General features: G+C 42.1%; 2 protein-coding genes across 5 annotated transcripts; one reads left to right on the forward strand and one right to left on the reverse strand.

Moving 5' to 3' along the window:
• Positions 1-876: 876 nt before the first annotated feature.
• Positions 877-16,070, forward strand: NME6 (NME/NM23 nucleoside diphosphate kinase 6). Of its 4 annotated transcripts, none has more exons than XM_023547761.2 (6): positions 877-976; positions 1,429-1,552; positions 4,438-4,540; positions 5,271-5,310; positions 5,737-5,897; positions 6,190-16,070. In XM_023547761.2, exons 2-6 carry the CDS (start codon positions 1,472-1,474, stop codon positions 6,354-6,356), a joined length of 552 nt encoding a protein of 183 aa, XP_023403529.2. In that variant the 5' UTR covers positions 877-976; positions 1,429-1,471; the 3' UTR covers positions 6,357-16,070. The 4 variants fall into 4 exon arrangements, with proteins under 4 accessions (XP_023403529.2, XP_064130673.1, XP_023403530.2 ...); XM_064274603.1 differs by lacking the exon at positions 877-976 and adding an exon at positions 991-1,090 and having other exon boundaries at positions 1,433-1,552; XM_023547762.2 differs by lacking the exon at positions 877-976 and adding an exon at positions 1,126-1,330.
• A 33,156-nt stretch (positions 16,071-49,226) lies between these two features.
• Positions 49,227-52,158, reverse strand: CAMP (cathelicidin antimicrobial peptide). Its single transcript, XM_003409891.3, has 4 exons — positions 51,425-52,158; positions 50,653-50,760; positions 50,438-50,509; positions 49,227-49,824 (listed from the first exon to the last, which is right to left on the reverse strand). The coding sequence occupies exons 1-4, from the start codon at positions 51,617-51,619 to the stop codon at positions 49,669-49,671; spliced, it is 531 nt and encodes a 176-aa protein (XP_003409939.1). The 5' UTR covers positions 51,620-52,158; the 3' UTR covers positions 49,227-49,668.
• Between the last annotated feature and the right edge of the window lie 6,484 nt (positions 52,159-58,642).

The following is a 58,642-nucleotide window of genomic DNA, read 5'->3' on the forward strand; positions in this document are numbered from 1 at the left end:
TTCCAAGAAAACATTTTTACCACTCTTACTCAACCTGGCCTTCAGTTTTCTGGTTACCCCTGTCACAACTGTCCCTGCTCCCTACTGACGGTTGCCAGCCTCTCCCTACAACAGACTACACACCAGGAATACCTCCAGTTCTCATCTCCTCATCCTGGACTGCTTCAGCAGTCTCCCTCGGCACCCCGCCCCCCGCCCCCGCCTTTGCTGTTCAAATTTCTCAGCAAGATGTTCAAAAGTCCTCACGACTTGCTTCCCCCAAGCCTTACAAAGCAGCTGATGTGATGTGTCTTCCGCGATGTACACCCGGGCGCCAGCCAAGGACCCTCACTCACCAACCCCCATATTAGCTATGCTCCTCCGTGTGTCTGTATGGCTCCGAGCTCAAAGACTGTCAACGAATTCCTCTGCCTTTGCACAAGCTCTCTGCTCTCGCATTTCCCACCAAATACTTACTGGGCACCAACCACGTGCCAGGCAATGCCTAGGCAAAGAACGTAACAAAGCGAGTCGGGCCAAGTTCATTAGCTGGCCCACCTGGCGGGAACTGCGCCCCACCAGGCTCCGGAATCGCACATCCAGTCCTCTCAGTCCAGCCACCCGCGCAGCGCAGCGCAGCGCCGCGCCGGACCTCCGCCCTGGCCCTCCCTCCCGCCTCAGGGCTCCCAAGCCAGGCGACCCCCACTAGCTGAGCCCCGCTTCCTCCTCGCGTAGAGACCCCGGCAAGTGCTGTAAAAAGACAACCGCCACCGGTAGATCGGCCCTCCCTCTAATCGCCCCGCCTCGGGCCTCGGCCGGTGAGCCAGCCAGCTAAAGAACCCGCTTTAAAACGCGGGGCGCGGCCTCACTGCGGCCATATAGTAGTGCGAGGACCCCAAGGCTGACTGCCCGGTGGAGCGCCTGAAGGACCCCGCCTGGGCCTCGCAGGCTGACTAGCGCGGAGCCTGGCGGCCGGGCGTCACCGCTGGAGGACCAGGTGAATCCCGACCCCGACTCAGGCTGGAGCGGGGCTTCGAATAGCCTGGGGTCTGGGTTGGGCTTGGACCCCTGGTAGGAGAGGCGAGGATCGCGCGTCTGAAGGTTTAGGGAAGTGGAAGGTTCTGGGGGGCCGGTCAGGAGCTGAGGTGGTGCGCCCGAGGGTCTGGAGAGGCCCGACCGCGGGTGTGGGGCGGAGACGTCGCTGAGGGGGCTACAGGTCCGGACCGCGCGCGGGTGGGAGTACAGCCACCTGGGCCGCTGCCTCGGATGGCTGGACGCCTCAGATGTTGGGGACAAATGCCCAGGCCACTTCTAAAATTTGTAACTCTCATGGAGTGACGCTTTAAGTTGAGTAAGTTTCTCGGCTTCTCAGCATTTGTTGTAAACCAAGAGCCACGACAGCCATAATTTAGCTGGGATTAGGAAAGGAACTTTGTCCTCTCTCTACAGGCAGCGTGCCCGCCCTGGGAATCCCCTAGCAGCCTGATTTGGAATGGATGGAGCAGGATCGTTCACTGATTCATTTCACCAAATAGCTATTGAGGGGCAGCTGCGTGGGAGGCATTCTGCACAGGTACTGAGGATATGGTGGTGAGCAAAACAGACCTCTTCTTTCATGGAGCTGACATTCTAGTGGTGGAGACATAGAAATGAAATAACTACCTATAAAATTCCAAACTGAAGAACGTGTGCAAGGAGCAGTGAGAAGGTATAACAGGGGAAGTGAGCTAAGATCTACTGGGTGAGATGAAGGTATCCAGGGAAAGCACATTCTGGACTAGGAAAGACCCCACAGAAAGGCTGGCAGGCCAGAAAGTCTTTTGGAAACGAAAGGTGCATGAGGCTGAAGCAAAAGAAAGCTAAGGAGTGTGGGGTTCCAGATGAGACTGGAGAGCTACGCAGGGCCCAGATCCCGTAAAGCCTGGTAGACCATGATAAGGATCAGGGCTTTTATCCAGAGAGCTGAGTACACTTTAAAGGGTTAAAGAAAGACAGGATTAAATTTGCATTTCTCATTCACTCTGGCTGCTGTGTAGAGACTCTCGTAGCGGGTCGCAAAAGTAAAAACTGGGAAACCAGTGAGGAGGCTGCTGCAGAGTCCAAGGAGTGATGATGGTGTCTTGGACAGTGGCAATTTAGAGGGAGAGAACTGTATGGGTTTGAGAGATAATTGGGCGGGAAAATTGCCAGGACTGGCAATAGTATGGGTATGGAGGGTGAGGAAAGGATGGCCCCCTAGATATCTGGCAAAGATTACATTTGCTCTTGGGTTACTCACCATCTGGGAAATTAGGGAGAGTGGCTTGGCTGATCTTGTACTGCTTAGACTGAACTTGGCTTTGCGTTTGGAGTACAGCATCAAACTAAAAGCTATAGGAAGGACATGAGTACAAGAGACCGTGGCATAGCTTCCTCATTTGGACCAGACCCTAGCATCACCTTTAATGTGATTGCTAGGCTACCTTCAGGCTAAGAAAAATGAGAGAGTTGTCCAGACTCTGTCCTTGCATGTGTTCATGGAAACCTTCTCTATTTGTTGGAAGATTTAGGGGTTCTATCAGATAATCTTTTGAGACTTAGCCTTTACTCCACCAAAGGTGATCAACTTCTCAAATATAAATTGAACTTTGCAGTTGGAAGAGACCTCAGAGTCTTCTAGCCCAGTTTCTAAAATACTTTTTATGTTCAGTATATCATTTCCACAGTTATTTATTGGGCTTTTATACCATACTAGACACTAGGGATGCAGAGACAAGTTAACTTAGTCAACAAAAGTGATTGAGCACCTTTGTACCAGGCACTGTTCCAGCTACTTCAGCTACAAACTCACTTTGAAGTTGCGTGTCTATAAATCTTGCTGTTGTGGACAGCTGAGTGTATTAAAAGGTCTGACATAGAGGTGATTCTGACCAATCAAAGATAAAAGATGCTGTGTATCTCTTAGACTTTTTGGTATCCTGGCAACATCGCAATTCTTGTCCATCAGTCTTCCAATTCTAGAATTGTTGGGGAGAACACTCTGGGATAGAGGGCTTTAAGAGGGGAATCAGTTATTATACCCTTGTGACCAGCCTGTTTGGGACTGTAAATTGTAAATCCTCTATAAAACACAAAAGAAAGTTAAGAAGGGAAAAGTGCATTGGTAGAAACGGGTAGTGTTTAAACTTGAGTTTCTCCATCATAGGCTAGCATTCACACAGACCAGATTATGTACTCCACAGGGCAACTTGAATGCCCACTCCATACCCCTCCACATAAATCCCATGACCCCAACTGAGCAATTAAATAAAATAATGTATACAACCTTGCTGTGTAACTGTCAAGTGTTTTATGAGTGTCAGAAGTGAAGAGACTGGTTGGCTTGCAAGATAACACAGCTCCAGAGTAGGGAGGGGTGGAGTACAGCTCTGGTAGGTCCCTAATCCAGCTATCTGATGGCAGGAGTGAGATGGCCTCCATCTTACGAAGCCCTCAGGCTCTCCAGCTCACTCTTGCCCTGATCAAGCCTGATGCAGTTGCTCACCCACTGATTATGGAGGTAAGAATGAATCCTCAGCCTCTACTGTACGCCCTGGACACTGCTAGCATTTCAGGTGCCTTTTGGGGTGATTGACTACAAAGTCCCATGCTAGATCCTGTGGTGACAAAGCTAGGAGCCATGGACCCTGACTCTAAGAAGACAGTCCTGGAGTTAAAGGTGGGAAATCTTGAACGGGGTGTGTGATTTTAGACTTCTGTTTACCACAGTGTGACAAGTCCTAAATAAGTAGCACCAATACGTAAGGCCACTGTGGGGCAGGGGAGGACCAGAATAACCAGGAATAGTGGCCTGGAAGTGATGGAACTCAGCTGGGCCACAAAGGAAGAGTGAGCTTCAGTTAGCGCACAGGAGGAGGATGGATTTACACACAAAGGAGATGTTGAGGCAAGAATGTGCATGAAAAAAAGAATGTGTGTGGTGGGCTTGAGGGCCACAGGTGGGCTGGGTTGGTCACACTAGAGAATTGGAAGAGGTGAAGGTCAAGAAAAGTGTAGCCTCAAGCACTGGGCTAAAGATTGTACTTCATTCCATGAATTATAGAAATCACCTAGAATCTTCTAAGTGTGGCGTGTCAGTTATAGTGTTTTTAACCTATCATATCTGATGGTTTGGAGAGAGTGGGAGAAACTTGAGGGAGGACTACTACCAAGAGACTTTTAGGATGTTCTGAGTGGTGGCTCCTGTGGGCTTGAGCTCGGGGCTGCAGGGGTGGAAGGCAGAGACGGCACTTGCTCCTGATCTAGCTGTGTGAGTGGAGGTCTTTACCTCATCCACCCTTCTTCTGTCCCACCGATGGGACAGACCCTCAAGGCCTGGGCTCTGAGGGGTCCTTATGGTTCTTTTGGTCAGCCTAGGTCTCCTGTTCACTCAAATGGCCCCTTTACCTGATTTTTATCTTTGGGATGGTTTTTATCCAGGCTGTTCATCAGCAGATTCTGAGCAACAAGTTTCTTATAGTGCGAATGAGAGAACTACTGTGGAGAAAGGAAGATTGCCAGAGGTTTTACCAAGAGCACGAAGGTAAGACCAGGAGTCTTTTGAATGGGAGGCTTCTGTATCATGAGAGGCAATCCAGAGAGATTTTACCTGAACACACAATGGCAAACCATGTGAGATTGCAGCCAGTCTTCCAAAATCTTGGTTTATATGCAAACGTTTCATGATCATCAGTCCTTTTTTAATATTTTCTAGGACAGCTCTATCTAATAATCCAAGCCAGAATCTTAATTTCAGGTCCTGACAACGATAGCAGTAGTTAACATTTAGTGAGTGTTCATTCTTTGTCACACATTGTCCTAATGCTCATCATTTCATTTAATTCTCCAGCAGTAGGTACCATGAGGTAAAATCAAACCTGTAGCCGTCAAGTCGATTCCGACTTATAGCAACCCTGTAGTACAAAGTAGCACTGCCCCATAGGATTTTCAGGGAGTGGCTAGTGGATTTGAACTGCTGACCTTTTGGTTGCCAGGTGAGTTCTTAACCACTGTACCACCAGGGCGCCAACTATGAGGTAGGTATTGTTATATCCCAAGTACACAGATTAGAAAACTGAGTTAGGAAGGTTAATAACTTACCCGAAACTGCGTAGGTTGTAAGTGACTGAGCCTGGATTCAGACCTGGGTATGCCTCATTCCAAGATCTTTGTTCTTTACTCTATTAAGTTTTTATTATTCCAGATAAGGAGGTAGAAATACAAAAAGTCCTCCTGGGCACCACTGTCTTGATGAAGGTACTGTTGCTTTGCAGGGCGTTTTTTCTATCAGCGTCTGGTGGAGTTCATGGCCAGGTACTTCTAATTTTGATTCCAGAATTTTTATCCACTGTGGCATATCTTCCCTGCACCCCTCCTCCGCCCCCTGCAAATAGATGAGTTGCTTTCATTTGCTACCGTGTAAAGTTGAAGTCTGAAGAAACATGGGCCTGAGGCTCCGACTGAGCTGACACTGACCCAGTGGCCACCTGTCCCATGGTGGTTACTGGTCCAGTGGCTGTAGAAGAGTATTGTTGGATGCTGCCTAGCTGATCTTTGTGGCCTTTCTTGCACATCAACAATGGCCCTCCATTACCTTCTATTTGAAGCAGTATTGGTACGCAGTTAGAAAGGCAAGGGAACTCTCAGGATGTACAAAGTGCCTTTATTCATGCTCTGCTTACAATGTGCCCTCCTAGACCAGATGGCCAGATTCTTGACATTTCCTCCTCTCACTCACAGTGGGCCAATTCGAGCCTACATCCTTGCCCACAAGGATGCCATCCAGCTCTGGAGAACACTGATGGGACCTACCAGAGTGTTTCAAGCACGCCATGTGGCTCCAGATTCAATTCGTGGGAGTTTCGGCCTCACTGACACCCGCAACACTACTCATGGCTCAGGTGAGTCAGCCTTGTCCGCATCCATGAATGAGGAAGGGAGGTTTGGGGTTGGTGTGCAGACTGTGTGGTGGGGCTGTGAGCCAAGTTCCCCAAAGGAACCAAGCTCCCGTTTGTGTGACTGGCCTTCGTGGCCAGAGGCAGGTGTGGCCTATGGACTTTCTTCACATGCCCAAGACTGAGAGGATGGGCAAGAGAAGTAGAGGCTTATCATGGCGATGGTTTCTAAACAGAATTATGAATACCTCTTACCTCTATCCCGTACTGGTGTGAGGACACCTTCTTTTTCTTACAGACTCTGTGATTTCAGCCAGTAGAGAGATTGCAGCCTTCTTTCCTGACTTCAGCGAACAGCGCTGGTATGAGGAAGAGGAGCCCCGGTTGCGCTGTGGCCCTGTGTGCTACAATCGAGAGGGAGGCATCCACTGTGCAGCTCGAACAGGAGGCCCAGGACCAGCCTGATGCAGGCTTGTTGATATATAAAGACTGGTGGTTTTGCCCAGCCTTTGCTCTTAGATATCTGGTCAAAAGCATTATTTTACGACTAAGGAAGCCTGGGCTCCTGGTGCCATCTCTTCTGGCACCATCACCTCACTAAGGGCCTAGTTCATCCCTGCCACCTCTTCCAGAATCTAGCTCTTTATCTACCTCTTCTCTGGAATGTTCATGTTTAAGTCAGAAGAATGGTGGACGACTAAAGCTGGCCGCCTGTTTTGGTTCCTCTTTTCGTTGAGAACTGTCTATTCTTTCCTCAAGGAGAAGGTTGCCTAATTGACTTGCCTGGTTGTAAGACCCTTGAAAAATGCAATGACTCTGTATAAGTAGCATTTAGCATATCTTCCTCAATAAAAGTCAGTGTTCTACTGAATCCTCCAGGCTGGGAGCACTTCTCTAGTGTCAGCAGCTTTCTCTCTATCTTTAGTTAGAATAATGAGACCTGCCCTGAAACCAGGTTTCTGGTCTATGCTAAGCAAAGAGAGAATTGCGTAGGATTATCTCAGTAGGCTGACAAACAAGCATACAGCTTACGTTGTGCAGAAAGGTACCCAGCAAAGGAACTGAATGTGGGCTGTGCATCCTGGCACAGGGCTGCATCTTAGAGGAAGGGGCACCTTTTATTTGAACAAAGGTGTATCTGCCCAATGGGGTATGTTTTTATTATTTGCACAAAGGCACTAAAGGTAGCCATGTCTCCCGTATAGCTGAGGTCAGCAGTTACCTGTTGCTGCATAACAAATCACCTCAAAACTTAATGGCTTAAAACAATTCATTCTTATGTTTCTGTGGGTTGGCTAGTTGCTTCTGCTAGTTGGGTGGTTCTGTTTGTCTTACCTGGACTCACTTGTGTGGCTGCATTCAGCTGATGGGTCCGTGAGGTTCATCCTGAGCTTCTTCACAGCATGGTTGTTTCGGGTTCCATGAGAGCAGGCCACAATTCGCAAGCTTGTCAAGCCTCTGCTTGTGTCGTATTTGCTGATACTGGCCAAAGCAAGTCATGTGACAAGACCCAGAGTCCTTGTGAGAAGGGAATGCACAAGGGCACGGACCCAGGAGATGTGAATCATTGGGGACTGTTACTGTGACAGTCTACCACACTGGAAGCTGGAGGTTACATCAGCTAAAGATAGTGGGCTGAAATATTTACACTATTTTACTACCTCTTGGTTTAGAGTGAAATTTCTAAGATTCTTAGAGAATCTTCCTACATCAAAATATATAAATGCGTCTGCATATGTTCCCATCACCTCCCTTCCTGTTGCAACATAGGAAGGGTCCTGCTTCCTATCTGTGATGCTTAAGATTGTGTGTCAACTTGGCTGGGCCATGATTCTCAGTGTTTTTGGCAGTTGTATAATGTTGTGATCACTTCCCTGTTGAGATTTGATACGTGATCACGCCCATGTTGGGATCTGCTATGGTACCAGTGAGGACCGGACCTGTGGCAGCTCACTGCCCCCCCACCTCAGCCCTCATCGCAATACCCTCCACCGCCTAGGTCTTTCTGCTCACCTTGCTGGGGCTTTTGCTTGTCCTGGACCCTGCAGCTGGCTCCTGTTCGTCTAACCTCCAGTTCTCGGGACTTGAGCTAACAGCTTACCTGCAGTCTTGCCTGCTGAGCTTCAGATTCCTTGTTCTTCACATTCTGCAACTGCCCTGCTCTCCAGCCTACCGGTCTTGGGTTCACCAGCCTCTGCAGCCAAGTGAATCAGGAGAGTTCTCTTTCCTGCCCCACTGACTTGGGACATTACAGCCTCTAAAATCCGAGTGACGCATTTCCTTGATATAAATCTATATATATACATAAATATACACTTTACTGGTTTTGCTTCTCTAGAGAACCCAGCCCAAGACACCGCCCAAGCCAGTCCTTCCTCTTGTGCCCTGGATCCCGTCTCTTTTCTGTGGGACCGTTCTGTTTTAGTTTTCTAGTCTCTTTTGCACCTTTTACCTTTCTCCACTGAGTCCTTCCCCTTTAAATTCTAATACGTTTTGATGTCTTCCTTCTTTCAAAATCCTTTTAAACTCATGTTTCCCTTCATCTCTGCACAGCCAAGCCCATGTCAGTTGTCTGCATTGACAGACTCATCCCCAGTTCCTCCCCAGCCAACTCCAGTCTGGCTTGCTCATCTGCCACTCTAAAGGACTGCTCTTGCCAAGGTTATAGTGACCTCCATGCTGCCACATTTAGAGGGTATTTTTCAGGCTACATCATTCCAGCCTTCTCAGTAGCATTCAACACTGCTTTGTCCCCCAGAAGCACTCTTTTTTCTGGACTTTCCTGACCCACATACCATTGGTTTTCTTCTTGCTTCTCTGGCTCTTACTGTCCTTTGTTGGCTTGTCCAAACAATTGTTTTAGTAAACTATGTATTCAAGGCATTCTGAAAAATACAGAGATGATTAAGACATGATTTGGTCCTAAGGTTACTAATTATGAAGCCGAGTAGTCAACCAACTCTAATACATGGCAAAGATAGACAAGTGCCATAACAGAGGTATAAAGTTCTGTGGAAAAACAGAGGTAAAATGTTTTACCCTGGCTGGATGAGGAGGGGGAAGGTGATGGATGGGGTGGGAAGGCTTTATAGAAGACATACTACTGGCACTAAGCCTCAAGGTCAAATAGAGTGTTGATAGAAAGCTGTAGAGCCTTTTTATTTTCAGTTCCGTCTGGGTCAGTTTGGTCTGTCTGTAGGCCAGGAAGCCTGTGATGCTTCCTGACTGATAGAGAATGGAGATCCAGACTTTTATATCTCAGTACATGGATGTTTTCTCTTTTTGGTGGCCCTGAAACCTTGGAATCGAAAATTGCCTTCATCTTCTATTTGGACCCCTTCAATTTTCAGTAGTGGTAGACTAGAAAATTTGGGCCAACCATCACACAGAGAACGGAGAAAATATAAATAACATCTATTTGAAAGCATCAGGTGGCTAACAAGTCAGTGAAGAATTTCGGGACCAAGATCCAGGACAAGAAAGGAACTCTGAAAAATTAGCCTACAGTTTGGGGCCACTTTTCTCCTAAGGGTGCCTGCTGACTCTGGAAGAGGCAGTTGAGAGGCGAGAAGCTGAGTTTTCAACATCCTCATTGGGTTAGAGAGATTCATGGATGCTGGCAGAAGACACGAGATTCCTATGTCAGAGATTATTACTCATGACAGCAGATAGCATGTTTGCATTGGTTCCATTTACCCCTTAAGTCCCATGGGGGCTACACAGACGCAGGTGGGTACTGCACATGCAGTGAGTTTGTGGTATAGTCCATTACCTTACCACAAAGAATACAACCACGGTCTAAAAATTGGGTAAAATATCCTTTATTGTTGCCATATAAATCAACTTTACATCAATACAAAATCAGCCTCAAATGGATGCCCTATCTATCTAAGATACAACTATTGGTCTCTACTCATCCAGAGCTAAAGAGAAAGAAGGAAACCAAAGACTCAAGAAACTAGTCTATAGAACCAATAGTCTACATAAACAATGACATCACCTACCTTGAGACCAGAAGTAGATGGTGCCCGGCTATCACTACCAATCGTTCCGACTAAGAACTCAATAGATGGTCCTGGATAGAATGGGAGAAAAATGTAGAACAAAACTCAAATTCCTAAAAAAAAAGACTTTAATTACAGGACTGGTAGAGACTAAATGAACCCCTGAGACTGTCATCCTGAGATACTCTTTAAACTTGGAGCTCAAACCACTCCCAGAGGTCACCTTTCAGCCAAATGACAGATCGGCCCATAAATTAAATAATACCACCTAGTATTAAAAAAAAAAAAAAAATTTTTTCTATAAGTACTATGCTTCTCAAAATAATCATCTAGAGGAAACCAAATGGTTAACATTTATCCTAGGCCAAAGATGAGAAGAATGGCGGTGGTTGGGGGGGGCCAGAGGGTGTTGGGGTGAGGGCAGGGAAGCTAGATTGATGGCAAAAACAACCAAAATAGAAATAACAAGGATGCTGATACATTGTGAAAAATGTAACCAATGTCACTGAACAATGTGTATAGAAATTGTTACGTGAGAACCTAATTCCTGTGTAAACTTTCACCCAAAACACAATAAAATATTAAAAATAACAACAACAAAAAAGACCAAACAAATAAATGTGGCAGAGGATGTAAAGAACAATAATGATGCTGAGTTGAGAGTGGGAAACTAGGCATAGATACTGAAATCCTTAGATTTGTGGGAAGTTTTAGGAGAGATGTTAAATCTATAGCCTGGCAGTCCAGGCATTCAGACTGAATGGGTGTCAGAGGAAGGACAAAATGTCTCCACAGCAATCAAGAATCCAGGATCAAGTAGCCAAGGAGTGAGAGGCAGTGGTGTGGGCTGCACTCTCTCCACAAGCTTTCCCCAACCTCCTGCTTCAGGCACATGCTGGTCTTCGTATATTCTCAGTAATCTTTTCCCCATTTTTTAAAAATCTCATACTTTCTCTTGCTCATGTATGTCTCATTTTCCAGCATCCTCTCCATTTCTGTATCCTCTCCTCCCTTTGCTCTTCCCACTGAAGCAGAAGACGGGCTAAGCTAGAAGTGAAGTTCAGGGTTTTGGCACAGTGGATGTTTTAAGAACCCAGTCTGTAGAGCCGGACTGCACCAGTCCAAATCCCAGCTCTGCCACTTACAAGATATGTGACATTGGACAATGTACATAACCTCTCTGTGTCTCAGTTTCTACATCTGTGATAATGGCACCTGCCTTCAGGGTTGTTGCAGTAAATGACTTAATAAATATAGCATTTAAATCAATGCCTGGCATACAGTAACTTTTGCTATTACTATGTGTTATAGTTAAACGATATAATATTTTGTATTTAAATGAGAACTCGAATTCTGAATTTAAAGATAAGTACTTTTTTGTCCTCAAAAATTAACCAATGGATAGACAAAAGATGGTATATCCATACAGTGGAATATTAGTCGTAAAAAAGAATGAAATGCTTAATACTTGCTACAAGGTGGATGTACCTTGAAAACATTATGCTAAGTAAAAGAAACCAGATACAATGATTCCATTTATATGAAATATTATTCAGAATAAGTAAATTCGTAAAGATAGAAAGCAGATTGGTAGTTGCCAGGTGCTGGGGTGAAGGAGGAAATGGGACTGATTGCCTAATGAGTTTTCCTCTAGGGTGATGAAATGTTTTGGAGCTAGAGGCACAAAATTCTGAATGTGCTAAATACCACAGAACTGTGTACTTTAAAATGGTTAGTTGGATGTTATGTGAATTTCATCTCAATTAAAGAAAAAAACAATGAGTCAAGTATCCTAGCCTAGCCAGTACAATAAGGCAAAAAAAGTAAAAGGCATACAGGTTGGAAAGGAAGAAATGAAACTGTCCCTATTTACAGATTACATGATTGTCTATGTAGAATTTACAAAATAATCTGCAAAAAAATTCACAATATTAATAAGTAGGCCCAGGAGGGTCATAAGACTTAAGATGAACATACAAAAATCATGTTTCTATATACTAGCAATGAACACATAGAAACTGGAGTTAAAAATATAATACCATTTATAATTACTCCAAAAAAATAAAATATCTGGGAGAAATTTAACAAAACGTATACAGGATCTGTATACTGAAAATTACAAAATGCTGATGGAATAAAGAGAAGCTAACTAAATGGAGAGGCATACCATGTTTATGGATTGGAAGACTCAAGGCAGTAAAAATGTCAGTTCTCAAAATTATAGGTTTAACTCATTTCCTCTCAAAATCTCAAAAAGACTTTCTGTAGATAAGCTTATTGTAGATAAGACAAACTTATTCTAAAATTTATATGAAAGGCAAAGGAACTAGAAGAATAAAGTGGAAGTGATCATTCCATCTCATATTAAACTTACTAGTTACTATCTGGTTACTACAATAATCAAGACAGGGTAGTAGTGGTGAGAGATATACACACTGATCAATAGAAGAGAATCAAGAACACAGAGACCAACACACACAAATACTCCAAATTGGTTTTTGACAAAGATGTAAAAGCAATTCAACAAAGGAAAGATAGTCTTGTCAACAAATGTTGCTGGAACAACTGGATATCCATAGGCAGAAAAATGAACTTTGAGCTAAAACCTAACACAAAAATTCATTCAAAATGGGTCATGGATTTAAATGTAAAATGTAAAGCTATAAAACTTTTAGAAAAAAAATAGAATATATTCAGGACCAAAGTGAGGCAAAGACCTTACACATGACACCAAAAGTATGGTCCATTAAAATAATAATAATAATAAATTGAACCTCATCAAAATTAAGTTTTTTGTATTGCACAAGACCACATCTCCTCAGGAAAATAAAAGCACAAGGAACAGTTCCTAACTCATTCCGTGAGGCTGCATTACCCTAACACCAAAACCAGATCAAGACATTAGAAAGGAAATTCAGTATTTAGAAATTCAATAATTAGATTAAATTGAGTAATTAGAAAGGAGATCAATATTCTCATAAACATAAACATCCTCAACAAAATATTAGCAAATCAAATTGAATAATGCATAAAAAGGATTATGCACCACAACCAAGTGGGATTTATTCCAGGTATGCAAGGCTGGTTCAATATTCGAAAATCAATCAATGTAATCCATTATACCAACAGGCTAAAAGTGCAAAATCGTATGATCATATCAATTGACAGAAAAAGTGTTTGACAAAATCTGACACCCATTCAAGATTAAAACAAACAAAACTGTCAGCAAACTACAAATAGAGTAGAACTTCCTCAACTGGATAAAGAACATCTACAAAAAACCTACATCTAACATCATACTTAGTGGTAAGAGACTGGACACTTTCCCCCGAAGACCAGGAACAAGGGAAGGATGTCCTCCCTTACCACGCCTATTCAACATTGTGCTGAAGGACCTAGGTAGTGCAATAAAACAAGAGAAAGAGACAAACTGTATATAGATTGGAAAGGAAAAAATAAAACTGTCTTTATTCACAGATGACATGACTGTCTATGCAGGAAATCCCAAAGAATCTATTAAAAATAATTTCTGGAACTAGGCAAGTATAGCAAGGTGACGGGATGCAAGTGCAAATACGAATGTCAATTGCTTCCCTATATACCAGCAAAAAACAATTAAAATTTTAAAATATTTTAAAAATACCATTTACAATAGCACCAAAAAAAAAAAAAATTAAATAGGTATAAATCTAACAAAACATGTACAGGATCTTTATGTAGAAAGCTACAAATCACTGATGAAAGAAATCAAAGATCTAAGTAAATGGCAAGATGTTCCAAGTTCTTGAATTGGAAGACTCAATATTGTTAACATGTCAACTCTTCTTATCTTGATCTGTAGATTCAATGCAATCTCAAGTGAAATTCCAACAAGCTGTTTTACAGATATCAATAAACTGACTCTAAAGTTTATAAGGAATGGCAAAAGACTTAAAATAGCCGACAATACTGAAGAAGAACAAAACTAGAGGACTCAAGGCTATCCGATTTAAAGCCTTACTCAAAAGCTACAGTAATCAAGACGGTGTAGTATTGGCAAATGAATAGATAGTAGATCAATGCAACCAAATAGAGAGCCCTGAAATCAACCAACACAAGCATAGTCAACTGATTTTTGGCAAAAGCATAACAGAACTTCCCTGGAGAAAGATAGCCTTTTCAACAAATGTTGATGTAACAACTCAACAGCTGTATGCAAAAAAAAAAAAAAAACCTAAATACAGGCCTCTCACCTTTCACAAAAATGGATCACAGACCTAAATGTGAAATACAAAACCATAAAACTTCTCAAAAGAAAAATAGGGAAAATCTATGTGACCTTGGGTTTGGTGGTAAGTGTTTAGATACAACACCAAAAACACGATCCATGAAAGAAAAGGAATGATAAATTGCTGCGAAAGACACTGCTAAGAGAATGAAAAGACAAGCCACAGACTGAGAGAAAACAGTTGTAAGACACATACCTGATAAAGGATTGTATCCAAAATGAACAACATAACTCAACAATAAAAATACAAAAAACCCAATTAAAAATGAGCAAAAAGTTTGAACAGACACCTCACCAAAGAAGGTATACTGATGGCAATAAGCATATGAAAAGATCCTCAACATCATTTGTCATTAAGGAAATACAAATTAAAACAATGAGATTCCAGTACAAACCTATTAGAATGAGTAAAATTTTAAAAACTGACATACCATTTACTAGCAATGACACAGCAAGAGGGATTCTCATTCATTGCTGATAGGTACAGCCACTTTGAAAGACATCTAGCAGTTTCTTAAACAAAGCTCAATATAGTCTTAACATATGTTCTAGCAGTTCAACTCCTAGGTATTCCCCAACTAATCTGAAAACTTACATCCACAGAAAAACCTGCATAAGAATGTTTACAGCAATTTTATTCATAATCCCCAAAAACTGGAAGCAATCAAGACATTCTTCGATAGATAAATGAATAAACTGTGCGAAGTCCGTACAATGGGATGCTGTTCAGCAATAAAAAGGAATGAGGTATGAAGCCATGCGAAAACAAGGAAGAATCTTAAATACATATTGTTAAGTGAAAGAAGCCAGTTTGAAAAGGCCGTTTACTGTGATGCTATTTATATGACATTCCGAAAAAAGGCAAAACTATAGAGACGGTAAACAGATTAACAGTTGCCAGGAGTTTAAGCAGCTAGGGTTTGTTGAATAGATGAAACACATGGGGGGTATCTTAGGACAGTGAAGCTGTTCAGTATGATATACAGCACAAAGAGTGAACCTTAATGTATGTAACCTTTTTTAAAAAATCATTGAGATCAGGGGATCCCAGGATGGAATACAAAATATGAAAAAACATAAAAATTATTACAACTGTATGAACAACCTTACCGAAGGAAGTGGAGAAAAATGTGCTGACCTATTTAACTTTGGAAATGAGTGCAGTCTATTAAACTAAAGACAAAAGAAACTGTACATAACTGTCATAACTGTACATAACTCTAGTTGTAGGAGCTGTATCAGTATGAATTCATGTTTAGCTTAACATAGATACACATGCACAGTTAAGTACTCAGCTGCTAACCAAAAGGTTGGCGGTTCAAATCTATCCAGAGGCACCTCAGAAGAAGGTCCTGGCAATCTACTTCATAAAGGTCACAGCTGTTGAAAACCCTACAGAGCACAAATGTACTCTGACACCCACGGGGTTATCATGAGTTGGAATCGACTCAATGGCAGCTGGTGTGGTGTGTCTATGCAGGTGTTAATATTTAAAATCATAAGAATAAACTTCAATCATTTTCTTAAAATTTAACTCAGATTTGCAAACCAGGGAAGCACCCTCCACTCAAAGTTGAGAATGTCCCCGAAAAGAGGGTTTTGGATAGGTTTTTATAATCAGAGTCAGTACAGAAGTAAGTTTTAAATAACTAGGTACAGAACAAGAAGTTACATACCTCTCCTGGGAGAGCGATTCATGTTTGATCAAGTGAACTAGGCACAGAACAAGAAGTTACATATCTCTCTTGAGAGCAATTCATGTTTGATCAAGGTGACCCCTTTTTACATCATTAAATGATTATCTTTGTGAGAAAGAACTGTTTCTTCTATTTGAAATATTTTAATAATCAACCATGCAAGACAAGGTTCTATGTGATTTGGCCATGGAAAAATTTTTAGCAGTTTTGAGTCCTAAAGTTAAGGCAAGTCAGGATAATGATTCATGGACTCTTGTTCTCAGAGCTTCCAGCAAGTCTGAAATCTGTGAGAAATTTAATTTTTTTCTTACAGTATACATTCATATATTTCCTTGCTTTGTCAACTGAAAGGACCTAAAAGGAATAACACCTCATTATAATGAGCATACCTAGTGCCCAGATCTTGGTTTCTAATACCATTCTCCAATAAATGGACCTTGGAGAAATGGCTGATTCTAGGACTGGGGCAGGAAATATACAAGATGAGCCCTGAGCAGCTAGTAGAGCCAGAAAGTAAGGAAGTAAAAAAACCAATAAACCCACAATGATAGGGGTATGTTGGAGGGACACAGAAGCCAATTGAAAGAGCTCCCAAAGCCAAAGCTGAAACAATTTGAGCAACAAAATTAAGAAAATAGTAATGGATTATAACCCAATGTATAAAGCACTATTCATGAGTCCCTTCTAATACAATGATTGAATAAATAAATAAGTGGGAAGAAATAAAAGAATCTCCCATGCAGAATTCCAAATAATTTGCATAGATATTCCACCCTCTAGGAAGTGGAAAGGAATCCCTGGGTGGCAAAAGCCTGGCCGTTCGAACTTACCCAGAGGTGCCTCAGAAGACAGGACTGGCAGTCTGCTTCCAAAAAGTCACAGTCTTGAAAACCCTGTGGAGCAGTTCTACTCTGCACACATGGGGTCTCCATAAGTCAGAATCAACTTGACGGTAACTAACAACAACATGGAGTGGAACAAAACCCACTCCTCAACCAAGTGCTGTGCATAGTGACTTCCTTCCAGAGAGTAGAGTATGGAAAGGGGGGAGGAAAGAAAATGAACAGGCAAGTCCCAGAGCGGGAGAGAATATATACAAAGCAAATATATGACAAAGGACTAGTATCCTGAGTATATAAAGAGCTTCTACAACTCGATAATATAATGACAAATGCCCAATAAAAAATGGGCCAAAAATTCAAACGGACACTTCAAAATGGAAGATATATGAACAACTAATAGGTACGTGTAAAACTGTGCAACTCATCAAATGGTACACTTGAAATTTGTTGGCATATGTAAATTTTACCTAAAAATAAATATTGAACTCCATTTAATGATATGCATGTTGAAGTACTTAGGGGTGAAACTACTGAGATCTGCAACTTACTCTGAAGTGAATCGAAACATAAGATGGATTTAAAAATGGATGTTGTTATCGTTGGCTGTTTCAGAGTCAGCCTCCCAACTCGTGGCAACCCTACGCACGAGGGGAAAAGATGGATGGATGGACGGATAAATGGATAGATACGACGTAAAGCAAATACAGTAAAAAGCTGTGGACTTCAGGTAGGGGATAGATGGGTGTTCCTCTTACAATTCTTTGAACTTTTCTGTATGTTTGAAAATTTTCATAATAAAATATTGGGGGGGGGGTTACGGGAAAATAAAGGTAGTGGTTTTCCTGTTGGGAAGTGGATTGCTTCTACACCGCCCTCATATCCGACAACCAAGTTTGACCCTTGTGGCCCTGGGTACTGAAAGCTGCCCCTTGGGCTGTTGTAACCTTCTGAAAAGAATACTGATGATCTGCTGTTTTTCCTGTTCTGTGTCCTTTCATAAGGCTAAATAAATTTAATGCTGAATTAAAGTGCACTTTGTACCAAGAACTTTATTGTCAGTCCAACCTAAGACCACTCTTTGTGACTGCTACAAGCTAGCACTTAGTCATAGCTTTTCCTATGCTATTTAATAGTTTTAACTGTTCATTATAATTACTACCAGTGTCATTATTGTCTGTTTCTAGGCATTATTTCCTAAATAATCTTGGCTCTTCGAGAATGACGGTGTACTTACAATTCTGTTTGGCTATAACACAGTCCTGTACCTAGGAATCAAGAACTCAAACTTCTGGTTTAGAAGAGAAAATTGGGGTTGGGGAGGGAGGGAAGGAGAGCATGCAGCATCAGACCAAAGGAGTAAATTGTATGGGGTTCTTCATCCAAAAACATAAGCCCATTTCCTAGAGTTGGAAAATTTGTTCTCTTATCATTGGGTAGAATTTTCTGGAAGAACAGTCAAGAAGGCACAATAGAAAATTCATGATCTGAGAGTCAAAGAAATTTGGGTTCAAATTCTGGCTCTACCATTTAGCCAGCCATGTGTGACTGTGAGTCATGTAAGCCTTGTAAACCAGATTATCTCCTCCCTCAAATGGGGATACTACCACCCATCTCATATAGTTGTTGTTGTTGTTGTTTTTAATTTTATTAATTTTGTTGTTGTTAAAAACATACACAGCAAAACATACACCAATTCAACAGTTTCTACATGTACAATTTAGTGACGTTTATACTCTTCAAATTGTTCAAACATTCTCACCATCCTTTTCTGAGTTGTTCCTCATGAACATATATAGCTGATTTAAAGATTTAAACATAGAACTTTAAAAATATTTAAACATAGGTATTTTTGGATTAATTAGTATAATGTCTTGGGTTTGCTTCAAAATAATCCCATGAGGGTGGGAGTGAAAATGAAACAAAATTGGCCATGAGTTGGTAATTGTTGAAGCTGGATGATGGGTACAAGAGGATTCATTAAGTCTTTTTTTCTATTTTTATATGTGGTTGGCAATTTCCATAACAATAAGTTTAAGAGAAGTACAATGTGCAAGATCAGACTATTAGATACTATTTAAAAATCCGTTGCTATCGTCGCGTCAATTCCAACTCATAGCGACCCTATAGGACAGAGTAGAACTGTTCCATGGAGTTTCCAAGGAGCACCTGGTGGATTCAAACTGCTGACCTTTTGGTTAGCAGACATATCTCTTAACCACTACACCACCAGCGTTTCCTTAGATACTATTAAGTAATATAATTACAATGTTTGTGTGAATGTTGACAGAGGGAATTTTAATAATGTGTTTTAGGACTTTAATAACCCCAGGTTTTTATAAAGTCACCCTTATAGTTTATACCATGTCCTGAATTCTTAGTATTAAGCCTGGTTATGTTTTACTGTAAACTCAAAAAAGTTTAAATACCAAGATTAAATACCATTATAAAGTGCCTAGCACAATGGCTAACAAAAGGCATGACATCTCAATATTGATCTCTTCCTCTCTTCCCAACAGAGATGTGCTGATTCTCTGGGAAATGGGCCAGCATTTTGGAAGAGAGGGAGGTGGCTCCAACTCACCAGGTAGCTGGGCTTCCCTTCCTCCTCTCAGGGCCAGGCAGAATTCTTAGAAAACAGAGATGGGGAAAGGAAAAGCAGCCTTGAGAACCCAGGCCTACCATGATTACTGAGAACTCTTCTGAGCCTCAGCTCTGGCCACTTGTGCCCTCTTGCCTGAACCCAGGCCCCCAGCTTCTCTCATCTCTTGCTTTATACTTGAGACAACTTCTCAATGGTCTCCACCTCTTCCCTATTTACTTATGTTTTTAGAGAAATACTTAATTAAATACAATAGATAAATTCTAATCACCCATGATCTTTCCACCCTAAAAGTTCTATTGCAACACAGCAATGCCCGTTCATTTAGACATTGTCTATGGCTGCTTTCACACAGGAGCAGAGTAGTTCCAACAAAGACTATATGGCCCACAAGGCCTGAAATATTTACCTCTGGCCTTTTATAGAAAAAGTTTGCCAGGTCCTGTTCTAGGCTACCCTTCTTCTTTGTTGTTTTTTACATCTAAAGTCATTTGCTCTGGACTCTGATCTTCTTCTCCAAGGTCTTTGCCATTATTGTAGTGATTTGACCTTTAAGGGGCATAAGTGGCAACTATGCATCTTCAGGTATTGTTTTCATATTTCTTTGATTCCAAGTTTTCGCTGCCTGCATTACATACCTTCAATTTAACAGCTGGTTGATTGTTGTTGGATTTGAGGCCCTCAGGCCCCATTAGTTTGAAGCCCCCCTTTGGCTCACTCTAACATGGACTTCAGCTGATCCTCCAACAAGTCTCCAGGGCTGCTAGGGAAGGGCTTGTCAAGTCACATCCTGGTTTTCTCCAAGACCTGCTATATGGCCTTCCTGTAAGAAACCAGCTTATTGAAGGTGACCAGGTTAAAGTACTGGCTGAACAGACCTACAGCCACCAACTTGCCCACAGAGACCTTGGGGAATGCACCATCACCCAATCACTGGGCTGGTGCTGAAGGTGGCCATGACAGGCCACCAGGAAAAGCCATTTATCTTTTCTCAGTTGAGATTCTGTCCTGATCCCACGTTGTCCTTGAATCTCAGTCCCCTGTATTTTCCTGCAGGGACTCTAAACACTCCTGTTGGATACCCTGGTTCAGGCAGGGGCACTGGGCTTTGTTGCTCTGGGGGATGCCACATTTTAGTTGGTGGAGAGGTAGGCCAGGAACTTGGTAGTTGAAGACTCATTGGGGAAGTCATACACAGAATTGTAGTCTACCAGCTTCAGGTGAAACATGGGGAGGGCTTATGCTTCTCCCAGCTGGAAGCACAGTTGATATTTCAGGTTCAATAACTGGGCTTTCAGGTGGAGTCCTGGTTCTACAAAAAAGGAGTCTTGATGTCACTGAGTGTCAGAGCCATATCCATCTCTCTCTTCAATACCCAACCACCCATCAAATCTTGAGTATAACTTAGCAGACTGGAAAGCTCTCTCTTGGACAATCATGAACTTGCTCTGAGGGATGTTAATGGTCTCCTGGACTAGGGCAAGGGAACATTCTTAGCATCAGAGGACTGGCTGATGTAGGCCCTGTTGGTAGTATGAGTATTCCCTTTGACTGGCATTCTCCCCTCCATTGAGTCATCTGGTTCCTCTTCATTGTTTCCCTAAGTAGAGGGGTTCAAGTTCGCTCAGTTTAAAATAGTGGTAAAAGTTGACTCAATAGCATTGTGTTTGGTTTAGTTTTGGTATACCTGTGGTTATAATCCCATTTGGGAATGGGTTTTATTTGTTGTGTTAATGAGACAGTAATGGTGTTTTAAATCAATCTCTTGAGATATGAAAGAGTAGATTAAGCAAGCAAGCAAGCAAGCAGAGAGGGGAAGATATACAACACATGGTCACCAAGGAACCTAGTAGTAAAACCCATTGCCATCGAGTTGATTTCAACTCATAGAGATCTTGTAGGACAGAGTAGAACTGCCCCATAGGGTTTCCAAGGAGTGGCCTGTGGATTCAAACTGAGAACCTTTTGGTTAGTTGCTGTGCTCGTAACCACTGTCATATGTACTCAAAAATAAAGTTACACAGGCAGTGTAGCCTCACTGTGTGTGTGTTTTTGAAGTGTTCTTATGGAGAAAAGAGGAAATTTAACTACTTATATCTTTATTTATCGAATAGTTACCAAGCAAGGCATCATGCCAAAAAGTTCTCCTCACAAAGCATATAGCCTAGTGAATTAATCTTATTTTTTCTTAAAGACGATAGAGGAAAGATTAATAAACTTTTCCACTCATCGTTTATCCATTCATTAAAACATGAGAGTGACAGTAATATACAAAACACTGCACAAGGTGAAGGCATACGAAGCAGAATTTTACCACAACGAGGTTTCCAAAACTAGGACCTACCCAATGTTCTGATTTACGATTGTAGGTAGTGGGTTCCTGCCGCTGGAGGTGTTCAAGCAAAAGGTGGGAGAACAGCTCTTTGGCATGGCAAAGAATCCATCCTTATATTGAAATAGGGAAAAGAATAAAGAATCTCTGGCGTTCTATTACATGCCCAGCACTCCACATACATCATCTATCTCTGCAACCATCTTTGAAGAAGGAACCGTTACTTTTTCAGTTTATAGGTAGAAACACTGAGATCGAGAAGTTAGGAAACATTCCAAACATCAGAGAGCTAGGTGTGCATGTGGGTATTGCTTTAGATATTTTACTTTGCTTAATTCCATTCATCTGAGGCAAATTAACCACTGTATATCATAGTTGACACCCTCTCCCACTTGTTCCTCGTGGGAAAAAATCTCTCTAGGTTATGACATAGGGAGAAAACATGAGAGGCCTGAAGTAGGATAATGTTCAAAAGCTCAACCCTCAACTCCCCAACAAGATCTGATCCACCCAGGAAAGAAGTGTGATGTCCCTATTTTCCTTCTACCATCATCCTATCAGGTTAACCCATTACCAAAAATCAAACCAACTTCCACTGAGTCGATTCCAATTCATAGTTACACTATAGAACAGAGTAGAAATGCCCCATAGAGTTTCCGAGGCTGTAAATCTTTGTGGAAGCAGACTGCCACATCCTTCTCCTGTGGAGCAGCTGGTGAGTTCAAACTGCCACCATTTTGGGTAGCAGCCAACTGCTTAACCACTGTGCCACCAGGGCTCCTTTCGCTGATCCATTAGGAACTCACATTGCCTTCTAAACTGACTTTGAATCACCTAAAAAATTATTCACTAATTGAAAACTGGGAAAGATACCTTATGATATAAAGATCTGGCAGCTTTTAACTCCAAGTAATAGAACTTCGCACACTAATAGTGGAATAATCTAACACTGTGTACATCCTGATGAGATGTAATATGAAGAACACGACATCACTTATAAAGATTTCTTGCCAAAAAAATGTAATAAAGACTTTATATCTAAGTTCCCATTTATAAGAAATAAAGGGGATAGAGAAAAATTTAAGCACTACCAGGACAAATCCAAAAGGTAGGACTTTCCAAAGACGACTGCCCTGGTCTCTTCAATAAGTCAGTATAATGAAAAAAAAAAAATACAGAATTATGGTTCTGGGTGGAAAACAGAAAGAACCAGCAATAATAAACAAAAGAAGTGATTAGAATCTAGTTTTTCTAAGGGTAGAAAAAAATCAAAGACATCTTAGGAAAATATGAATAGGATATCAGGTGATACTATGGAATTATTTTTAGTGTGATAATGGAATTATGCTTATGTGGGAGATCTTATTCTTAGAGGATGCATGCTGAACTCTTTAGGAATGAAATGTTATAATGGCTGCAAATTACATTCAAACAGTTTAGCCACACACACGTCAGGCACATGCACACACAAATGCACATATAAAGGAAGACAGGAAACACCACCGGGCAGTTCTACTCTGACCTTTAGGGTCGCTATGAGTCAGAATCAACTCGACAGCAATAGGTTTGGTTTTTTTGGTTTATGGGCAAAGTATTGAATAACACAGGAAACATCAAAAGAAGATGGAAGGAATACACAGAGTCACTGCACCAAAAAGAATTGGTTGACATTCAACCATTTCAGGAAGTAGCATATGATCAAGAACCAAGGGTACTGAAGGAGGAAGTCCAAGCTGCACTGAAGGCATTGGTGAAAAACAAGGCTCCAGGAATTGATGGAATACCAGTTGAGATGTTTCAACAAACAGATGGAACACTGGAAATGCTCACTCATCTATAGCAAGAAATTTGGAAGACAGCTACCTGGCCAAGCAAATGGAAGAGAACCATATTTGTGCCCATTCCTAAGAAAGGTGATCCAACAGAATGCAGAAATTATTGAACAGCATCATTAGTGTCACATGCAAGTGAAATTTTGCTGAAGATAATTCAAAAATTGTTGCAGCACTCCTATAGGGAACTGCCAGAAATTGAAGACAGATTCAGAAGAAGACGTGAAACCAAGGATTTCATTGCTGATGTCAGATGGATCTTGTCTGAAAGCAGAGAATACCAGAAAGATGTTTACCTGTGTTTTATTGACTGTGCAAAGTCATTTGACTGTGTGGATCATGGCAAATTATGGATAACATTGCAAAGAATGGGAATTCCATATCATTTAATTGTGCTCATGAGGCACCTGTACATAGACAAAGAGGCAAGTTGGAACAGATCAAGGGCATATTGCGTGGTTTAAAATCAGGAAAAGTGTGTGTCAGGTTTGTGTCCTTTCACCACACCTATTCAATCTGTATGCTGAGAAAATAATCTGAGAAGCTGAACTAAATAAAGAAGAAGGCAGCCTCAGGAGGAAGACTCCTTAACAACCTGCAATATGCAGATGACACAACCTTGCTTGCTGAAACCGAAGAAGACTTGAACAACTTGCTGATGAAGTCAGACTACACTCTTCAGTATGGATTACATCTCAACATAAAGAAAACAAAAATCCTCACAACTGGACCAATAAGCAGCATCATGATAAATGGAGAAAATATTGAAGTTGTCAAGAATTTCATTTTGCTTGGAACCAAAACCAACACACATGGAAGCAGCAGTCAAGAAATCAGATGACGTATTGCATTGAGCAAATCTGCTGCAAAAGACCTCTCTTAAATGTTAAGAAGCAAAGATGTCACTTTGTGGACTGAGGTGTATATGAGACTGTTGAAAATACCATGGCATTTTCAACAGTCTCATATACGTGCAAAAGCTGGACAATGAATAAGGATGACTGAAGAAGAATTGATGCATATGATTATGGTATTGGCAAGAAGTGTTGAATATACTATACACTGCCAGAAGAACGAAGAGACCAGTCTTGGAAGAGGTGTAGCCAGAGTGCTCCTTGGAGGTGAGGATGGCAAGATTTAGTTTCCCATACCTCAGATGTGTTGTCAGGAGGGGCCGGTCCCTGGAGAAGGATGTCATGCTTGGTGAAGTGGAGGGTCAGTGAAAGAAAGGAGGGCCTTCAGAGAGATGGATTGGCACAGTGACTACGGCGATGGGCTCGAGCATAGCAGGGATTGTGGGGACAGAGTAGGACCAGGCTATGTTTCATTCTGTTGTACATGGGGTCACTGTGGGTCACGGCCAACTTGATGGCACCTAACAACGACAACAACATTACTGCAAATAAGACTAGCTTTGAGTCTAGATAAAAATTGTAGCAGATTTCTCTTCAGAAACCATGCAAGCCAGAAGACAATGGGATAACATCTTTAATCGCTGAAATTAAAAATATCAACAAAAAACTCTATACACAATGAAAATATTCATAAACGAAGTAGAAAAAAGTCAGAGCTTATTATCAGAAAACCTGTACTACAAGAAATGTTAAATGAAGCTCTTCATATAAAAAACATGGTCCCAGATTTACAAAAAGAAATGAAAATGGTATAAGTTAAATCTTCCTTAATTTTCAATTGCTCCATAAAGATAACTACCTGAAGCAAAATAGCATCAATGTATTGTGTGTTTATAGAATATGTAAAAGTAAATATATGAAAACAAAGGATGGGAGAAAGGAATTAGAAGTCTATTGTATATTTTTATAAGTTTATTGTTGAAAGATCATTAAACCACTACACAAGTGGCAGCATGGCATCAGACCTCGTTTAACTTCACAAAGGGGAGGAGAGAGAATCAAGATCATCAGCCCAAGTCTGATTCCTATAAGGTGAGAAAGTCAGACATACGTCCTCTATCCTGCCTTTTTACCAGTTCTGATACCAGCCGTCCCTCCCACAGCACTCCCTGCTTCTCTGCTGCTTTCGATAATTCGTTGCAATGGCTACACAGAACTCACAGACCATACTCACAGTTATGGGGTTTATTAGGAAGTAACAGGCTACAATTCAAGATCAGGATCAACTTGGAAATAACAAGAACAACTCAGTTCTCCCATCAGGACTGCTTCTTCTCAGCTGCAGCCAGCAGTCCCTGCTCTTGGCCTGGGCACCCACTCTCAACCTGGGTCCCTCAGCCGTTGCCCTGCTCAGGCAAGTGTTACAAAACTTGGCCTCAGGCCCAAAGGCGCTCAGCTCTCTCATTCCATGGGTCAGCATACCCACCGTAGCTGCCTCGCTCTGTGGGCCTGGAAGCCCATCATGCCGTCCTGCTCCTGGTTAGGCTGCCACTGTTTCTCTGCCGTTGTTTCTCATCATCTCGCACTGTTTCTGTTAGGACAGAGACCACCAGTCCAAAGGATGCCTTCCACTCTTGGCTCTTCTTCTTAATGGTAGTTAGGCTCATTTTAAGCCTAACAGGATGGCAAAACTGACCAATCCCTTTGTTAGGGCTCCATATACTTTTTGCATAGTCCCACCCATGTAAAGGCCCCATGAACCTTATCTGCGTTAGGAAAACTGTCCAATTCCCTTGGTAGGCCACAAGCACCTTATTTGCATAGTCTTACCCAAACATTTTGTGGGAGTCACAAGACCATGCCTAGAAAGGCCAGATAATAATATTTCACTACATTGCAAATACACATTGAAGTGATATAAATATTATTTAAATCCACACTATAGTTAATGAAAAATGTATACTAAAAACCACTTAAAATATTTTAAACAGGTATGAATAGTAAGCCAAAAGTAGGGGTAAAATGTAGTTATAAAACACTCAATCCAATGGAGGCAGAAAAGCAGGGGGAGGGGGAGTACAAATTGAATGAATAGAAAATAGACATGAAGATGTTAGGTGATAGGCTGGAGGGACACAGGAAACCCTAGGTGGAAAGGGCGAGTGTGCTGTCACATTATAGGGATTGGAACTGTGGTCAGGTAACAATATGTGTATAAATCTTTGTACGAGAAATTAACTTGAGCTGTAAAATTTCCCCTAAAACACTGTTTAAAAAAAAAAGATGTTAGATGATAATTCAAATATATCAATAATCACATTAAATGGTCCAAACACACCAATTAAAACCCAGAGATTCTCAGACTGGATGAAAAACCAAGAACCAGTTATAAACTAGCTATAAGAAACCCATGTTAAATTTAAAGGCATCGATAGGTAGGTTAAAAGTAAAAGGATGGAAAATGATACACCCTGAAAACCCTAATTAAAAAAAAAAAAAAGCTGGATTGGCTATATTAATAATATTAATATGAGATTAAGTAGATTTCATAATAAGGAATATTACCAAGAAATCTTACTGCAGTTAAGTTGATTCCGACTCATAGTGGTCCTACAGGACGGAGTGGAACTCCCCCATCTTTACGTAAGCAGACCGCCACATCTTTCTCCCACAAAGCGGCTGGTGGGTTCAAACCACCGACCTTTCAGTTAGCAGGTGAGCGCTTTGACCACTGCACCACCAGGGCTCCTTAATAAGGAATATTATCAGGGATATAGAAAGACATTATATAATGATAAAAATGTTTATTCACCAGGTAAGCATTGTCGAAAAGAAAAGTTTAATCGAGTCAATTAGAGTTAATAGGGTTTACTGAGTGGAGAACCTGTTCAAGAACAGGGAACATCCAAACCTGCAATGTGCTCAAATAAGCGGCACAAATATGTTGCTGTTGTTGTTGTTAGGTACCACGGAGTCAGTTCTGACTCATAGCAACCCTATGTACAATAGAACAGAACACTGCCCAGTTCTGCTCCATCCTCACAATCATTGTTATGTTTGAGCCTGCTGTTGTTGAAACTGTGTCAATCTGTCTTATTGAAGGTCTCCCTGTTTTTTGCTGACCCCCTACTTTACCAAGCATGATGTCCTTCTGTAGGAACTGATCCCTTCTGATAATATATCCAAAGTATGTGAGACAAAGTCTCACCATCCTTGCTTCTAAGTAGTACTCTGGCTGTACTTCTAAGACAGACTTCTTCATTCTTCTGGCAGTCCATTCAGTATTCTTTGCCAGCACCATAATCCAAAGGCATCAATTTTTCTTCGGTCTTCCTTATTCATTGTCCAGCTTTCAAATGCATATGAGGCGATTGAAAATATCATGGTTTGGGTCAGGCGCACCTTAGTCCTCAAAGTGACGTCTTTGCTTTTTTAACACTTTAAAGAAGTCTTTTGCAACAGATTTGCGCAGTGCAGTACATCTTTTGATTTCTCCACTGCTGCTTGCATGGGCATTAATTGTGGATCCAAGTAAAATGAAATCCTTGGCAACCTCGATATTTTCTTTGTTTATCATGATGTTGCTTAAAGAAGATAATTTTGTTTTCTCACAAATCAAGAGACTAGAAGTCCAAATTCAGGGCACTGGCTCTAGGGCAAGGTTCCCTGCTGGTTCTGGGGGAAGGCCTTGTCTCTTTCAGCATCCGTAGCCCTGGCATTCCTCAGCTCCTTGACAATTCTCACATGGCATCTATCTTTCTTCCTTTGTGCTTGTTTCTGTGTCTAATCTGCTCTTTTCATAACTGAGAAAGGATTAGGTTTAGGACACACCCTACGCTGATAAGGCTCCTTTAACATAACAAAGAAAATCTTATTCCCAGAAAGGATGACATCCAAAAGATTAGGTTTCCAACACATATTTTGGGGGGACATAATTTAATACACAAGAATTGCCTGAACAAAATACCACAAGGTGGGTGTCTTTAAAGAACAGAAATACATTTTCTCACAGTTGTGGAGTGTGGAAACTCAAATTCCAGATACTGGCCATGTTGACTCTTTGAGGGCTCTGAGAGAGGAACTGTTCCATTCCTCTCTCCTAGCTTCTGGTTTCTGCCAGCAATCCCTGGTCTTCTTTTGCTGCTTGTAGATGTATCTTCACCTGGCATCTACCCTGCTGTGCCTCTTTTATTAAATGCCATTCAGAAGGGATTAGGATTAGAAGCCACTTTACTATTGTATGAACTGGTTAATTTAAATGATGACATCTGTAAAGAAAAATCCCATTGCCCCAAACAAGGTCACATTCACTGGTGCAGTAGTTAGAACTTCAGTATATATTTTTTGGAAACACAATTCAATTCATAACGTTTTCTGTTATCTATGTCTATTTTAATTATGGTCTGAGAACATACTTTGTGTGATTTCAATTCTTTTAAATTTGTTAAGGTTTGTTTTATGGCCCAGAATATGATCTACCTTCATGAATATTCCATGTGACTTTGAAAGAATCTGTATACTGCTGTTGTTGGATAAAGTGTTCTATAAATGTCAGTAAGTCAAATGGGTTGGTAGTGTTGTTCACTGTCCTTACTAATTTTTTTCTTCTTGTTCTTTTGATTACTGAGAGAGGAGTGTTGAAGTCTCCAAATGTATTTGTGGATTTGTCTATTTCTCCTTTCAGTTTTATCAGTTTTTATATTATGTATTTTGTTTTTGTTTACATTGTGTATCTTGAAGCTCTGTTTTAGTTATGTACAAATTTAGAAATGCTAGGAAACCCTGGTGGCATAGTGGTTAAGAGTTCGGTTACTAATCACAAAGTCGGCAGTTTGAATCCACCAGGCACTCCTTGGAAACGCTAAGGGGCAGTTAGTTCTACTCCATCCTATAGAGTTGCTATGAGTCGGAATTGACTCTACAGTGATGGTTTTTTTTTTTTTTTTTTTTTTTATGCCTACTTAGAAGATCCTTGGGTGGCACAAACAGTGTATGTTTTGCTACTAACTGAAAGGTTGGCAGTTTGAACCCACCCAGGGGCACCACAAAAGAAAGGCCTGGAGACCTACTTCCATGAAATTACAGACATCGAAAACACTATGGAGTACAATTCTACTCTGACATGCGTGGGGTCTCCAGGAGTTGGAGTCAACTAGAGAGCAATGTGTTTTGTGCTGTTAAATATAAACTAAAAATTAATGGCCGTTTGTGACAGGTGCAAAAACCTTTCTGAGAACAAATAAATTAAAATGTTCAATTGTGCCAGGTGCAAAAACGTTTCCAAGGGCAAATAAATCAAAATGGCCATTGGTGCCAGGTGAAAAGATTGACAGAACAATAGAGAATTATCCAATGTGTTCCAACTGTAAAGCCTCTCTGAAAAGAACAACTTGACAGTTAAAAATGTTTGACTCACCATACAAGACTCCACCAATTCCCAACAGACAAGTATACTTATAAAACCAATGCCAGAAAGGTCCCCACTTTGTTAGATCCTTCTTTCAATTAAAGATATCTAAGATTCAATCATCATAACTTCTCTACTGGAAATCCTCTGTTGTAGTTAGGTGCCATTGAGTGAGTTCCACCTCATGGCGACCCTATGTACAATAGAACAAAATGCTGCTCGGTTCTGTGCCATCTTCACAATCATTGCTATGTTTGAGCCCATTGTTGCAGCCACTGAGTCAGTTCTTCTCATTGAGGGTCTGCCTCTTTTTCACTGATCCTCTATTTTACCAAGCATGATGTTCTTCCCCAGGGACTCGTCCCTCCTGAAGATATGTCTAAAATATTATACATAAGACAATGTCTCACCATCCTTGCTTCTAAGGAGCATTCTAGCCGTACAGATTTGTTCGTTCTTCTGGCAGTCCAAGGTAAAGTCAATATTCTTTGCCAACACCATAATTCAAATGCATCAATTCTTCTTCAGTCTTCCTTATTCTTTGTTCAGCTTTCACATACATATAAGGTGATTAAAAATACCATGGCTTGGGTCAGGCGCACCTTAGCCCTCAAAGTGACATCTTTGCTTTTTAGTGCTTTAATTCATGATTGTTGGGATATACAGTTGCCCACCCAATTTTTCTACCTCTCAGTTTCATTGGGAAGCTGCTTTCCCACTGACAGTGCATACTGCTGCGAGGCAGGGGCCTTCATGACTTTGAAACCAAAAAAACGGGCCTGTACCCCAAATCACTGTTTCTACAGAGTGTTGTACTCGGTGTGTACATTTTTGGTATGAAACAGAAATTTTGAAAATTTTTCTTGGGGACACAATGTGTCCCTCTGAACTCTACGGTGCATCCAGGAGTAGAATTAGTGTTTGTCCCTCTGGACTCAGATGGTATGATTGTTGGTGGGGTGAAAAATCCATACTACCTACCAAAAATTCAACAAAACTCAATGATTCAGCATGATTCCATTAATGAAAACACGTATCAACAAAAAACCCAAGGCAAAAAATAACTGGGTCTTGAAAGGGTTAAAGCCACCCACTTGTGGTATTTGTGTTATAGCAGCACTAGTGCAGACAGCTGCACTAGGAAACTAAGACACAAAGAGAGCTGGAATATCTACAAATATTTGGAAATTAAACAACACACTTCCAAATAGCCCATAGGTTAAAGAGAAAGTCACGAGAGAAATTAGAAAACATTTTTAAGGTTGGATGAAAATTAAAATGTAACCTATAAAAATGTGTGGTGTGCAGATAAAACAGTGCTTACAGAAAAAGTTATAGCATTAAAATGCTTATATTAAATTGTACATGTAGCAACTTGAATTGGTGTATGTTTCGCTGTGTACATTCTCAACAACAAAAATATAATAAATTATTATTTTTTAAACGCTTACATTAGAAAAGAAGAAAGTTCTGAAATCAAGAATCTACACTCCCATCTTAAGAAATCAGACAAGGAAAAGCAATACCTATACTCTAAATAATATGAAACATTGCAGAAAGAAATTAAAGAAGACCTAAATAAATGGAAAGATATTACACGTTTATGGATTGGAAGACTCAATACTGATAGGATGTCAATTATACCCAAATTGATCTATAGATTCCTTGCAATCCCAATCAAAATATTATCAACTTTTTCCAGAAATTTACAAGCCAATACTTAAAGTTATACGAAAATGCAAATAAACTGAAATAGTCAAAATAAATTTCAAAAATAAGAAAATTGAAGGACTTGCACTTCCTAATTTCAAGTCTTATTATAAAACTACAGTAATCAAGACAGTATGATATTGGTGAAAGGATAGACAAATAGATCAATGAAACAGAATAGAGAGTCTAGAAATAGGCCATAGATACACAGCCAATCAATTTTTTAATGAAGATGTCAAAGCAATTTAATAGGGAAAGAACGGTCTTTTCAGCAAATGGTGTTGGAAAAAAGTGTATGTCCTTCTGGGAGAAAATGAAACTTGACCATTACCTCATACAATATACAAAAATTAATTCAAAGTAAATCATAGATCAAAACTTATAGCTAAAAATATAAAATTTCTAGAATAAAATATAGAACATCTTTCTGACCTTAAATTATCCAAAGATTTCTTAAGACACAAAAATTATAAACCATAAAAGAAACAATTAATGAATAGGACTTCTCCAAAATTAAAATGTTTGCTCTTTAAAAGACACCCAAGAAAGTGAAAGTCAAGCCACAGCCTTGGAGAAAATATCTGCAGAACAAATATTGGAAAAAGGATTTACACCCAGAATATTTTCAAAACTCATAATTCAATAAGAATTTATTAATGGGATCTTATTAAAGGAATCAAGATTTGAGCAGACACTTCATGAAATAAGATATATGAATGGCAATGAAGAATAACACTGTTATGGGTTATATTGTGTCCCCCCAAAATATGTGTTGGAATCCTAACCATACCTGTGGATGTAATCCTGTTTGGAAAGTGAGTTTTCTTTGTTATGTTAATTACAGACTACCCGAGTAGGGTGGGTTCTAAATCTAATCACTTCTGAGTTAACAAAAAAAGCAGATTAGACACAGAGATATTCACACACAGGCAAAGACAGAGGCCTTGTGTAGATCAGCAAGAAACCAAGGAACACCCTAGGCTACCGAGAAGGAAGAAATTAATATAACCAAGACCCTAATTTGGACTTTTAGCCTCCAGAACTGTGAGAAGATAAATATTTGTTTTTTAAAGCCACCCTCTAAGGTATTTCTGTATAGCAAAGCTGGGAAACTAAAATGAACATCATGAGTCATTAGTGAAATGCAAATTACAACCACAATGAGATGTTACTATACTCCCACTAAAAGGCTAAAATTAAAGTAAACGACCATGACAAATGTTGGCAAGGATGTGGAACAATGAGAACTCTCATACATTGTTGGTGGGAATGTGAAATGGTACAGTCACTTTGAAAAGAAATTTGGCATTTTCTTATGTAATTAAGCATACACTTACCATATAACCAAGGAATAACATTCCTCCTTATTTAGCAAGAGAAATGAAAGCAAATATTCACGGAAGCACTTGCACACAAATGTTCATGGCAGCTTTATTCATAATGGCAAAAATTGGAAACAACCCCAATGTCCATCACCTGGCAAGTGTATAAACAATTTGTGGTATGTCCATATAATGGAATATTAAATACTCAGCCACGAAAAGGAGCAAACTGCAGTTATGTACAACAGTCACACAAATCTCAAATGTATTAGCTAAGGAAAAAGAAACAGACCCAAAGACTACATACTGTATGATTCCATTTATACAAAATTCTGAAAAAGACAAAACAATAATGTCAGAAAGCAGATCAATGGTTTCCCGGAGTTGGGAGGGGAGGTTGACAACAAAGAGGCCTGAGGCGACTTGTTGAGATGATAGATACATTCTCTATCTTGATTGTGATAGTTGTTACACAATTACTTACTTGACAAAACTAACTGGACACAAAAAACTGGTGAATTGTATTATATGTAAATTATAGCTCAATAAATACGTGTTTGTTTTTGTTTTTTTTAAGGGAAAAAAAAGTTGTAGGCTATCGCGAAAATAAAGTCAAGTATAATGTTAAGAATCCAGGTTATTCTAAAATACACGGGTAACTTTTTGTAAAATGCTGTTGTTAGGTGCTGTTAACTGGATTGCAAAGCACAGCCACCACAGGTGATAGAGAACTGCCTCATAGGGCTTTCTTGGTTATAATCTTTGAAGCCCATCACCAGGTCTTTCTCCCATGGAGGGCTAGGTGGGTTCAAACCACCAGCTTTTCAGTTAGCAGCTGAGCACTTAAAAATTTGGGCCACCAGGGCCTCTCTTATAAAAACCTGTTGTTCAATACAGAGGAAGTCAACACAACTGGACTAATCCAAAAGATAAGAAGTTTCCTGAATACTACCAAACATTTAGAGGCACAGAGTAGCAGGAGCAGGGGTCCGGGGACCATGGTTTCAGGGGACATCTAGATCAATTGACATAACAAAGTATATTAAGAAAATGTTCTGCATCCAACTTTGGTGAGTGGTGTCTGGGGTCTTAAAAGGTAGCAAGCTGCCATTTAAGATGCATCAATTGTTCTCAACCCACCTGGAGCAAAGGAGAATGAAGAACACCAAATGCACAAGGAAAATATGAGCCCAAAAGAAAGAAAGGGCCACATAAGCCAAAACTCCATCACCTTGAGACCAAAAGAACTAGATGGTGCCCAGCTACCACCAATGACTGCTCTGGCAGGGAACACAACTGAGAATCAGGAGATGGACCAGAATAAAAGTGGGATGCAGACCTCAAATTCTAGTAAAAAGACAAGACTTAATGGTCTGACTGAGACTGGAGGGACCCCAGAGGTCATGGCCCCCAGACTCTGTTAGCCCAAAACTAGACCCATTCCTGAAGCCAACTCTTCAGACAAAGATTAGATTGGACTATAAGACATAAAATGATACTGGTGAGGAGTGTGCTTCTTAGCTAAAGTAGACACATGAGATAATGTGGGCAGCTACTATCTGGAGGCAAGATGAGAAGGCAGAGGGCAACAGGAGCTGGTTGAATGGACACTGGAAATACAAGGTGGAGAGGAGTACACAGCCACATTGTAGGGAGAATAACTAGGATCATAACAACGTGTGTTTAAGTTTTTGTGTGAGAAACTGCCTTGAATAGTAAACTTTCACTTAAAGCACAATTTTAAAAAAATGTTTAAAAAAAAAACCTATTGTTGTGTGCCACTGAGTAGATTCCAAGTCATACTGACCCTATATGACAGAGTAGAACTGCCCCATGAAGATCAAAGACCACAGCCTTCGGTATGGATTACATCTCAACATAAAGAAAACAAAAATGCTCACAACTGGACCAATAAATATCATCATGATAAACAGAGAAAATATTGACATTGTTAAGGATTTTATTTTACTTGGATCCACAATCAAAGCCCATGGAAGCAGCAACTGAGAAATCAAATGACGTATTGCATTGGGCAAATCTGCTGCAAAAGACCTCTTTAAAGTGTTAAAAAACAAAGATGTCACTTCGAGGACTAAGGTAGGCCTGCCCCAAGCCATGATATTTTCAGTCATCTCATATGCATGTAAAAGCTGGAGAAAGAACTGATGCCTTTGAATTATGGTGTTGGCAAAGAATATTGCCATGAACTGTCAGAAGAACAAACAAATCTGTCTTGGAAGAAAGACAGCCAGAACGCTCCTTAGAAGCGCGGATGACGAGACTTCATCCCACATATTTTGGATATATTATCAGGAGGGGCCAGAACCTGGAGAAGGACATCACGGTTGGTAAGGTAGAGGGTCAGCGAAAAAAAGGAAGACCCTCAACAAGATGGATTGACGCAGTGACTAGAACAATCGACTCAAACATAGCAATGATTGTGAGGGTGGCACAGGACCAAGTAGTGTTTTGTTCTGTTGTACACAGGGTCTCTATGAGCCAGAACCAACTTGATAGCACCTAACAACAAAAACAGGAACAACAGAACTGCCCCCATAAGCTTTCCTAAGCTGAAACCTTTACAGGAATAGATCTCCAGGTTTTTTTCTCCCACAGAGCACCTGGTAGGTTCAAACCACCAACATTTCGGTTAGCAACTGAGCATTTAACCATTGTGCTACAAGGTTCCCCTTTAAAAAATCTAGGGTTGTTAAAAGTCCTGAAATACACTATTAAAGTTCCCTACATCTACATTCACAGAAATAAGTATAATCTCTAATAGAATCTTTTTATTAGAAACTAAGACCTGCGATTAGAAAACCAAAAGGGAAGAACATGTTCAGCATTTCTCAAGCTGAAAGAACTGAAGAGAAAATTCATGCCTCAAGTTGCAATACTGAAGAATTCTACGAGGAAAATATTAAACAACACAGGAAGCATCAAAAGAAGATGGAAGAAATACACAGAGTCAGTATACCAAATGAATTGGTAAATGTTCAACAATTTCAGGAGGTAGCATATGATCCCCCCACATGTCTGTCAGTTTGTCATACTGTGGGGGCTTGTGTGTTGCTGTGATGCTGGAAGCTACGCCACGAGTATTCAGATACTAGCAGGGTCACCCATGGAGGACAGGTTTCAGATGAGCTTCCAGACTAAGACAGACTAGGAAGAAGGACCCGGCAGTCTACTTCTGAAAAGCATTAGCCAGTGAAAACCTTATGAATAGCAGCAGAATATTGTCTGATATAGTGCTGGAAGATGAGCACCCCAGGTTGGAAGGCACTCGAAAGATGACTGGGGAAGAGCTGCCCCCTCAAAGTAGAGTCGACCTTGTGATGTGGATGGAGTAAAGCTTTCGGGACCTTGATTTTGCTGATGTGGCATGACTCAAAATGAGAAGAAACAGCTGCAAACATCCATTAATAATCAGAACCTGGAATGTACGAAGTATGAATCTAGGAAAATTGGAAATCATCAAAAATGAAATGGAACGCATAAACATCAATATCCTAGGCATTAGTGAGCTGAAATGGACTGGTATTGGCCATTTTGAATTGGACAATCATATAGTCTACTGTGCTGGGAATGACAACTCGGAGAGGAATGGTGTTGCATTCATCGTCAAAAAGAACGTTTCGAGATCTATCCTGAAGTACAACGCTGTCAGTGATAGAATAATATCCATACGCCTACAAGGAAGACCAGTTAGTATGACTATTATTCAAATTTACGCACCAACCACTAGGGCCAAAAATGAAGAAATAGAAGATTTTTATGAACTGCTGCAGTCTGAAATTGATCGAACATGCAATCAAGATGCATTGATAATTACTGGCAATTGGAATGTGAAAGTTGGAAACAAAGAAGAAGGACCAATAGTTGGAAAATATGGCCTTGGTGATAGAAACAATGCCAGAGATCAAATGATAGAATTTTGCAAGACGAACGACTTCTTCATTGCGAATACCTTCTTTCACCAACATAAACGGCAACTGTACACTTGGACCTCACCAGATGGAACACACAGAAATCAAATTGACTACATCTGTGGAAAGAGACGATGGAAAAACTCAATATCATCAATCAGAACAAGGCCAGGGGCCGACTGTGGAACAGACCATCAATTGCTCATATGCAAGGTCAAGCTGAAACTGAAGAAAATCAGAGCAAGTCCACGAGAGCCAAAATATGACCTTGATTATATACCACCTGAATTTAGGGACCATCTCAAGAATAGATTTGATGCATTGAACACTAGTGACCGAAGACCAGACGAGTTGTGGAATGACATCAAGGACATCATACATGAAGAAAGCAAGAGGTCACTGAAAAGACAGGAAAGAAAGAAAAGACCAAGATGGATGTCAGAGGAGACTCTGAAACTTACTCTTGAGTGTCGAGCAGCTAAAGCAAAAGGAAGAATTGATGAAGTAAAAGAACTGAACAGGAGATTTCAAAGGGCCTCTCGAGAACACAAAGTAAAGTATTATAATGACATGTGCAAAGAGCTGGAAATGGAAAACCAAAAGGGAAGAACACTCTCGGTGTTTCTCAAGCTGAAAGAACTGAAGAAAAAATTCAAGACTCGAGTTGCAATAGTGAAGGATTCCACGGGGAGAATATTAAACGACGCAGGAAGCATCAAAAGAAGATGGAAGGAATACACAGAGTCATTATACCAAAAAGAATTAGTCAATATTCAACCATTTCAAGAGGTGGCATATGATCAGGAACCGATGGTACTGAAGGAAGAAGTTCTAGCTGCTCTGAAGGCATTGGTGAAAAACACGGCTCCAGGAATTGATAGAATACCAATTGAGATGTTTCAACAAAAGGATGCAGTGCTGAAAGTGCTTACTTGTCTATGCCAAGAAATTTGGAAGACAGCTACCTGGCCAATCCTCTGGAAGCAATCTATATTTGTGCCTATTCCAAAGAAAGGTTATTCAACAGAGTGCAGAAATTATTGAACAATATCATTAATATCACACACAAGTAAAATTTTGCTGAAGATCACTCAAAAGTGGCTGCAGCAGTATATCAACAGGGAACTGCCAGAAATTGAAGTTGGATTTAGAAGAGGACATGGAACCAGGGACATTATTGCTGATATCAGATGGATATTGGCTGAAGTCACAGAATACCAGGAAGATGTTACGTGTGTTTTATTGACTATGCAAAGGCATTCAACTGTGTGGATCATAACAAATTATAGCTAACATTGCGAAGAATGAGAATTCCAGAACACTTAATTCTACTCATAAGGAACCTATATATAGATGAAGAGGCAATCATTCGGACAGAACAAAGGAGTACTGCGCGGTTTGAAGTCAGGGGTGGTGTGCGTCAGGGTTGTATCTTTTCACCATAATTATTCAATCTGTATGCTGAGCAAATAATCCAAGAAGCTGGACTATACAAAGAAGAACAGGGCATCAGGATTGGAGGAAAGCTCGTTAACAACCTGCGTTATGCAGATGATACAATCTTGCTTGCTGAAAGTGAAGGGGACTTGAAGTGCTTATTGATGAAGATCAAAGACTACAGCTTTCAGCATGAATTACACTTCAACATGAAGAAAACAAAAATCCTCACAAGTGGACCAGTAAGTAACACCATGGTAAACAAGGAAAAGATTGAAATTGTCAAGGACTTCATTTTACTTGGATCCGTAAGCAACACCCATGCAAGCAGCAGTCAAGAAATCAAATAACACATTGCATTGGGCAAATCTGCTACAAAAGAGCTCTTTAAATTGTTAAAAAGCAAAGATGTCACCTTGAAAGCTAAGGTGCACCTGACCTGAGCCTTGGTGTTTTCAATTACCTCACATGCGTGTGAAAGCTGGACGATGAGTAAGGAAGACCGAAGAAGAGTTGATGCCTTTGAAATATGGTGTCAGTGAAAATATTGAAAATACCATGGACTGCCAGAAGAACAAACTAATCTGTCTTGAGAGAAATACAGCCAGAATGTTCATTAGAAGCAAGGATGGTGTTGTGGATAGAACTATGTCCACCCATATATGTGTGTATCAACTTGGTTAGGCCATGATTCCCAGTATTGTGTGGTTGTCCTCCATTTTGTGATTGTAATTTTACATTAAGAGGATTAGGGTGGAATTGTAACACCACCCTTACCAGGTGACTTCCCTGATCCTGATGTAAAGGCAGTTTCCCTTGGGTGTGGCGTGCACCACCTTTTATCTCTCAAGAGACAAAAGGAAAGGGAAGCAAGCAGAGAGTTGTGGACCTCATACCACCAAGAAAGCAGCACCAGGAGCAGAGCGTGTCCTTTGGGCCTGGGGTCCCTAAGCCTGAGAAGCTCCTTGACCATGAGAAGATTGAGGACAAGGACCGTCCTCCAGAGCCTACAGAAAGACAGAGTCTTCTCCTGGAGTTGGCGCCCTGAATTTGGACTTGTAACCTACTAAGGCTGTGAGAAAATAAATTTTTCTTTGTTAAAGCCATCCACTTGTGGTATTTCTGTTATGGCAACCCTAGATGACTAAGACAGATGGCGAGACTTCATCTCACTTACTTTGGCCATGTTATCAGCTGGAATCAGTTTCTTGAGAAGGGCACCATGCTTGGTAAAGTAGAGGATCATGGAAAAAGAGGAAGACCCTCAACAACATGAATTGACACAGTGGCTGCAACAATGGGCTGAAGCATAACCATGATTGGGGAGATGGTGTAGGACCAGGCAGTGTTTCCTTCTGTTGTACATAGGGTCGCTATGATTCGGAACCAACTCCACAGCACCTAACAACACAACAACAACAAGAGAATCTAGTACTATGACCTTGATCATCAAAATTCTTTTTAACTTTTTATTTTGGAAATTTCGATCACATATAAAAATAGAAAACTGGAGTTAATGAACACTCATGTATCTATCAGCCAGCTTTAACAATTATCAGCTTATGGCCAATTGTGTTTCCTCTCCACCCCCACACTCATGGGATTGTTTTAAAGTAAATCCAAGGCATCATACCATTTAATCAATCAGTCTTGTGTTTGTATCTTTAAAACAGGGAAGGAGGTGGGAAGGGGGAATTATTGCTTATGGAATACTGAGTTTAGGTTTACAGTGTTTAACCACTACGCCACCAGGGTTTCCAATTACCTACATTAGATAGAAGTATTGCCTCAGTGTTACGTTTCTCGAATATGATAACTGAATCGTGGTAAGTACATGCTCTTGTTCTTAGCAAATTTTTTAAAATTTTTATTGTGCTTTAAGTAAAAGTTTACAAATCAAGTCAGTCTCTCACACAAAAACTTAAACACGCCTTGCTACCTACTCCCAATTGCTCTCCCCCAGTGAGACAACCCACTCACTCCCTCCACTCTCTCATTCCTGTCCATTTTGCCAGCTTCTAACCCTCTCCACCCTCTCATCTCCCCTCCAGGCAGGAGATGCCAACGTAGTCTCAAGCGTCCACCTGATCCAAGAAGCTCACTCCTCACCAGCATCCCTCTCCAACTCATTGTCCAGTCCAATCCATGTCTGAAGAGTTGGTTTTGGGAATGGTTCCTGTCCTGGGCCAAAAGAAGGTTTGGGGGCCATGACCACCGGGGTCCTTTTAGTCTCCTCTCAGTCAGACCATTAAGTCTGGTCTTTTTACAAGAATTTGGGGTCTGCATCCCACTGCTCTCCTGCTTCCTCATGGGCTCTCTGTTTTGTTCCCTGTCAGGGCAGTCATCAGTTGTAGTCAGGCACCATCTAATTCTTCTGGTCTCAGGATGATGTAGTCTCTGGTTTATGTGGCCCTTTCTTTCTCTTGGGCTCATAATTACCTTGTGTCCTTGGTGTTCTTCATTCTCCTTTGACCCAGGTGGGTTGAGACCAATTGATGCATCTTAGATGGCTGCTTGCTAACGTTTAAGACCCCAGACGCCACTCTTCAATGTGGGATTCAGAATGTTTTCTTAATAGATTTTATTATGCCAATTGACTTAGATGTCCCCTGAAACCATAGTCCCCAAACCCCCGCCCCTGCTACACTGGCCTTTGAAACATTCAGTTTATTCAGGAAACTTCTTTGCTTTTGGTTTAGTCCAGTTGTGCTGACCTCGCCTGTATTGTGTATCGTCTTTCCCATCACCTAAAGTAGTTCTTATCTACTATCTAACTAGTGAAAACGCCTCTCCCACCCTCCCTGAATACCCCTCTCCACCCTCCCTACCTCCGCCTTCTCGTATCCATCAAAGAATATTTTCTTATCTGTTTAAACTATTTCTCCAGTTCTTATAATAGTGGTCTTATACAATGCTTGTCTTTTTGCAACTCAGCACTGGTTTTTTTTAATTTCACTCAGCATAATGCCTTCCAGATTCTTCCACTTTATGAAATGCTTCACAGATTCATCACTGTTCTTTCTCGATGTGTAGTATTCCATTGTGTGAATATACCATAATTTATTTATCCATTCATCTGTTGGTGGGCACCTTGGTTGCTTCCATCTTTTTGCTATTGTAAACAGTGCTGCAATAAACATAAAAAAATTTTTTTCTGTGTGCATATATCTGTTTGTGTAAAGGCTCTTATTTCTCTAGGATATATTCCAAGGAGTGGGATTGCTGGATCCTCTGGTAGTTCTATTTCTAGCTTTTTAAGGAAGTGCCAAATCGATTTCCAAAGTGGTTATACCATTTTACATTCCCACCAGCAGTGTATAAGTGTTCCAATCTCTCCACAGCCTCTCCAACATTTATTGTTTTGTGTTTTTTTGGATTAATGCCAGCCTTGTTGGAGTGAGGTGAAATCTCATTGTAGTTTTGATTTGCATTTCTCTAATGGCTAATGGTCCTGAGCATTTCCTCATGTATCTGTTAGCTACCCGAATGTCTTCTTCAGTGAAGTGTCTGTTCATATCTTTTGTCCATTTTTTAATGGAGTTATTTGTCTTTTTGTAGTTGAGTTTTTGGAGTATCATGTAGATTTTAGAGATCAGGCGCTGATCGGAAATGTCATAGCTAAAAACTTTTCCCAGTCTGTATGTAATTTTTATTCTTTTGGTGAAGTCTTTGGATGAGGATAGGTGTTTGATTTTTAGGAGCTCCCAGTTATCTAGTTTTTCTTCTGCATTGTTAGTAATGTTTTGTATACTGTTTATGCCATGTATTAGGGCTCCTAACGTTGTCCCTATTTTTTCTTCCATGATCTTTATTGTTTTACGTTTTATATTTAGATCTTTGATCCATTTTGAGCTCATTTTTGTGCATGGAGTGACGTATGGGTCTTGTTTGATATTTTTGCAGATGGATATCCAGTTATGCCAGCACCATTTGTTAAAAAGACTGTCTTTTCCATATTTAACTGTTTTGGGGCCTTTGCCAAATATCAACTGCTCATATGTGGATGGATTTATGTCTGGATTCTCAGTTCTGTTCCATTGGTTTATGTATCTGTTGTACCAGTACCAGGTTGTTTTGACTACTGTGGCGGTATAACAGTTTCTAAAATCAGGTAGAATGAGGCATCCCACTTTGTTCTTCTTTTTCAGTAATGCTTTTTTTTTTTTTTTTACTTATCCGTGGCCTCTTTCCCATCCATATGAAGTTGGTGATTTGTTTCTCCGTCTCATTAAAAAACTGTCGTTGGAATTTGGATCGGAATTGCATTAAATCTATATATCACTTTTGGTAGAATAGACATTTTTATAAGTCTTCCTATCCATGAGCAAGGTATCTTTTTCCACTTATATAGATCTGTTTTGGTTTCTTGCAGACGTGTTTTGTAGTTTTCTTTGTATAAGTCTTTCACATCTCTGGTAAGATTTGTTCCTAAGTATTTTATCTTCTTGGGGGCTATTGTAAATAGTATTGATTTGGTGATTTCCTCTTCGATGTTCTTTTTGTTGGTGTAGAGGAATCCAACTGATTTTTGTATGTTTATCTTGTATCCCGATACTCTGCTGAACTCTTTTATTAGTTTCAGTACTTTTCTGGAGGATTCCTTAGGTTTTTTTGTGTATAAGATCATGTCACCTGCAAATGGAGATACTTTTACTTCTTCCTTGCCAATCTGGATGCCCTTTATTTCTTTATCTAGCCTGATTGCTCTGGTTAGGACCTCCAGCACAATGTTGAATAAGAGTGGTGATAAAGGGCATCCTTGTATGGTTCCCTATCTCAAGTGGAATTCTTTCAGACTCTCACCATTTAGGATGATGTTGGCCATTGACTTTGTATAAATGCCCTTTATTATGTTGAGGAATCTTCCTTCTATTCCTATTTTGCTGAGAGTTTTTATCGTGAGTGGGTGTCAGATTTTGTCAAATGCCTTTTCTGCATCAATTGATAAAATCATGTGATTCTTATCTTTTGTTTTATTTAGATGATGGGTTACATTAATTGTTTTGCTAATGTTGAGCCATCCCGGCATACCAGCATACCCGATATGAATCCCGCTTGGTCATGGGGAGTTATTTTTTTGATATGTTGTTGAATTCTATTGGCTGAACTTTGTTGAGAATTGTTGCATCTAAGTTCATGAGGGATATAGGTCTATAATTTTCTTTTTTTGTGGTGACTTTACCTGGTTCTGGTATCAGGGATATGGTGGCTTCATAGAATGAGTTTGAGAGTATTCCGTCCTTTTCTATGCTCTGAAATACCTTTAGTAGTAGTGGTGTTAACTCTTCTCTGAAAGTCTGGTAGAGCTCTGCAGTGAAGCCGTCCGGACAAGGGCTTTTTTGAAGGGGGGAGTTTTTTGCTTACCTTTTCAATCTCTTCTTTTGATATGGGTCTATTTAGTTGTTCTACCTTTGTTTGTGTTAGTTTAGGTAGGTAGTGTGTTTCTAAGAATTCATCCATTTCTTCTAGGTTTTCAAATTTGTTAGAGTACAATTTTTCGTAGTAATCTGATATGATTCTTTTAATTTCAGTTGGGTCTGTTGTAATATCTCCCATCTCATTTCTTATTCGGGTTGTTTGCTTCCTCTCCTGTTCTTTCATCAGTTTGGACAATGGTTTATCAATTTTATTGATTTTCTCAAAGAATCAGCTTTTGGTCTTGTTAATTCTTTTGATTGTTTTTCTGTTTTCTATTTCATTTAGTTCTGCTCTCGTTTTTATGATTTGTTGTCTTCTGGTACCTAAGGGTTTCTTTTGTTGCTCTCTTTCTATTTGTTCAAGTTGTAGGGCTAATTCTTTGATTTTGGCCCTTTCTTCTTTTTGGATATATGCATTTATTGATATAAATTGACCCCTGAGCACTGCTTTCGCTGTGTCCCAAAGGTTCTGATAGGAAGTGCTTTTATTCTCATTGGATTCTATGAATTTCTTTATTCCATCCTTAATGTCTTCTATAATCCAGTCTTTTTTGAGCAGGATATTGTTCAATTTCCAAGTGTTTGATTTCTTTTCCCTGCTTTTTCTGTCATTGATGTCTACTTTTATGGCCTTATGGTCAAAGAAGATGCTTTGTAATATTTCCATGTTTTGGATTCTGCTAAGGCTTGCTTTATGACCTAATATGTGGTCTATTCTAGAGAATGTTCCATGTGCACTAGAAAAGAAAGTATAGTTGGTTGCTGTTGGGTAGAGTGTTCTGTATATGCCTATGAGGTCAAGTTGGTTGATTGTGGCATTTATATCTTCCGTATCTTTATTGAGCTTTTTTCTGGATGTCCTGTCCTTCACGGAAAGTGGTGTGTCGAAATCTCCTACTATTATTGTGGAGCTGTCTATCTCACTTTTCAATGCTGATAGAGTTTGTTTTATGTATCTTGCAGCCCTGTCATTGGGTGCATAAATATTTCATATGGTTATATCTTCTTGATATATTGTCCCTTTGATCACTATATAGTGTCCTTCCTTATCCTTTATAATGGATTTAACTTTAATGTCTATTTTGTCAGAAATTAATATTGTCACTCCTGCTCTTTTTTGATTATTGTTTTCTTGATATTTTTTTTCCATCCTTTAAGTTTTAGTTTGTTTGTGCCTCTAAGTCTAAGGTGTGTCTCTTGTAGGCAGCATATAGACAAATCATGTTTTTTAATTCCTTCTGCCACTCTCTGTCTCTTTATTGGTGCATTTAGCCCACTTACATTCAGCATAATTATGGATAGGTATGAATTCAGTGTTATCATTTTGATGCCTTTTGTTGTGTGTTGTTGACAGTTTCTTTTTCCCACTTAATTTTATGTGCTGAAAAGATTATATATTCTCCTTTCCTCATATTCGTTGTTGTTGATTTTGTTTCTGCTGAGTCTCTATTTTTTTCTTGTATTTTATTTTGATGTGTAGGACAGTTTGTCTCCTTTGTGATTACCTTATTATTTATCACTATTTTTCTAAATTTAAGCCTAACTTTTATTTCTTTGTATTGCCTTATCTTCCTCTCTATACGGAAGATCTATGACTACATTTCTTAGTCCCTTTTTATTGTTTTAATGTTGTCTTCTTTTACATAATAATACCTAGAAGATCCCTTGATTGTTTTAAGAGATTGTTGAGGTGATCATGGTCTGTTTCTTTATGTGACTTGATATTGACTGTTGTCTCTAAGCCATCGATAAGTTATTGTATTAGTTTATTTTATGTTTGCTTACTGTGTCATAGCTTCTTGCTTTGTTTTGTTTTTACATGCCCAAATGGGTTGCTTGCGTGAGGTAGCTTATTTTTGCCTTTGGAGCTCTGACATCCTGTCCCCAGTTGGCTAGAGCTGTTATCAGGTTTATCAGCCTAGGAGTCCCTTCAATTTTCTTGTATGAATTCAGCTCGGGTGTCCAGGTAGCTGATCATCAAGTGTGTGGTACAGGCTCTGTCTTAGAGGGGCAGGGGTGATTGGTGTAGGTACTGGTATGTGGTTGCAGCAGGGAGTCACACTCTGAACAAGGCAGGGGGCTGAGAATCGTCCCCCACATGTCTCTGAGGAAAGCATGTCCCTGTTCCCTAGAGTGTACAGGTGGGTGGGTTCTGCAGAAGGGCACCGAATGTTTTTGGTTGTAAGGACTGGGAGGTACCAGTTATCCTTGGACCCCTGTCGTAGGTGGCTGGGTGACCTGAGTGGAGCTACCAGTCCTTAGGCCCCTGTTGTGGGTAGGTGAGGCCCCTGTTTAATAGGCAAAGCAATGTCAAACATCAAACACCCACTGCACATCTGAAACATTTGGAGTCTGCCAACAAGGGCCTAGTCTCCTGAAATAGGCCCACACAGGTCCGTGCAGAGGGAAAAGGTACTCAAAGTCCATGGACCGTTTATGCCTGGGCAGGAGCCACTTCTGTCCTGAGCTCCCACAGGTAGTGGAGCTGGCAAATTATCTTTTCCCCCAATTGCAAATTTATTCCTTCTCCAAGGCTGGGAAGATGGCTCTAGGCGCTCAACAGGGTCTATTTCAGGCCCGGGGAATTCAGCCACTGAAGCCGGCTTGGGGGTGGTGGGGAGTTGGGGGGGAGCGGTAAAATATATGTAAGTACTTAGCTTTTGCTGAGAGCACTGTTCTTCTCTGGGTCCAAAGGTGTGAGTAGGCTGTGTGGCTGGCTACTTCTCCCTGAGGAAACTGCAGCCAAATGCTAGTACCAGCCCGCCACAGCCGCTCTGGGGAATGGTGCCTGAGGGCTCCCTGCGATTCAGGTCCAGCAACTCCTCTCTGCTTCTGAACTGTCTCTTCCTCCCCCTGCCCCTCAGTTCATTTTCTAAGCTTGCCTTTGATGCTCAGGGCTCCTAGCTTGTCATAAATATACTCGTTTCACTTGTTTTTTCAGGTCTTTGTTGTAAAGAGGGCTCGCCGGAAGCATCTCTCTATTCCACCGTCTTGGCTCTGCCTCCTGTTCTTAGCAAATTTACACTGAAATATTAAGGAATAAAGGAACATAATGCATGCAACCTACTATCAGAAAAAATGTATAGACGGATGTGTGAGAGAGAAAAAGAGAAAGAGCAGGTGGATAAAGAAGCAAATGGGACGAAACGTTAAAATAGGTGACTGTGTAAAGAGAATGAGTTTTTTTTCACTATTGCAACTTTTCTGTAAGTTTGATATTATTGCCAAATAAAAAGTTGTTGTTTTTTTTTTAAATTAAAAGATCCAACTTTCAGTATCTGGATAAGCATTACATTTCTGTTATTTGTAACTTCTTCTAGTCTTTTGGAAACCCTGGTGGCATAGCAGTTAAGTGCTACAGCTGCTAACCAAACGGTCGGCAGTTCAAATCCACCAGGCTGTCCTTGGAAACTCTATGGGGCAGTTCTACTCTGTCCTATAGGGTCACTATGAGTCAGAATTGACTCGATAGCACTGGGTTTGGTTTCTAGTCTTTTGTTCATATCAAATTCCTTCTCCTGAGATCCTCCTACAGTTGAACCCTTCCTTCTAGAATAATGTATCAATAAAAATAATATTTTTGTTTATGCTCATTAAATGTATTTTAATGCACATAATATAATTTCATAGAATAAAAGGAAATATATAAAATTTTTATTTATATAAATTACATGCAAACCCACTGCCACACACACCAATACATAGCCACACTGCCATATACACCACACACGCGTGCACGCCCCTGCTCACCCACACACCCCACATTCACAAACCCCTCTACACACATACACACCCAGTCACACACCACACATACCTCAGATGCATACCCTGACATACACATACCCCAGCACACTCCATTTGCTGTGCTTAGCAACTCGAAGAGGAGATTGGAAACAGGTGTGGTCATCCTTGTGCATGATCCCTCTCTGAGTTAGGCTTAGGCCAGGCCACTGCTGCCCATCTGGTACCAGACATGGAACATGGTCAGTCAAACACCAGACAGGCTTGGTCTTTGATCTCCATGAGCTCCTTGAGCCCAGGCTGCTTCTTACTCTCTGTATTCACCAAACACAACAAAAGAAGAGTGGGGCCAAAAAAAGCACCCCTCTAGTGAACCTACCTGGGGCTCCACTTCCTGCTCTTGAGACCCCACAATCATCCCTACCCCGTTTAGCACTTATCCTGTGGAGCAAACACTCCCTCATGCTTCCAGCCCCTGCCCAAGTCTTTCCTCTTCCTGGATCGCCTTCTCTTCCTTCCTTTGCTGACTTAACTCCTACTTATCCTTCACCCAAGGGCACTTCCTCCTCAAAGTTCTCCCTGCCCTCTCTGCTACCCTGAGGGTTCCATAGGTCCTGGGCACTGGTGTGCTAGTAAATTTTTAATAACTACTGTGGAGGAGTTGATTTGTAGAATTTGCCAGTTTCCATGGTGTAAATACTCCCACTATGGCTGATTTCAAGCTACCAACAGTTTAACAACCAGCTCAAAAAAGTCCTGAAAATTTAACAATCATCTCTGGCAAGGTGGTATCCTCTGACTCTGGCACAACACAGCCCCCTGGGTGTCTTCTGTAGAACGTATCTCCACTTATGATGTAGAGTGAGAAGCATCTTAGGCTCCTTTAACCTGCCTAATACCAGCCACACCTGCTTCTCTAGAAGAAGCAAGCATATTAAATGACAAGGTAAATGCTAAAGGAGATCCCGCTCTCCGTTTCTCTTAGACAAGAGTGTCTTTATCTTAGTTTAAGTTAGCCCAGAAGAAGACCTAAGACAAGGATTCCTGTGGAAGTAGTTTATATGGGATGCCATTACAGAAAGTACCAGCAGGAGTGTAAAGAAGTGAGCTAGGGCAGGAACAGAAGTCAAAAGAGGGTGTGTTAATGAACAGACTATTGCTGTGGGCAACAGGGGCTCAACCCCATTGGGGACCTCTGAGAATGCTAACACACCTCAGAGCTGGCCTACCTAAGGGGTATGGAAGAGAAGATACTTTTCCACCGACTCTCACCCATGGTTAGTGAAGCTGCACCCCGAGCAATAACTCTTCAGTACTTCCAGTCAGCACCATGGCTAAGAGCCGTGGGTGCTTAGTCAGCTACAGAACGGTGAATGGGCAGGACAGGGACAGCATCTGAAATCCTTGACACAACACAGCTGTGACTGAGTCACTCTGTGTGTCTTTCCTAGCTGTAGCTCCTTGCCCCGCTGAGCGGGATCCTTGTTTTCAAAGGTAAACAGTTTCATACCATTTAAACCCTAAACACAAGCCCACAATGTAATCTGCTGCCCATGGAAAGAAACAGTAATGTGTCCCAGTGCCGGGGGAAAGCCAGGAGTAGTGGGCTTTCCCAGAGTTAAATTTTTCAAGGGAAAGTGGGACCTTATGGGAATTCCACCGGCAGGCTAACTTTAGAACCCAACCAGATCCCTCTATGTCTCTGGGAGTGTTCAACAGAATGCCTGGGCCATTCTCAACTGTCACCTGGTGACAGCTCCACAGCATCCCACCACTGGACAGAGTTCCCATTGCTGTCGAGTCGGTTCCGACTCATAGCAACCCTATAGGACAGAGTAGAACTGCCCCATACGGTTTCCAAGGAGCGCCTGGTGGATTCAAACTGCCAACCTTTTGGTTAACAGCTGTAGTTCTTAACCACTGTGCCACCAGGGTTTCCAAACTGTTGCCATTGTGTTGATTTCAACTCATGGAGTCCCCATAAGTGCCTGTGACCTTTTGGAAGCAGATCACCAGGACTTTCTTCCAACTTACTTCTGGTTGGGTTTGAACCACCAACCTTTTTTAGCAGTCAAGCACTTAACCATTTGTGCCACCCTTTGGATGCACACAGAGTAGATCTCCTTAAGTCCCTGCTAGGTGTTGGATTAAGGAGAGAGGGGAGGTATATGAAGGGCATAGGGAGGATCCTTGCCACCTCCTCCCATACTCTCTTGGATGGAACAGCTGCCCCCACCCATCCCTGTCTCATACAAACACACACACACACACACGCACACACACACACACGGCCTCCCAGAGTTAAGGACTCGTTTGTGGGGAGTAAGAGGAGACAAGACAAGTGAGATGGAAGCCCGGAGGAAATTGCTTCCACCGGAGTTTATTTTTCAGAACGCGTAAGAAAAGCGAGGGCCAGGCAGATATGGTACCCGGCGTAAAACATCCCGAAAAAATCCCTTGACTTTCCGGCCAACTTTCTTGAGCTTCTCTTTACTTTTCCGGAAGAATTTACGTAAGCCGCGAATTCTCCTGACATGCCTGGGCTGTGCACCAGGAAGAAACAGGCTCATTGTGGGGGCTGGACACAGGGTCAAGCCAAGGCCCCTTCCCACCTAGACTTCCCCCTTTCGGGGCCATGCCAGGAGCAGTGGAGCCCAGTTTACCCTCCAGCTGTGACCTTTGGAACATGTGGTTGAATCTCTGCACCCAATAAACAGTTGAGAAAACTGAGACCTAGAGATGGCAAGGGACTCCCAGGGTCACACAGTCCATCCTTAGCAAAGCTGGACTGAGCACTCATTCCTCAAATTAGTGGTTCTCAAACTTTAGCAGGACTCAGAATTTCCCTGGAGGGTTTGCTAAAATACAAATTGCTGGTCCCCACCCCCAAAATCTGATTCAGTAGGTCTGAGTGGGGCCCCAGAATTTGCATTTTTAATAAGTTCCCAGGCGAGGGCTACACTTGGAGAACCATTGCTCTAAGGGAATGAAGAGCAATTGGAGAGATTGAAGGCTTCAGATTCCAGTTGGGGGAGGAGCCCGGAGTAGGAGGGGCTTTCTCTGTTCTGGGAGGGGCAGTGATTAATTGGCCACAGGATGTCCCCACACCCTGCCCCACCCCCATCAGCCCCCCGCAGCCCAGAACAGGCCACTCACCCTATCACAGTTGATGTCAAAGAAGCCAGTGGTCTGGTCCAGGGTGACGGTCCCCACACAATGCTTCACCAGCTAGGAAAAGGAGGCTTCAGGTCAGACTGAAATCCCTTCAATATACCCTCCTGGCCCCACCCCAGTGGCTAGAAGTGTTCCCTGGGGGCTCTTCGCTCAGTTCTTCTGGGAGCACCACCAAAACCCCCAGATCCCAGCCTCACCCCATTCTTCTTGAAGTCGCATTGCTCTGCAGGCAGTTTTGTCCTCCTAGGGCACACAGTCTCCTTCACTGTAAAATTCACAGGCTTTGGGGTGTTTGGGTTCTCATCCTGGGCAGGGAAGAGAAGTGAAGAAACCGGGTTCAAGCTCATTATTGCATGAACCTGGTCTCTGTCTCCCTAACTCTCCCCTTCCGCAACCAAGAGAGCAGCTTTTCAACAGCAGCTACAGTGTGCTGGGCACAGGGCTTGGTGCTGGGCACAGAGGTGAGGAGGACAGAGCCCATTCCTGCCCTCTGCAAATGTTAGGTGAGTGGGAGCAGACCATAGACCAGCTCTAATGAGAAGCGCCTCCCCCTACGGGGTGGGCTGAGAGAAATCAGGGAACCTCCCAGAAGTAAAGCCATCTGCACTAAAACCTCACGGTTGGGCAGATCCCTTCCCTATGTGGGGGATGATGGGGTACAGAGGAGATTTAAAGCAGGGTAGGTCACTCCCCTCCAGATTCAATGACCTACCCTTGTCCCTGGAGCTCCCAGAAACTCCTGTAGCCCACTGGGGGAGAGGGACCACCTCTGCACACAGCAGGAATTCTAAGGTCAGAAACTCTCATGCTGTACACAGTTCTGGGAAGGCTTCCTGGAGGAGGTGGGACCACACTTAAAATGGGAAGTGCCTTCCTGGCAGGAGGTACAGCATGAGCAAAGGCTAGGACTTGGGACCAGGAGTGACAGTGAGACCAAGCCTGGCTAGAGAGAATCCCCCACCAACTCACTCCACTGGGCTGCTGGTTCAGCTTCAGGAGACGGTAGAGATTGGCATCTGAGGACTGCTGGTTGAGGCCATCCACAGCACGGAGCACGGCCTCTTGGTAACTGAAGGCCTTGGCAGCAGCCGGAGGTACCACCAAGCCCAGCAGCAGCAACAGTGACCACCACTGCAGGGAAGTGCTGCCCCTCTGGGTCTCCATGGTCCCCAAATCTGCCTCCCACCAGCCACAGGAACCTCCTTTATGCCCAGCCTGAGCCTGATGCAAAGGCCCATCAGGGGGCCTTCCTGACCCGCCTCATCACTGGCCACCTGCCAGGGTGTGGGCCGGGGGTTGCTTCAGCCCTGACTGTTACCTAACAGGGCTTGGTGGGTAGTGGATGAGGACTCCCTGAGTACAAGGTGAAGAAATGGTTTCTCAATCTCCCTAACAAAGCCTGTCCCAAGCCCCATAAGGGAGTGTCCTAGCCTGAATTGCTTAAGAGTGTTCAGTCCCCCAGGAGAGGAAGAGAGCCAGGTGCTCATCTGACATCCTTCTACCTCTGTGGCCTCCTCAGGAATCAGGGTAATGGAGTGTGTTCACCTCTGAATCCCCAGCTTTAAGCATCGCCTTGCACACAATTAATGTTTGATGAATAAACAACCGTAGTCCCCTCCCCCCACCACCACATACACACAGCAGAGACTTTACCACCCAGCGAGTCCCAAGGGAGAATTTGCAATTTCAGTTCAAGGCCACACTACCCTGTTTTCTGGACCCAGCCCTCAGCTGGTTCTGGAGCTCGGTTCCTTTTGTTCCCCTTTCTTGGGCGGATCCTGCTACCCTGACATTCTCAGCCTAAAAATGCCTCCACCCCGCTCCAGATGCAGCCCATCGCCAGCAGAGCCTGAGGAAGGGTCATCTACACTCACTGACCCCATTTCTTTAAGTTCTCTCACACTCAAGGCCAATGCAGACTGGCCAGCCCCCTCTGGATTCAGTGGCCACTGTCAAGCCTTGTCTTTATCAACCTTACCCAGGTACTGGCAGACCTTCCCTCCTCCTGAAACTCTACCTGCACACATACACACATACCCACATCTTACCTGATGCAGCTCTCCTGGTTTCCCTTCTGCCTGTCTGGTGGCTCCTTCTCCATATCTGTTATGGATTGAATTGTTGTTATTAGGTTCGGTCGAGTCAGTTACGACTCATAGGGACCCTATGTACAACAGAACAAAACACTGCCCTGTCCTGTGCCGTCCTCACAATATTGCTATGCTTGAGCCCATCATTTCAGTCATTGTATCAATCCATCTTGTTAAGGGTCTTCCTCTCTTTCTCTAACTTTCTGCTTAACCAAGCATGATATCCTTCTCCAGGGACTGGTCCCTCCTGATAACATGTCCAAAGTACGTAAGGTGAAGTCTCACCATCCTTGCTTCTAAAGAGCATTCTGGCTGTACATCTTCCAAGATAGATTTGTTCATTTTTCTGGCAGTTCATGGCATAGTCAATATTCTTTGCTAACACCGTAATTCAAAGCATCAATTCTTCTTCGGTCTTCCTTATTCGCTGTCCAGCTTTCACATGCATATTAGACCACTGAAAATACCATGGCTTGGAGCAGGTGTACCTTAGTCCCCAAGTATGTCCCCAAAGTGACATTTTTGTTTTTGAACACTTTAAAGAGGTCTCTTGCAGCCAATTTGCCCAATGCAATAGTTATTTGATTTCTTGAATGCTCCTTCCATGAGAGTTGACTGTGTTGGAAAAGAAAGTGTACATGGCAGCTTTTGGGCGGGGTGTTCCGTATGTGTCCATGAGATCAAGTTGGTTGATTATGGCATTTAAATCTTCTGTGTCTTTACTGAGCTTCTTGCTAGATCTTTTTCCTTCACCAAAAGTGATGTGTTGAAGTCTCAAACTACTGTTGTGGAGTTGTCTATTCTTTTTTTCAATGCTGTTAAAGTTTGCTTTATGTATTTTAGAGCCCTGTCATTGAGTGGGTAAATATTTATCATGCTTATGTCCTCCTGGTGTATTGATGCGTTAATCATTATATAGTGTCCTTCCTTATCCTTTGTAGTGGATTTTGGTTTAAAGTCTAATTTGTCAGAGATTAATATTGCCATTCCTGCTCTTTTTTAATCGTTGTTTGCTTGATATACTTTTTTCTATCCTTTGAGTTTTTGCTTGTTTGTGTCTTTGAATCTAAAGTGTATCTCTTGTAGGCAGCATATAGAGAGATTGTGTTTTTTAATCCATTCTGCCAGTGTCTGTCTCTTTATTGGTGCATTTAGTCCATGTACATTCAGTGTAATTATTGATAGGTATGAATTTAATGCTGCCATTTTTATCTTTATTTTATTTATTTATTTTGTCATGTTGACAGTTTCTTTGTTCTACTTAATTTTCTGTGCTGAGTCATTTTTCTTTATGTATTCTCTTTTCATCTTTTTCATTGTTGTTGATTTTGTATTTGCTGAGTCTTTATGTCTTCTTTTTTATTTCAATGTGTAGATTTGTTAGTTTCCTTTGTGGTTACCTGAATATTTACCTCTATTTTTCTAAGTTTAAACCAACGTTTTATTTCTTGATATTGCCTTAACTTCCTCTACATTTGGAAGTTCTATGACTACACTGTTTAGCCTCATGAGCATTGATTGTAGATCTAAGTAGGATGAAATCCTTGACAATTTCAATCATTTCTCCATTTATCATGATGTTGTTTCTTGCTCCAGTTGTGAGGATTTTGGTTTTCTTTATGTTGAGGTATAATCCATATTGACGGCTATAGTCATCAACCTTCATCAGTAAGTGCTTCGAGTCCTCTTGGCTTTCACCAAGCAATCCTCCAATCCTGATGCCCCGTTCTTCCTCGTATAGTCCAGCTTCTCAGATTATTTGCTCAGCATACAGATTGAATAAATATGGTGAAAGAACACAACCCTGACACACAACTTTCCTAATTTTAAACCATGCAATATCCCCTTGTTCTGCTCCAATGACTTCCTCTTGGTCTATGTACAGGTTCCTCATGAGCACAATTAAGTGTTCTGGAATTCCCATTATTCGCAATGTTATCCATAATTTGTTATGATCTACACAGTCGAATGCCTTTGCATAGTCAATAAAACACAGGTAAACATCTTTCTTTAATCCCTGCTTTCAGCCAGGATCCATCTGACCCCAGCAATGAGACCCTGGTTCCACGTCCTCTTCTAAATCCGGCTTGAATTTCTGGCAGTTGCCTGTCGATGTACTTCTGCAGCCGATTTTGAATTGTCCTCTGGATTAAATTATGTCCCCCCAAAATGTGTGTTGTAAATCCTAACCTCTATGCCTGTGGTTATAATCCCATTTGGAAATGGGTTGTCCTTGTTATGTTAATAGGGCAGGATTAGTGAAAGGTGTATCTTGAGTCATTCTTTTTTGAGATATAAAAGAGATTAAGCAAGCGAGCAGAGCAGAGATGGTATAAGATAGATGCCAAGCCACGTGAAGCTCAAAAGAGACGAGGACCTTCCCCCAGAGCTGGCACAGGGAGAAAACCTTCCCCTGGAGGTCGCATCCTGAATTAGGACTTCTAGTCTCCTAAACTGTGAGAAAATAAATTTCTGTTTGTTAAAGCCACCCATTTGTGATATTTCTGTTATAGCAGCACTAAGACACTCTCCTTCGAGGCTCCACTTCTTAATCTCCAGCATTTGCAGGGTTGCATCCTGGGCCTCTTCTCTTCTCAGTGTTCACATCTCCCTGCAGCACATCTCTTCCCAGGACACAGTTATGATGGACAGACACGACCTAGCCTGTGTCTCTGTGTTCGAGACTCCCACAAATGTCCTGGTTGGCCTCAGCCCACAGTGCCCAGCGTTCTGCTGTATACTCAAAGACTGGAAGCCTAGAAAGAACCCCACCTTCCCCTTCTCCCTCCTGGGGTACTCTCCACAGACCTCCCCAACTGTCATCACCCCAGTTTCTGCTACCGTCTTCTTTCCCCTGAACTATGGCCAAATCCTCCACACTCCACCTTCTCTAGACTCCAGGCTCTCCCCAGACTACCGTTCATCCTCCATACCATTGTTCAAGGGTACTTCAAATTGCTGATTTGGCCATTTCACTGCCCTGCCTTCAAGAGCTCACACAACCCTTGTCCTGGCATCAGGGCCTGCAGTCTTATTGTTCCCCATTCCCCTTATCCCCATCCCTGCATGCTCCAGCTGCCAGGCTGCTATGAACACTCAACCATTTAGGTTCTTCTGAGCCCCCTGCTCTTTCTGTCACTTCTGTGCCTTTCCATTTACCTGGCATGCCCTTACACTTTGTGAAGCCTTTCCTGACCTCCGATCACAATAACCTCCTCCTCTTTCCTGCCACAGCCTCCAAGAAATCTCCCCTGATTTGACCCTAAATGACTCCCTATCCAGTGCTATGCCTGAGACACCAGGCTGGGGTGGAGAGAGCACAGCTGGAAAAGGTAATTGGCCAAAGTGATAGAGGGATCCAGGGGCTACAAGGCAAATTCTGGTGCCAGCTCTCCTGTGAGACCTAGGGGGAAACTTGACCTCAGTTGTCCTGTGGGACCCTTCAGGGTTTGGACAGGGCACTTTGGAAGCTGGCAGCCTGTTCAAGTGCCGCCGGTTGCGCACTCGCCTTTGGGAAAAGGAAGAAGTGGGCTTTTATGCAACCTGGTTTCACAGTGCAGGTATTGCCCTAAAGGACTCTTGGTCAAGTAGAACTTGCACATCAGGGCTCTTTATAACAATTGGGAGCGTATCCCAGGGCATCAGTACCCCAGGGTATCCTCAGGGTTCTCCCGGCTCCCTCACCTTCCTTGCTAGCTTCAGAGTCCCCAAGAAACCAAACTGGGAGACAAACCTCAGACTAGGGCAGAGGATATGCCTGGTCCTGCATTCCTCTAAGTCAAATCTAGAGCCCCTTTCCAACTGGCCAAAGGGCACATTCCACCTCAGCCAGGACTGGACACTCCTGCTTGCCTGGAACCAGTCAGAGCCCAAGCAGCTTACACACTGCTCTGATGCAAGTCAGAAGTTTGGACTAAGGGTGACTCGCCTTCCCACTCCAGGCCACAGCACAGTCCAGGCTTTCTAGGTTCTAGCAGTGAGCCCTGTCCTGGCCTGGGTATGGGCAGATCAGCATCCACCATGTGAGCTAGGGAGGTAATTCATACCTTTTAACCCATGGCTGCCCCTGTCTCTTGAGGAAAGGAAGAGAGATACTCTGCTCAGCTTACCTTTTCCATAATGTCTCGCCCCATTGACAGGGTTATCAGAAGGTTTTAGGTAAGCCCAGAATCAAGACCTTGAGAGCTGGATAAATGTCCCTTCCTTACCACAGGGACCCTTCTCAAAGGCCTGGTCAGCTCCTGCCCCGCAGACAAACTCCATTGCTTCTGGCCTGCTTGCCCCGGGGACATCTGTCAGGATGGCCAGCTTGTGCTGAGAAGTAGAGTACTGTGCAGACAGTTTGCTCGTCCTCTCAGGAAGCAATGAGAGGGAGGCCTGGGATGGGAATCCCAGGAACCATGTCCACCCCCAGCCTCTGTCTCTGTGGGCTGCCCCTCTGTGTACCCAGGGTCCACGGTCAGCACATCACAAAGCCCAGGGCTCGGCAGTCAGAGTTTAGGCTCCTGAGCCTGGCTGCCTGGGTTCTGGGCTCGGTCCTGCCATGACCGCATCTGTGTACCTGCTCTGTGCCTCAGTCTCCTCATCTATAAAAAACCAAAACCAGGTGGAGAGTTGTCGAGAAGATGGCGGACTAGGCAGACGTTACCTCGGATCCCTCTTACAACAAAGACACGGAAAAACAAGTGAATCGATCACATACATAACAATCTACGAACCCTGAACAACAAACACAGATTTAGAGACGGAGAACGAACTAATACGGGGAAGCAGCGATTGTTTCCAGAGCCTGGAGCCAGAGTACCAGTCAGGTACGGCACAAGCACAGAGCCCTGCTCCACCCCCCTGAACTAACCCCGGGAGGGGGACCAGCCGGTTCCACGGGCGGCGTGGGACGCAGCCGGTAGGAGAAGTCCCTGGGAGGCAGTGACTGATCTTGGAGCAGAAAGAGCAGCATCCGAGCCGGGGAACCGTCCCGCAGGGATTTGGACTGCACGCAGGTACGCCATAAACACGGAGAGTTGCTCCACCCCCTGAACTAACCCCGGGAAGGGGACCAGCCGGGTCGCGCGGGCGGCGTGGGACGCAGCCGGTAGGAGAAGTCCCCGGGAGGCAGCGACTGGTATTGGAGTGGGGAGAACAGCGTTCCAGCCAGGACACTCGGTCGCGGCACAAGCACAGGGAGCTACTCCACCCATCTGAACTAACCCCGGGAGGGGGCCCACCTAGTTCACGGGGGCGGCACGGCCACGCGGCTGGAGAGATGAGAAGTCCCCGGGAGGCAGCGACTGATTTTGGAGTTGAGAGTGCACCGTCCCAGTAGGGGAGCCTTGACGCTGGGCGTGGGGCTGGAAGCGGAGGATCTGACCTTGACTCCAGCGGGCCAGACCCCCTGGGGGCAATCTCCACACAGCCAGCACACATAGGCGACGCGCCCGCGGGAATCTCAGATATAACAGTCATTCCCAGCAAGACAAGCAACTCTGGCTATATTCTGAGGTGCTACTCTCCTATCTCTCTGTTCCCTCCCCCACCCTTCCCAGGCGGCTTCATTAACATCTGAATAGCCTGAGCCAAAGGGAGAACTCTGATAGGGATCTGACTGCATTTTTTTTTTAGCGGATTTTCTGGAAAAACTAGTTTCCCAGTGATGGCTCGGAGACAACAATCCATATCAAACCACTTAAAGAAGCAGACCGGGACAGCTTCTCCAACCCCCCAAACAAAAGAATCAAAATCTTTCCCAAATGAAGATACAATTTTGGAATTATCAGATACAGAATATAAAAAACTAATTTACAGAATGCTTAATGATATCACAAATGAAATTAGGATATCTGCAGAAAAAGCCAAGGAACACACTGATAAAACTGTTGAAGAACTCAAAAAGATTATTCAAGAACATACTGGAAAAATTAATAAGTTGCAAGAATCCATAGAGAGACAACATGTAGAAATCCAAAAGATTAACAATAAAATAACAGAATTAGACAACGTAATAGGAAGTCAGAGGAGCAGACTCGAGCAATTAGAATGCAGACTGGGACATCTGGAGGACCAGGGAATCAACACCAACATAGCTGAAAAAAAATCAGAT

Source organism: Loxodonta africana, chromosome 22 (genome assembly GCF_030014295.1).
Source record: "Loxodonta africana isolate mLoxAfr1 chromosome 22, mLoxAfr1.hap2, whole genome shotgun sequence".
NCBI classification, from domain to species: Eukaryota; Metazoa; Chordata; class Mammalia; order Proboscidea; family Elephantidae; genus Loxodonta; species Loxodonta africana.

Coding starts and splice junctions, on each gene's coding strand:
- CAMP (XM_003409891.3), bottom strand. CDS start 51,619: ATGGAGACCCAGAGGGGCAGCACTTCCCTGCAGTGGTGGTCACTGTTG. Junction 50,761..51,424: donor TGAACCAGCAGCCCAGTGGA/GTGAGTTGGTGG, acceptor TTCCCTGCCCAG/GATGAGAACCCAAACACCCC. Junction 49,825..50,437: donor TTGACATCAACTGTGATAGG/GTGAGTGGCCTG, acceptor CCTGGTGCACAG/CCCAGGCATGTCAGGAGAAT.
- NME6 (XM_064274604.1), top strand. CDS start 3,428: ATGGCCTCCATCTTACGAAGCCCTCAGGCTCTCCAGCTCACTCTTGCC. Junction 3,518..4,437: donor CTCACCCACTGATTATGGAG/GTAAGAATGAAT, acceptor GTTTTTATCCAG/GCTGTTCATCAGCAGATTCT. Junction 5,898..6,189: donor CAACACTACTCATGGCTCAG/GTGAGTCAGCCT, acceptor TTTTTCTTACAG/ACTCTGTGATTTCAGCCAGT.